Source organism: Panicum virgatum, chromosome 8K (genome assembly GCF_016808335.1).
Source record: "Panicum virgatum strain AP13 chromosome 8K, P.virgatum_v5, whole genome shotgun sequence".
NCBI lineage: Eukaryota > Viridiplantae > Streptophyta > Magnoliopsida > Poales > Poaceae > Panicum > Panicum virgatum.
Window position 1 is genome coordinate 44,373,918 of NC_053143.1, and position 70,511 is coordinate 44,444,428.

At 52.8% G+C, this 70,511-nt stretch overlaps 2 protein-coding genes across 11 annotated transcripts in view; both read right to left on the reverse strand.

The window, feature by feature from the left end:
• Positions 1–4,470, reverse strand: part of LOC120644829 — a 4,964-nt gene extending 494 nt beyond the window's left edge. Inside the window, exons 1-9 of one of the 8 annotated variants that reach the window (XM_039921556.1) lie at positions 4,160–4,466; positions 3,556–4,038; positions 2,609–2,661; positions 2,153–2,220; positions 1,585–1,673; positions 1,233–1,445; positions 904–1,114; positions 663–804; positions 1–525 (exon numbers count right to left, since the gene is read on the reverse strand). The exon at positions 1–525 is cut by the window's left edge and continues 494 nt beyond it. In XM_039921556.1, coding sequence (XP_039777490.1) covers positions 1,353–1,445; positions 1,585–1,673; positions 2,153–2,220; positions 2,609–2,661; positions 3,556–3,981 — 729 coding nt within the window. In that variant the 5' untranslated portion in view covers positions 3,982–4,038; positions 4,160–4,466 and the 3' untranslated portion in view covers positions 1–525; positions 663–804; positions 904–1,114; positions 1,233–1,352. The other 7 variants (XM_039921555.1, XM_039921552.1, XM_039921554.1 and 4 more) reach the window with 7 other exon arrangements.
• Positions 4,471–16,190: 11,720 nt separating this feature from the next.
• Positions 16,191–54,071, reverse strand: LOC120644830 (cysteine-rich receptor-like protein kinase 11). 3 transcript variants are annotated; one of them, XM_039921562.1, is made up of 9 exons: positions 53,873–54,070; positions 53,326–53,780; positions 53,084–53,136; positions 52,330–52,397; positions 51,350–51,429; positions 49,752–49,760; positions 44,006–44,285; positions 43,662–43,875; positions 43,407–43,540 (listed from the first exon to the last, which is right to left on the reverse strand). In XM_039921562.1, exons 2-9 carry the CDS (start codon positions 53,755–53,757, stop codon positions 43,432–43,434), a joined length of 1,245 nt encoding a protein of 414 aa, XP_039777496.1. In that variant the 5' UTR covers positions 53,758–53,780; positions 53,873–54,070; the 3' UTR covers positions 43,407–43,431. The 3 variants fall into 3 exon arrangements, with proteins under 3 accessions (XP_039777497.1, XP_039777496.1, XP_039777495.1); XM_039921563.1 differs by lacking the exon at positions 43,407–43,540 and adding an exon at positions 16,191–16,628 and having other exon boundaries at positions 53,326–54,070; XM_039921561.1 differs by having other exon boundaries at positions 53,326–54,071.
• Between the last annotated feature and the right edge of the window lie 16,440 nt (positions 54,072–70,511).

The window sequence follows — 70,511 nt, forward strand, 5'->3', positions numbered from 1 at the left end:
GTTTCTTGCCATGTAGCATCTCAAGAACATCTGCCGACGATGTGCAGCCTTACGGAGCGATTTTCGAATTCCGAGTCCTATTCCATCTGTTGCGTGATCGTCCTTCTGTAACTGATTCAATCTCCGATTCCGATTCTGACTCCATGTATGCTGGTTTCTTTAGGGTCGGCAGCCGTTTCTTGCCATGTAGCATCTCAAGAACATCTGCCGACGATGTGCAGCCTTACGGAGCGATTTTCGATTCCGATTCCTATTCCATCTGTTGCATGATCGTCCTTCTGTAACTGATTCAATCTCCGATTCCGATTCTGACTCCATGTATGCTGGTTTCTTTAGGGTCGGCAGCCGTTTCTTGCCATGTAGCATCTCAAGAACATCTGCCATGGTGGGCCGGTCTGCCCGATCACTCTGAAGGCACAATAGTCCCACCTCCACGCACCTTTTAATCTCCCTTGGCTGAGACCCTTCATACAGCTTTGGGTCAAACACCTCCTCCATTTGTCCAGCTTCCCAAGCGTCCCAAGCCTGTCACCATAAGACAATATGCATAATATACACAGATGGCAAGCTTAGTTGTATACCGGAAGCTCAACAAGAAACAATAGCATATTGAACATGATGTTGCGGTATATATAGATGCATGACGCCAAGTAAATACTTACCCATGTACATAAAAGACGCTCATAAGGCTGTATATTTCTGCACATAACGCTAATGATATTAATGACGGTGACTCCAAAAGCGTACACATCATTCATCATTGATATAGTGCTGTTTTCATAACACTCTGGAGGTATATATCCCCTGATGAACCGATGGTAAAATAAAAGGAAAGACCTCAGCAATGAAAAATGATGGAAGGGAATGAACATTGTAGAGTTTTAATTTGAAATGGCATCTTACAATGTGCCTAGTATGTCGTCACCAGTGATCTCAACATCATGCAGCACCATAGATATATTAAAATCAGTAATCTTTGGATTCATATTAGAATCCAAGAGGATGTTGCTTGGTTTCACATCCATATGTACAACGTGTTCTTCATGTAAGTAATGTACACCCTGGGCTATCCCCTCAATTATTCTGAAGATGGAGCACCAAGCAAGTTGGGACTCTGCAAAATTACAAATGCATGGGGAAGCAACATTAGCATATAGTACTCAACAAAATTAATTTAAGACAAAAGTTACACAGTGGAGATGAACAATGATGAGAATTTAGTGAAAACATGCCACGGATAATCTCGTCCAAGCTTCCATTCAGCGTGTATTCTTCAACCCAATAATATCCTTTAACTCTACCATCGCCATATCCCAAAACTTTAACTATGTTTTTGTGCTGAAGCTTTGAAGCTAGAAGTTGCTGTTTGTAAATGCGCGCCCAGCTATGGTCAGAGGAGCTGGCAATTTTCTTGATGGCCACATCCTTCCCTCATTGAGTACACCCTAAAAAGTATAAATATCAGTGTGCATGATAAGCTTGTTATAGGGTACGACACAAATATATCATCATGGCAATAAAAAATAAAATTAGCATCACCGCGAAAAAAAGGATGAGCAAACAAAATTAAATTTTAGTGAGTACCTTGTAGACCTTACAGGAGCTACCCGTCCCAATGATATTTTTGTCATTTATAGCGGCATATAACTCTGATAAACTGAACTTTTTTAAGTCTGTCATGGAAACATCAGTATTCAGTTTGAGTGCATGGAGCGGTAAACATTGATAGATTTGAAAGCAAACGAGTGAACATTGGTTATGATAGGTACTAGCTAGTTTGCTTGCCAAATAAGTAATGCACGGAGAGGAATAATATATAATGAAGAAAATATTACAGTAGTAAAATCTATGTGTGGATCGCTTCTCATTTGATCAATTATGAATTGATGATTAATGAGTGATATAATGATGATTTGGTTTGTTAACTCGGAGTGTAACTGTTTCAAGAGCGTTCCTGCATGCCTTTCAAGTACCGAGTGGCAAACGTTGTGAGTAAGGTCAGAACTTGATCTGCTAAGATATTATTATTAATTGGAATGCTTGCATAGATATAAAAAAATGTGCCTAAAATATTGCATGCGTGCATGTACACTGTTGTAGGCTCGTGCCGTTGTTAAGATCAAACGAAAATTTGCACGAGACGTCACCTTACCAGATAAAGTAGCAAAAGGCGGCTCACTTCCTGGTCGTACTTTGTTTTTCTCACCATTTAACTCAGATCTGCCATTGCCCTATGATGAAAACGATTGTTTGCAAGGTTACTTCATTCACTTTGCATCAAACAATGACTAGTCAAACAAAATAGATAAATAATAGCCAGAGTTATTTTTGGAAGTGCTCTAGGTTATTTTTGGAATGTATTATATTGTTAATTCAATACGATTGCTTTGTATACAGTGATGCGAGCTTATGCAATATGATAGTGCAAACATATGATTTTCGCAGGGCTAGACGCAACATTAGTGGTTGACCTATTTCTTGCGGATACATTATAGTAGTGCGCCAGGGATAACGCGGGGATAAGGGGAAAAAACCGAGACCGCTTGGAGCAAATATATGGAGTTGATGTCATGGCATAGAGGATATAATGCACATAACCGTACCATACCTAGGAACAATGGTTGATTGAACGTTATGTGATATCTCCGTAACTCCTGTGTCCTGAAATAGTGAAATATAGTTCAGTTAAGCTATCCTAGTGAGCCTAAGAAATATATATAATTAAAAAAATTATCCTCTGTCCCAATTTAACTGTCGCCCAGGAACAGGGATTCCCCTCCCAGGCGCGCTTTCCTAGCGATAGTTAAAGCGGGACGGAGGGAGTAAATTATATTGTTGCATAATCCTAGAAGCCGCCTAGATCCTTCGGAAATAAGCAAAAAGTTATTGAAATGTCTCTAAAATTAGAGTTTTCTACTTATTAGATCTTGAAAAACTGAGAGCGATATAGTTCAGGAAAAATTACTCAAAGGTCCATCTTATTTGTTGTATTATGATTTGCTACAAAGGCCGTATTATTTTACCATGGTTTGGTTTTCCTCATTCATATGCCCGAGACATAATTATAATTCGTTTTTTACTGAAGCGACATGTTTAGGTCATGGCACCCTAGTTTAGGTATGCGCGCTTTGCATGAATGGTAAGAGATTATATATCATTGCAAACTAGGAAGGCAAACAAAGAATACAAAGCAAAGCACGATCACACATTAATAATGAGTATATAAGCATACCGGATCGAGCCAAATGTTGCCGAACTATCAACTTGCAGTGTCAATAAAAATAGTGTCCAAATGAAGGGGCCAAAACAACATAAAGGTAGTAGTAGTGGTTGTAGGAGAGTAGGTAGTGGTGGTGGGTAGTACCGTAGTAGTGGTGGTGGTAGTAGTAGTATATAGAAGAGATTAGCCTTTGCTATGGAATCAATTGTATGGAAAAAGAAAAGCTCAGTATCAAACTAATCAACGTCAAAGTAGTAACGAAATAATTGCAATATTAGGACCGCAAACATTGACGAATCAGCTCTTATGAAGTTTGGGAATGACCGGGTTTATACCTGTGGCTGCCGGGCCGGAGCTTGACCGCCAGCCTGAATCGTTAACAGCACGATGGTGGTGTGGGCGTTGATGGCGAAGGACGCCAGCATCACTTTATTCAAGATGTCATCTTTCACCCGGCGCAGCTGCTTGGACAGGTCCCCGGCCGCGATGAGGCGGCGGACGGTGGTCCTCTCCTGGCACGCCGCGATAAGCTTGAGGGCCTGCTCGAGCGTCTCCTCCAGGTCCTCCAGCGCGCCGCTCATCGCCGGGCTGCCATTCATCATCCCCGTCTGCTGCAGCTGTGACAGAATGGCGCTGAACCTGAGCACCCTCTTTCTGATCTCGCAGCACTCGTCCTCATTGTGGCGAGCCTTGTCCACGGCCTCCTTGATCTTGAGCCCAATCTTGACGATCTTCTCCACGGTGGCCACCGGATCGGCCATCGATCATCTATGCCTGCCCCTCCTGTCAGGCTGTCACATAAGGCAGGCAGTGCTAATCTGCACTGCAAAAACTAAACTGGAATACAAACATCTGAACTGAAGACCAAATTGAGATCAAGTAATTAACTTTCTTGTCAAGTGTAGCAATAGATCAATTAAATGGATTGATTCTTCTCACCAGTATATATCTTCGTCACTGCTCTCCTAGTTGCCGCACAGCCGGTTGAGACTTGAGAGTAGAGGCTCGCCACCTTCGTCTTCTTCGGTACACCGTCGGGTTTCAGAGTTGGTGGGATTGTTAGCTAGGTGAGAAGACCTGCGGAGTCATGGCGATCAGTCGAGGTCTTTTGCAAAAGGAAACGAAGCGATCGAAACGCAATGGATGGTTCCGTTTTCCTTATCCACAGGAAAGGAAAGCCGCGTCGATCGGGGTCAAGTCAAACCGTGTGGAAGTGGAGCTCCCTCGTGGCCGGCCAAGCTGTAGCAGTCTGTAGTACACTCCAATCAGTTTCTGACTATAGAGGCCCCAGTTTTTGTTTTACTCCATTTTATTACGTGGCAAGCAGTCCAGCACGATACTGTCTCCATGTTCAAATGTAAGATATTTTGATTTGTCCTAATCAAAATTTTAAATTTGATCAAATTTATAGAAAAGAGTTATAATATTTTGAATACCAAATGAGAATAATTAAATCCATTATGAAATGTATTCTCATAATTAAAACTTAAACTACTTTAACTTATGACAAAGCAAAATGCCTTACATTTCAAAATGGAGGGAGTATGCAGCATGGAACGGGATGGAGAAGTGAAAATGATAGGTCTTGTAACTTATTAGAGATTCACATGATTGTATATAGAGATTTTATCATGGGGAACAAATCAGGTGCAAACCAACCTCTCCGTGCAAACCATGCAAACTTCGATCTGGGCCATTGGATCAACATCCAAGGGGAGGGGCGCAGGGGGTGAGAGGGGGATTTGTAAAAGTGTGAATACCCAATCCAAGGGCAGGCAGTTAATTATAAAATTACCCAATCTCTCATGCCTCTTGGATGTTGATCCGGTGGTCCAGATTGAAGTTTACACGGTTTGTATGGAGATGTTGGTTTGCACATGATATATTCCCTTTATCCTGAGTGAATACCAATCTACAACTTTCCTGCGTAAAGCACAAGGCCATCTCCAGAAATTTGGGGTCCAGTGTGAAATGCAAAATGGGCCCTAAAATCCTCCAAAGATCAAAGAAAATATAGTTGAATTTATTCATTTAATTCGACCGTCCGTGATAGATAACACTGCTCACCTCACATTGGTGCTAGTGGCTGGCCGCCAGCGTGGGTCCCGGTGATTGCCCAAATGGGGATTTGCGGAGCGCCGCCGCCCGCCAGGAAGGAGGGAAGGTGGAAGTACAGTAGTCTCTTGTTGAAACCAAGCTTACCAGCCGGCGGCAGGGACGACAATCGACAGGACGTGCATGAGAAAAGCTGAAGCGGAATTCTGCTGAAGGAACCATCCGTACGTGCCCAGCAAGAACAGAAGAAGCTGGGAAGAAGAAGGTATATAACCGGATGGCAAGTGGAAGAAGGCTTCGACGAGGCAAGGGAATTTCTACAAGCACCTTCCGCCCCCTCTCCTGTACACAGTACACTGGCTGGAGCACCAGAAGCCCCCGCCGGGGGACGGCCGGGCGGCAGAGGAGCGGCCTGATTGATTGGCCTTGGCGGACGCGAAGGCCGAAGGCCACCCATCGAACTCCCAGGTCTCGCAAGGAAGAGGAAGAGTGATCGTCTCTTGCGATGCGCCGATCTCGGCCGCACAGAATCCATCGGACGGCCAATAAGCACCCTGGGGTGGACGGTATTTCAAATACCGTCCACCCCGGGATCGCCTGGGCGCCGGCGAGTCCTCGTGGGCATCGCCTGCAAGGCTGCGCCGGCGCCAACTCGAAGACGACCAGACGTTTGCGCTCGCGGCGAACGGTGCGATGGTCGCCTGCGTAAGGAACATCCCGGACAGTAGCCTCGGCGCCCTGCTCGGCTTGCTCAAGGGCTACGCCGGCCTCTGCAGCGCCATCCTTGCGCAAGCACGGGCGGAGCCTGCGTCGCCGCCACAGGCTCTCGCCCCTCCTCCGCATCCTCCTCGCCGCTGCCAGAGCTCACGGCCGGAAGTCTGCGCCGAGACTAGGATGGCAGCGGCGGGTCTTTTCATCTTTCTCGCGAGCTCGACCTCGACCTCCTCGCTCAGCTTGCATCTGGTCAGGGCCGGTCCTGAGATTTCAGGGGGCCTGAGCGAAACTAAAAGTAGGGCCCTATAGTACTAATAATGTAGTGTTATTATTATATACTCTCCCCGTTCTAATATGTAGGTTGTTTTGACTTTTCTAGATTCATAGTGTTTGCTATGCATCTAGATATAACAATATGTCTAAGTACATAGCAAAATATATGAATCTAGAAAAGTCAAAATGACTTACATTTTGGAACGGAGGAAGTAGTAGCGTAGTGTTAATAATAGTAATAATGTTATCAACTAACAAAAAACCCTCAGTGTGCATAATATGCATATCGAACAATATACATTACTTTTCTTGATTGAGACATTACATATCTCTAATGCTTCTTCAACAATCTAAATGTTATTTTAGCTAATGCAATATTTTTTAGATGAAATTACTATGATAGAGATTAAAATAGAATAACTAGTAATTAAAAGCTATCGCAAAGCTACAAGGGTACAATGAAATCCCGTTATCATCAATCCATCGACCATCAACAGTCAACGATGTCCGATCAATGGAATATTAGTGGCTTACCGCAAATTCATAAATCAGCCAAGAAATATTAAATTATCAATTCATCTAATGAATAATCATCTTGTGATCTAGAACTAGGGAGCATTACAGCATGCGTAAGGGCATTAGGGGCTCAGGAAATTGGGCGAATGTTATACCTCTCTGCTTGCTTTTGCTCCCGACGCCGTGCACTCCCCAGCGGCCGTGGCTTGCTGGCTCGTCAAGAAAGCGCGGCGGCCGCTCAATCGTCCCCGCACGGAGACATGAGCGCTCAAGGCTGCGATCGACCCCGCCGTCATGCCTTGCCTAGCCGCCATATATGCGTCGACCAGGTGCCTGCGGTCTGTCAGAATGGCAACTCGACCAATCGAGCCGAGCGCCGAGCGCCGAGCGCCGGCGATACGGCCTGGTTTCGTTCTCTCGACTCGTGTGGTAATAGGTTGGAAAAGACGGAAAAAAAGAAGGCGCGATCCGCGGATGGGATGATAATCACTAAATAAAAGGAACGAGATCACGAGAAGACGCGCGGCCTGGTGCTGCGACGGTTCGCTCGATGCTCGGTACGCTGTATATGTACTAATCTGTAGTATACATGTACCTGGAAAGGGGCCCCCATGATTTCTGGGGCCCGGGGCGGCCGCCCCGCTCGCCCCCCCCTCCCCCCTCAGGGCCGGGCCTGCATCTAGGGGTGGTAATGGGCATGGTCATAATGGTCTCTTCACAGCCCAATAAAGCCCTTAAAATTTTTAGTTCAAAAATACATGTGTTTAGAGCCCGGCCCTTTTAGGGCCCGATCCTTAGATTTTCTAGTTCAAAATGTTAGGCCCTTTACCACCCCTACCTGCATCTGGTGGAGGCCCCAGGCCGGATCGTCGGCGGCGGTGTCCTCCACCCACCTGCGGCTAGGCCGCGCGGAGGGCATTCCGTGGGGAGGCTTCTTGGTGGCGGAGGCCAGGAGGGTGGGGCTGCAGATCTGCCCGCCCGTTATCAGGGCCCTCGCGGCTGTTTCGTGGGGGCGGCGGTAGGCCGGCCTCCATCAAGGGGATGCGTTTTTCGGCCATGGGAGGTGGACCGTCGGTGTGCCGCTCTGGTCTGGCTTGTCCCCGTGGCGAGTGACCGGCGGCCAGCAGCCTGGCACGCCCACCGTGGCGGGGGCTCGGCGGCCGGCGGCGGCGGCTCGGGCCATGAGGTTCGGCGGCGGTGGGCGGGGTCCTCCCCTACCGCATCGCTGTTGGCAGCGGCGGGCCGCAGCTCCGACACACGCGGCGGTGATTGCGTGCGTGCAATCGGCGTCTATTGGGCTAAGCTCCAACCGGAGGACCATTGTCTCTTGGCGGCGACAACCTTCTTCTTGGCTGAGGAGCGGGAGGATCTCAGGCGAAAGCCTTGCTTGGCATTGTGCCGGTGCTGATGACGATGATGCCCATAGGCGCCATTTTCTTCTTGGGGGCGTCATCATTTTACATCCCGTCTCTTTGTCGATTGGGACTCCTGGTGAAAACAAAAAAAAATAGCGACGACGGCGCCTTCGGCGTCGCTTCCTCGTTGGAGGCGTCGCTTTTGGAGTTCCTAAAGGTGGAGGTTTACGTAAAGAGACATGCAGAGTACAGATGATCCGGACATCAAGTTTCTAAGTAGACAGTGATGTGATGGATTGGTGATGTGGAAAGAGGTTGCAAGGTTGAAGAGCAAGAGCAAGAACAAGAAGAAGATTGAAGCTGTCTTCTAGCTTTTTTTTGTTTTTTAGATTTTTATTTTCGTGAAAGCTCTCGTTTGAGGTTTAGAGCCTAAAAACTCTTATAACTCGAGGGTCTAATCCCTCTTTTGACCGTAAACACTCTTTCTTGAGAGTGTTCAAGGCCGGGACATCCCTTTATCTAAAAAATATCCTCGCGCAGGCTGCTACCTCGTCGTCTACGGCGGCGGCGACGCCAGGTCGTGCCTGCTGCCTACGCGCCGGCCGGGGCAGAGTGCGAGATGCAGCGGAGGCCGGAGGCGGCGACATGTTACTCCGCTTGCTCTACATTTCCACCGCGCTTGCGGCGCACGTCCTCGTCGTGCACAGACAGACAAGCTTCTCGCGCGCCGCGTCAGCCACCGCCCACCGGGCTCCTCCTGCTTCGATCTCCTCCAACCCCTCGCCGTCGTCTTCACGCGGGAGTACCGGATGGAGACCGAGCTTGAGGAGTCGCTGCTCGCGGCGCCCACGCCACGGTGGCCGCCGTCGATAAAAGTACCGCCTTCCCAATGGCAGGAGCAGTACCGGTGACTACGCCGCCGCCATCCTCTTCCCTCGGCTCCTGGTTGACAAGCACATTCAAGCCGCCGGTGCACGGGGAGGAGGCTCTCGTGAGCGTGGAATGCAGATCCTTTTCGTGGCCATCACCTGCGGCTCCCGCGCGGCACGCTGACGGCGATCGACAACATGGGGCAGATCTGGAGCCGGGGGCGGACTGTGAACGCGGTCGGCAGACATGGCGCCGTGCTGTGCAGCAGCGAGGAGCTTCATGAGCCGAGCCGGCCGGGGGACGGCGGCGGAGCGAGCGGCCTGATCGAACTCCAAGCCTCCATGTCTCGCGAGGAAGGGGAGGACTCTCTGGCGAAGCGCCAATCCGAGCCGCACATGCTTGATCGGACGACTGCTAGGCACCCAGGGGTGGACGGTATTTCGGACGGTATCCCCGTGGGGGCGCGAGAGCGCCGTCTCCGCCGCGCGCCATGGCTCGCCCGAGCGCCGGCGACTCCCGGAGGCCAGTCCAGTGCCTAAGGCGTCTTTCATCCTGCATACCGTGCCGCCGCCTCCTCCTCTCGCGTCCGCCGTGCGCTGGCCTCCGTCGTGCGCTCCCAGTGCCCGTCTTTCCCCTTGTAGCCCCGCCGGCAACTGCACTCACGCACGGGCACCACCAGCTCGCTCTGCAGCGACGAGCCTGCAGCGTGGATTTTGCAGTCTATCGCTGATTTCAGCCGACCATTTTTGGATGGATTCGTTGGACAGAACATCGATCAGATGCCAGTCCAGTCAGACATTAAGCTTCAGATGCTTATCGCTATCGCTAGTCGCTGCACCTGATGAGTGATGACACAATCAGCCGAATCTTCAGGTGTCAGTTCATAGTGGCAGCCATTTTACCGAGCACTCAACGGAATCCATACATGATTAAATCCAGAGGTGCTTCAACTTTACTGTGCATTGGGCATTGCAGCAGTTCTGAACTTCTGAACTCTTGAACAGACGACGTGATCACAACAGATTCTGCTGCTGTCGGGAACAGTTCGCGCTTGTTTGCAAGAGAAGAAGAGCAGAACCATGAGAAAGTAGTAATACGCATGCAATCTTTGTGGCACTGAAACCAGTCGAAGAACAAGATCATGAGAATTTGTTCTTCCCTTCTGCTTGAGCTTGCCATATTGTCATACCCGGAACGGAAACAGTGGTACTGTAGCCTGAAAATTGGATGTCATGGGTTGATTTCGTAGTATATACTTGCCATTTACTGTCCATTTTCAGGCAGTCTGATCTTGCTCCTCTGATAGCACCACCTGCTCCACCAAATCCCATAATTGCATAATTGTACAAAGCTAGCCATCTGCTGAACTGAGTCCATCCTCCACAAGCCTGAAGCCCCTTGTCCAACTCTGGTGCATTATTAGTTCATCCCTGACCACCCTGTCCTTTCTCCGTGACAAGTACCAGAATTTTGCCTTTCTACCGTCTCCAGTACTTAGTGCTGTATGATTTGCACTCCAGCAGGTCCAGTCTCAACGTCTTGACAAGGTTGCCCATGAATACTAATTTGAGTTTTTTACCGTCTCCAATGCTTAATGCATATGCCAAAAGGACATGGAACTGCTTACTTCATTAGTGGTATAGAATACTAATTTGAGTTGTCTTTACTCCTCGGTATGTATCAAGAGGTACTACTGAGATCAGCAAATTATAATTAGGGAGTTACCAAATTTTGTGGTAGCTCAAAAGAATCAAAGGTAAGACCAATGAAAAAATAGTGACAAGAGGCATATTAATATAGGGATCTAAAAAAAGATTCAGTGGTATACAAAACCAAATTGCGATCCTTTAAGAGTAGCCAAAATCCAAAACAAAAGAGAGAGGAGAGGTACTGGAGAAGTGGTGACACTATCTGAATTTTTGCTCAAACAAAATATTTCTGATCAGGGCGCATCGTGTGAATCCTTGGTGATTCTGCTCTGTGTCATGCTATCATATTTCACTGCAGCAACATCATGAGACCAAGCAAACAAGGATGGAATATCTGAAGCACAGCTGGAAGTCTTAACATAGAAATCCAATTACCCAACAAGGAAAAGCAATTGATAACAATGATGGATATTCACCATCTTGCTGAAACAGTTTGTTCAGATTAATCAATCTACTTCAGTGTCTTGACTGAGTGAGGCCAAGGAGATTAGAAGCAACTTCTTGGAGAAACAAATGTACAGAATTGTTTATAGGACTATTTGTCAATGACCAATAGAAGGAAACCAACATACAAGTGAACTGGAGCAAGGCCAGAATGGCTTAGCAGATAACAAGAAACATTACCAAATTATTTTGCTCCGACCGAGCAGGATCTGGTCCCTTTATAGACTAGATACTACTGAACTTTCTGGTTACCGAACAGAAAGGATGAACTGAGCGGAGCAGAGCCGAAGGATGCAAAACGTCGTCCTTACAAACTGATGTCAGTATGCGCGGTGGCAAAATTACTTTGCTCTGAACAAGATCTTTTCACTCAGCTGTCCATGAAACGGCAAACAGGTGCACCGCCAAGACAACGTAAATCAAGAATTACTAAAGAGAAGAGGGAGGGGGAAACTGGACATCTGAGCCCATTATGGACAGCCGGACAGGATACTGAACTTTTTGCTTACCGAACTGAAAGGATTCAGAAACAGAGGATCCGGCTGAAAGATAGTCCCAAGGAGCAGTTCCTACTGAAGCATCATCCAGCGAGAAATTGGAATCTTGCAGAAATTCTGTATGATGCCAGTTGACCTGTCTGCAGACTCACTAGTGTTCTTGCCGTGCACTGTTGCTACTGCCAGCTCTGAAGTCTGGTGTGACCAATGAGCCTTAACAAGAGAGCTAGGAAGGCTGCTGTTACTGTCAATCTTCCATTTAACAGCATAGTGCAGATGAAGTTAACTCAGCTATATAGCACCAGCTCGCCACCATCTTCATTCGATTCCCTGGACACGCGCCATTGGTGAACAGGACATGGCAAATAAATGGCCAATAGCAGGATGCAGGGCATGGCAAATTTAACCCTATTGGCCTTCCGGCGAGGTAGTAGGATGGTGTGGGGCTTTGGGCACAGGCGCCGCAGAGACCAGGCCAGGCAGCGGTGGTCAGCGGCAAGCAAGGAGCGGGGCCGGCCGGCGGGGGAGCTCCGATCCGGCGAGGAACTCGAGAGGCATGGCTGGCGCTCGTGCACCTGGGCGCTGGCTGGAGTACCCGTCAGAGTCCAAGTCTGACTGAGGAAGATGAAGAGGAGACTGTCTTGATCTGGGCGGCACATGCCCGGTCGGACGGCTACAAGGCACCCAGGGGGTGGACGGTGTTTCAAATACCGTCCACCCGGACGGTATCCCAAACACCGTCCACCCCGCGGGGTCGCGAGAACGCCATCTCCGGCGCACGCCATGGGTCGCCCGAGCGCCGGCGACTCCCGAAGGCCACCGCCTGTGGCGTCTTTGCTCCTGCTACCGCGCCGCCGCCGCCGCAGTTCGCATCCACCATACGCCGGCGTCGTGCGCTCCCAGTGCGGGACTGCCGGGTTGGACTTGGACGTTGGACCGTCCACGACAGCCGCATCAGGTTTCTGCTCGGGCACGGAGACTGACCGTCCATGGAAGCCCACCGGCGATGGCGACGGCGACGGAGACGGAGACTGACCCTCCGGCAGGGCGCCGCGGAGCTCCGACGCAATCAGCTGAGACCGTCGCCGGCGAAGGGAGGAGAAGCTCGCCATGGCCACCGGCTGCTGCGCCTGACGAGGAAGAGGCCCACGTCGCATCGGACGGACGGTACAGCCCAAGGGGTGGACGGTATTTGAAAAACCGTCCACCCGGTCGGTCCAAGAAATCGCCAGGATGCCGTCTCCGCCGCACGCCGAGGCTTGTCCGGGCGCCGGCGAGCCCCCTACTGCGATATGCTTCCTCTGGAGACCTTGAAGCAGCAGCCGCCGCCGCCGCCGCGCTGGCATCGTGAGCTCGCTGCCACGATGAGCACATCTGGTGGTCGGGTCGCGCCGGGTCTCAGCTTGTCCTCTTCGCCGGCCAACCGAGCGGCATTTCTACAAATCCTTTCCGCCGGCTCTCTCTCCTCCTGTACGCCGGAACTCCGTGATGAAGGCATGAAGCGTGCTCCATGCCACTCCGGCCAATGGCCAGCACCTGCGCGCGGTGTGCACTCGCCTCCATTCCGGCACTCGGCAGCGCGTAGGTGCACCCGTGCGGTAGGCATGGGCACCGAGGAGCCCCAGGCAAAGGAGCAGGCCCGGCGGGTGGCGGAGCTCCGGCGAGCAGTGCGCGAGCGGCGAGCCGCGTGATCGGCGTTCATGGACTGGACAGAGGAAGAGGAAGGGACTCCCCAATCTTGGCCGTAGAAATCCGATCCAACGGATGGTAGGCACGGAGGGGGTGGCCGGTATTTTAAATACCGTCCACCCGGACGGTATCTGAAACACCATCCGCCCCGTGGGGGCGCGAGAGCGGCGTCTCCGCCGCACGCCGCGGCTTGCACGAGCGCCGGCGAGTCCCGGCGGCCGCCGCCTGCTTCTTACTTCGACCAGGAGACCGTTCCGTTCCGCCGCCGCACGCGTCGACCGTTGCCTCTTTCAGCCCCGGCGGCAGATGCCGCGAGATGCATGCACGCGCACCACCACCCCGCTAACCTGCAAATCGACGCGTTCTGGGCTCAACCCTCCTCCTCGATCGAGTTCGATGCGTTGATGATGGCTAGCTGCTGCCGAATTGCCGATTCCACACGCGCGGGCTGGTTCTGGTCGCCTCCAGTTCATGCGGCGCGTTCCAGTGCGCGCGCCGCGCGGCACCGGGGCAAGCACAAGGCCTCGCCGGACGCCGGTACGTCGTTTCGACGAGCATGTCTGTCCGCGCTCGCTCGCACCACCCTGCCGGCCGCCATCGCCGCCGAAGCGATTTCTCCCATCTTCCGAGCCACCGACGCACCGCGGCCACCGGCAAGCTAACGCGAACCCCTGACAAGGAAGACGCCCCCCCCCCCCCCCACCCCCCACCCCCGCAACGCTCCCATTGCAGCCGCACACGTCGCAACGGACGGTCGGTCTCAAACACCGTCCGCCCGTTGGGGTGTCCTCCTCCGCGGCTCGCCGGAGCACCGCCAAGCTCAGGGCGTCCCTCCGCTTCCGTCCCCTTCCCCCTGAGCGTCTAGGAGCCTCGCCTTCTTGGATCTAGCCGCCGCCGCCGCTCTCCTGCGGCGCCTGGGCGCGACGCAACGCGAGCAGCTCCTGGGCGCGGCTGGCCGGCGCCCGGCGGGCCGGCATGGCGCGCAGAACGATCTCTCATGACCTCGGCTCCGCATGCTCATCCTCTCGGCGCCCTCGCCTCGCTCCGGCTGTCCTCTTGCACGCGCATCGAAATCCCGCCCAAAGTTTGCAAAAAGTCATTCTTCACATCTCTGAATTTTCAGAAAAAAGGCATATTTTTGCCCAGATTTGGAGCTAAACATCTTTCAAAACGTGCGCCTTTTATCCAAGTATCCTTGCTTAAACAAGTAGAGGCTTCTTAGCGCTACAACTTTTGTACAGATCAGTTGGGTAGGTTGTACACGATTTATGGGAGTTTTGGCCGGCCAAACGCTGTCGTTTTGGAGTTGACGAACGGTATCTGAAATCGACTCGTTGTGTTCGTGCTCGTCGGAGATCGTCTCCCTCGCTCACCTGGCTCACGTTTCAATCAGCCCGGACGGCCTCCTCCTCCTCCTCCTCCCTCGCTCCAGCACCACCGAAACCAAATTCCTTCCGGCCAAGGCTTGTCCACTTCCCTAGGCTGCTCCTCAACCTCCCCCCGACCACCGTAATCCTGTATTCCGGGTCCTCGCCGGGGATTTTTCAACTCCCGAGCCACCGCTCACCATTACAGCCGCCCTTGGGCCTCAACATCAACGCCTCCGGCACACCTCCGACCTCCTTGCACGCCGTTCAACCCGCAAATGGATTGATGGTGAGCTCCTCTCGCTCAGGGGCCCGCTAATGCCGTGCGTTCGTCCTTGCTCGCTCTGGAACACCGGCTTGCCGTCGCGGCCGGCATGGGCGCCGGAGCCTGTACGCCGCCGGCTATCAGCAATGCCCGGCCGCCGCCGTAGCCTTGACCTCGGCTCGGCCGAGCCTTGACCGTGGGCCCGCTTCGTCAGCGGCTAGGAGGACGGCACTCTGACTGACTCTGACGAGGCGCAGCGCCGCGACCTACTTCCACGATTCAGTCCATCTGGACCGCACACGCCGCATCGGACGGCTGGTAGGCGCCCAGGGGGTGCACGGCCGGCGAGGAGCGCTGCCTCCGCCTCACAGCGCGGCTCACTGGGGTGCCGCCGAGCTCCGGTCGTCTCCCGCTTCCCTCCCCGTCCTCCTTGCCGCCCAGCTTGGCCGGTAGCCCCGCTGTAACTCGGCTGCAACTCTGCTGCGGATGCGCCTTCCCTTCCCAATGCATCCGCAGCCGTAAGCCGGACGGAGACGAGGCTCCGTCTTGCTCTGCTCGCCTGCTGGAGGAGAGCGAAGGGCTAGGAGATGAACAAGAGCGATTCAAGCACTGTCAGAGTGGACTTGGTGCGCGGCAGCGTGGGGTCGGACGCTCCCCATGATCCTGACAGCTTCGTGCCGCGGCATCTTGCATGCAGCAACGGTGATCAACCAACGACGACGGCCCCATGCATGGGTCACGGGGGGGGGGGGGGGGGGGGGGGGTGTGAATTGAATCTGAAGACCGCCTCCTCCGCTTCATGCCGCACTCCTCCACCCTCTGGGGCGTCCTCCTCTGCGGCTCGCCGGAGCGCCGCCGCGCCCAGGGCGTCCCTCGCTTCCTCGTGGGCATCTGGGAGCCTCGCCCATCGCCCTCTTGCATCTGCTAGCCGCTGCCACGCTCCTGGAGGCGGACGGGCCGGGGCGACCTCGACCGGGGGTGCAGCCGTCTGTCGGAACACAACTCCCGTCCCGATGTGCTCACCCTATCGCCGCGCGTGCGCAGCCACCAGCGGCCCCCGTTTCGGACGGCAAGACGTACGCAGGCATAAGGAACATCGCGTTGCCTCCTCGTAAAGGGTCGCACGGCGAGACGACGGCGGAACGTCCGTGTCTTGTTGCCATGCATCTCTTGCTTGGTATGTCGCTTCGATAGAACAAGATGGACACATCTTGAATTGGTGAAGCTTGTATCTTTGTTCTTCACACCGAGTTGACAAATTCGTGTTCGCAGAGGCCGCACTGGAATTTGTTGATTAACACTCCTCGAGTGGTTTTCTTCAACATGTAATTTGAAAATAGAAGAATGATGAGGCACATGATATTGTAGTAATGCCAAGAGCAGTGGCGTAATACAAGCTAGCGAGGAGACGGGGGCTCAACGATCCGTCTGACCAGGCACGTAGTAGGCTATTTTCCTTGGTGTCGGCAACTCTTTCTTGCCATTTAGCATCTCAAGAACATCCGCAATGGTGGGCCGGCCTGCCCTGTTTTTCCTCAACGCACAGCAGTCCTACCTGCACCCACCTTCTAATGATCTCCATTCCCTGAGACCCGTCAAACAATGACGGATCAAACAACTCCTCTGTTACTCCTGCTTCCCAAGCCTCCCAAGCCTGAAACCACAAAGCAGTACTATGCATTATCTGTACATGACTAGCTTATATTAGATGCATGCCTGAAGTTCACTAATGATTAAGAAATAAGAAGCGATAACGTAATAGATGCATGCGACTGCATAAACACTTACCCATTCATACTTAGGGTGGTGGTGTTCAGGAGGTTTAGATCTGCACATACTGAGGCCAACGATATCCAGGAGGATGACTGAGAAATGTTGAGTACTCTATCCTGCTTGTGATGAGTGAATTGTCAACCGTGCGGTGTGATCGTGCGCTTGGTCTTTGGTTGCAGGTACACGGGCGTCGAGTGTCGACGGTGAGCTGCCGTGGCGGAGCTGTGGCCGATGGACCGTGCGGTGGACGGCGGTGAAGGGCAGCCGGGACCGGAGCTCGGGCCGGGCGGCAGTTGTGGCGTCCACTCCTGGATCGAGGGCGCAAGCGGCGACGGAAGGCGGGTTTCTTGGTTTGCGCCACAAAACCAAAGAGGCGGACGGCGGTTGAAGACGCCAAGTCGTGGAGGCACGGACGTCGGTCTTGGGACTGACGGAGGCGACGGGCGTCGACGGCGTCTAGGGCCTCGCTGCGGGCGAGGAGGTGACGGGCGTCGGGCGGCGTCTAGGGCCGTCAGGAGGCCGAGGCGAGAATGGCGTCCAGGGCCACGGCGTGGAAGCGGGAATCTTCCCGTGCGTGGAGATTTGGCGGTTTTCTCAAAACCGGCCACTTACCCGGGTTTCGCGGACCCTCCAAAACCGCGGACCGGATTTTCATCCACACAGCGGCATCGCGAAGAAGACTTCGACTCGAAGAAAGAACCTCGACCGTTGGATGAGTCCTTGTATCTTTTTCCTGTTTTGCCCCTACGGGCTTTCTAGTGTTTATTTGAGTCTACGGGTAGTTTAGTCTTTTAGTCTAGAGTTAGTGGGTTAAAAACTCCCTCACCCTCTCTCTCTCTCGGTGCTCTTTTTCCCAGTGCCAGAACTGAGCCGCCGTCCTCCTCATGTTGCCCCTCTCCCCTCCTCTCTGTTCTTCCTTTTCTTCTCTAGGATTAGGATTTTGGAGATGGATCTTTGAGACTCTTGTACTGAGATTGATCGGGAAAGGAGGCCCAATCCTCCTTGTGCCCTCCGGGGTTTTGAATTCAATTCAATCTTGTACGATTTGTGCTTTGTTCTGGATGAATTCGATTTTCCTTCGACGAATCTTGAGCACGAGATGACGAGCGGTTTTCTGATGATCGAGTGACTCTTTATAGTGATTCAAAACCATCTAGCCTAGTGCTATACCCTCTGGAATCACGAGTTCCCCCGAATCGAAGTTGTTGCGTTCTTGAGAAAACCCCAATCTTGCTCGGAATTTCTTCGATTTCTCCCAAACCATGGATTGATTCGTCGATTCCTTCTGTGGTCATGTTCACAAGTCCTTTGTGATCGTGCCTACGAATTTTGGTGAGTTATACCGTGCTGTTTCTCGTGGAGTTCTTCGTGTTTGCTTCCGCGATTGATCTCGTTTGTTCCAAGGGTTGTTTTGAGTTAGTGTAGTTCCTTTATAGCTACTCTGCACTTCACCTAGGACTCTTGGGTTGGGTGCACACTTGGGATCTTAAGCCGAGCTCTTGTTTGCGATAATTTTTGATCGGCTCCCATTCACCCCCCCTCTGGTCGCCTTTTCAGTCCCTCAATTGGTATCAGAGGTTGGTTGAGGTTTTTAGTACCTTAACCAGTTCGAAAACCACTTGGCGACCATGGCAAGTCTTGGTAAGATCCCAGTGTTTACCGGCGAGGACTATGCTTATTGAAAGGTTCGCATGCGTGCCTTCTTGCAAAGCATGGGAGCCGAGGTCTGGGATATCACCAAGTACCAGGCGTACGAGGTGCTTGCCGTTCGGACCTCTCCTCTTCAGGTGTCTGAGCACGAGGCTAACGCCAAGGCTGTCAATGTCTTGTTCACTGGCATTTCTCGTGCGGAGTTCTCAGTCCCGGGTTTTCAGGAAGCCCACAAAGTCTGGACGTGTCTTGAGAACTACCACGAGGGCACACCTCAAGTGAAGGCTAAGCTTTTCGAGACTCACCGACGTGAATATAAGAACTTCACACAGGGGCCGGGTGAGAGCATTGGCGACATGTTCAGTCGGTTTCAATCGATCGTGAACAAAGTCAATGCTAACAGATCTGCTGATACCTTTGACTACACAGAGCATGAGAAGGCCCTCAAGTTGCTCTACGCACTTGATCGCTGTCGGTGTCCCGACCCGGGGGTCCGGATCCCAACTAGTAAATGTTGCGTGTTTCCTCATCCCAGATATTGATGCAAGAGGCAACACAGTAACACACGGGTTTATCCTGGTTCCGGCCGCGGGGCCGTACGTCCAGCAAGGGGGTGTGCGAGGGCACTGTATTATCTTGCACCCGGAGTGCTTGTAGTAGGGGGTACAAGCGAGGCGAGAGAGGGAGGGAAGCTCCCAGGTCTCTGCTAGAAGAGGAGTCGGTTGAGGTGAGTGCTCAGTGGTGCTGATAGTGTGACGATGATCGCGAATGTAGGTGACCATCCCCCCTTAAAGGATGCCCGCCTCCTCCTTTTATAGTTACAAGGAGGGGCGGGATACATGAGTAGGGGAACGTGGAAGTCATCGTTTCCCCCGAATCGCGGGGGTGCAGTGGTCGTACACTGTAGGAAGTACACTGTGGGGCATGGCGTCGGGCGTGGCAGTCGTCCTGGGTATCGTCCTTGACCTCACGGAGATCGCGCCGGCGTCCTGCCAACCCCAGCAGGCGTACAGTCCTCCAGATGCGGCGTGGTGGCGTTCCGTGGGCCCTGCAGGTAAGGGTCTTGCGTGCTCCAGCAGTAACGGGGCACGTGGCGATCCCGGACCCCCTGGACAATGTGTCGGCGTGCGCACTAAGGAGGTCCGAAGGTCGCGTGGAGGTCCCGGACCCCTCGAGGGGGGAGGTCCGGGCCTCCGGCTGCTAGTGAAGGGCATCCCTCTTCGAAGGGCTCGTGGCAACACCGGGCCCCTTCCCGATCAGGGGGCGGGTCCGGGACCATACATGTGATGAGGTGGAGTCCGGACAGCCAGAGTTGGCAGAATAGTGACGGGAACAGTGCCGAGCCCATCTCATCCCGCATCGCAGGTTCCATAGTGCGGCCACAACATCCGGGATGGCGGAGCAGTGACCGGAGTTGGTGGATAGGACTCCGATCACAGCCACTGTGGGGAATGGCGGCCTGATGCCATCTATCCCGGTTGCTGTGGAGGAGTGGTTGGCATTCAATGCCTTCGTACGACGGGCGGGTGAGTGGAAAGGCCGTTTGTATTTTATGTCGATGGGTGGCCTCGAGCGAGGCGGAGATCATTCGCCCCGCTCGAGGGTAGGTTCGCTACCCTCGAGCGAGGCGGAGATGCGGGGCGCAGTCGAGGGTCCCGATGGGAGCCCTCGAGCGAGGCGGAGATCGCCCCGCGGGTCCGAGAGGGGTGCGAATGGGCCGCATGCTGGGCTTCTTTGAGTCCTTTCTTCCAGATTGGAAGGAGGCCGTGGGCCTTCGTGGGCCCAGTTGCCTAACATGTGTTTGCATTTTTTAGGGTGATCTTAGTACCCCGATTAGGGTGTCCCTAATCGTGGTACCCGACAGTAGCCCCCGAGGCTTTGGTCGAGTCAAGGGATTCGGCCAAAGGGTATTTCGGCGATTTCACCCCTTGACGTGATCGATCGGTGATGTGCACCTGCCAGGCGCACCTTTGTGCCGGCCCAGCGGATGTGACAACTCGTCGGTCGGGGTCGTGCGCCTGCGGGGAGAGTACTTCGAGGTGCGCACCTTTTTTTGTTTTGTTCTGGGGACGAGACGCATCCGCATGCTGAGTGGGCCAGGGCGACGGTGGCGCCTGCTGCTCAGTAGCTGGTGCTTTCGTCGTGCCGTCCCGCGCTCAGGGCCTCAGCCCCGCTTTCCCTGGTCGTCTTCCGATGCGCCGTTCGAGGGCTGTCGGCCTGGGCCGATGCTGCGCCGCTCAGCACCCAAGGACTCAGCTTTGCTCGTGGAGGGCCGCGCCATCACGGGCGGTCCAGACCTTCGCCCTTCGACAGGCTTGATTCTTGGCGCCCGGCGCAGCTACAAATAGGGGTCATGGGGTTCCCTTTCCTCTCCAACTTCCCTGCTCCTACTTCTAGCATCGCCTAAGTCTTGTAATGTTTTCCTTTGCCTTTCACGACCGGCCCCCAGACGGGGTGGCCTGGCTTTTTTAGGCTTTGGTGCTAGAAGAATGCTTGTGAGCGGCGGGGGAAAGCCGGAGAGAGCGTGCGCACCATCCCTCAGCTTCAGTGGGACTAGCAGAAGAGCATTGGGCCCGTGGGGTCCTGCTTCCGCGATGTCCCCTAGCCTGAAGGGGGATGGAGACACCTGACCATGGCGTTGGTGCCAGGTTTGGTGGCTATTCTTCGCATCGTCCCCCCTGGCGATAAGGTTGCTCTCGGGCAGACGGTGTGGAGGGTGCTGTCCGCCAGCTCGACCCCCCGCATAGTCTTCGGTGGAGGAGATGCTAGAAGAAAGCTTGCGAGGAAAGCAACCCGCTGGACCCGTGCGGTCTGGGGGCTATTCCTCGCATCCCAAGCAGCTTGGCCGTCACGTCAGCCAGGAGCCTAGTGCTTTTGTTCGTCGCTCGCTCCTCCCCAAGACAGGGAAAATTGCCACGCAGGTGGCAATAAGTTTGTACTTTTCGACGGCTTTAAGCCGGTAGCCCTTTGTAATCTTTTGTTTGTAAAGAGCAATGAAGTCTCCTTCCCCTTCGCGGAGAGGATGACCGAAGGTGTATGGGTGGGTGCCACCCCTGCAGGAGATTTCGGTCCTCGAATGTGTGAAGTTTCCTCCGTGGGGGCGCGTCAGCGCACCCGCGGGTGTAGCCCCCGAGGTCTTGGAGGAGTGTTTGTACTCGTCCAAGGGCTGTAAACGTCGCCCTGCTTTGTTGCTTCACTGGGGTGGCCGTCCAGCGTCATTTTCAGCCGCCATCGGCACTCTTTTACCCGCCCTCGGCATTCTCAGTGCTGGAACAGCGACCCAGTATTCAGCTTAACCATCAGGCAGGCGTGCATCAACAGTAGGGGTTTTGATTAGACACACGGAACTTCACAATCGACGATCATCGACCCATTCGAGGGTACGGCCTGAGCCGCGGTGTGCGAGGAGCCCCCGAGCCCCGGCCTATGTAAAGGCGTTCAGGGAACCCTCGACTTTGGTTATGACCCTCGTCGCCCTTCCGCATGGAGGAGGGGTGAAGTGCACCATGCTACCCATGCCTGGGCCGCGAGCCATGGCTGCTTCGATGAGCTGTTATCGGGTAGTTCAAGTGGACGTCCGTGCCCCGTTCGATAAGGGTCGGCTCGTGGTCCGTGGACACGTCACATAAAGCGCTCGCGAAGGTTCGCTAGGCGGGGCTCGGACCCATTCGATAGGGTCCGAGGGCTCGATGCTCTCCCTCGATGGGATCCCCCTGCTAGGCACGCTCGACTGGCCTTGAACACTGTGTAGGACGTCTCGAACTCCGTGTTCGAGGGTAGCTTGTACGGCACATCCATGTAGTCCCTGACTCTGGCGATCTGGGGCGCCTGTCGAACCCTCGACGGGCCAGGCTTCAAACCCCTGATCAGTAAGGCCTCGGAATAGGATTCCCTCGAGGGTGAAGTACCCCCGAAAGGAATATTCCGTCACGGTTCGCAAGCGGCGCGGAGTCGCTAGTCGTGTGCGCGGGTCTTTCGCTGGTGGTGGGCGACGTGGCCCAGTTTGTGCGGTGCGGTGTGGGCGCGCCTTTTCAGGTAACTTCCTCAGGTAGACGAAGCGGCGTGGGCGGCGGCTGACGGATGGAACAGCGCAACAGTCGCACCGCGTCCGTTGATTACCGCACCGTAATTATTGCCGAGTGCGCGCGTGGGAGACTCCGCGGTCGTGGGACCCATCCGTCAGTGACGGCAAAATCCACCACATTGAATGCAAGGGTGTGGGACTGTTTGGGCTCACCTGGCCATTTTCCTTCATCTCCCTTGCCCTCTTCGCCTCCCCTGCATTCTGAGCATGTAGCCGAGAGCGAGAGGAAGTAGAGGAAGGAAAGCGAGAGCGCACCTTGGCCACCGCAGATCTTGCCTCCCCGCGTCCCCCCCTTGGTCTGAAGCAATGGCGGATGTCCAGGAGCCGTTGCCGTGGGGGAGATCCACTGCCACCGAGGCGGTTTTGGAGCGGCTAGTCGAGGACAGGCTGCTTCCGCTGAACCCCAATTCAGGGGCGCCGGCGTGGGCCTCGTGCGGCTCCACGAGCGGGGATTCGGCGTTCCCGTGGGTCGATTCATGCGGGCATTGTGCGACTACTATGGAGCGGAGCTGCACAACTTCAGCCCCAACTCCATCTCGCAGGCGGCAGTCTTCATCGCCGTCTGCGAGGGATATTTGGGGATCGAGGCGTACTGGGATCTGTGGATCCACCTCTTCCGCGGCGAGCTCTTCGTTGAGCACGTACGGAACCAAACAAAGAGGTACGCGCGCACAGGCGGCCTGACGCTCCACTTGCACCCAAGCCGGAAGAACTTGTACATCTCCAACAAGATGACAACAAACAACGCCGGGTGGACTCGAGGGTGGTTCTACCTGCGCAACTTCAGCAGCAAGCTCCCGGCGTTCACCAACAGGGTGCTCCGGGAGAGGCCCGAGAAGTGGGACTAGGGGGTATCGTCCCCAGCGCATCAAGCCAGGCTCAAGGTCCTCACCGACGCACTGGAGCGCCTGGATCGAAGAGGGTTGACGGCGGCCGCCGTCATCACGAATTTCCACCGGCAGAGGGTGATCCCTCTCATGGAGAGGGTCCTGCCGATCTTCAAGCTCACCCCCGGGGCCCGGGCCTCGGGCTCGAGGATGTCGGTCGAGCTATTCCCCCGGGACATCGCTGCCCGGAGGGCGAGGAGCGCGGTGGCGGAGTTCCCGAATGACCCCGAGGATCTTTGGAGGATCAAGATGCGCCCCGAGCCGGGGTACATTTCTCTGGTGAGTGTTGATTCCGGATTCTTTGTCGACTTGTGCTGTTCCTTTCCCCGCCTCCTGACTTCGACTTGGTTGTGTTTTGCAGGGGTTGAAGTGCCACCCCTCGAGGCTTCCGATCCCGGAGGAACGCGAGATCAACCACCTCCACGCGGAGGTGGTGAAGAAGCAGAAGGAGGCGGCAGAGGCTACCGCTGAGAGGAAGAGGAAGAGGAAAGCGAAGCACGACAAAGCATGCAAGATCGCTCGCGCGGAGGGGAAGCCGCGGCCTGCCACGCCTGAGTCCACGGACGAGGAGGAGGAGGACGCCTCAGATGCCGAGGCCCACCCTCCGGGTGGTGGCGAGGCGGCAACAGGTGTGGATTCCCCGCCGGTCTATCAAGAGGCTGGCGACGAGGACGCGCCAGCGACACCACATGAGGCGAGGCCCGCACTAGAGTCGTTGGCGAACCCGCCCCTCACGGGGACGGAGCGGAGGTTGCCCACGCCAGCGGCGGGACGAGGGTCACCTGCGCCGGTGGTGGGTGGAGGATCATCTGCGTCCGTGGCGGAGCGGGGGTCACCCCTGCGAGTGACGGGCGAGGGGTCCCCGCGCCCACGATGCCGACGGGCGGCAACGGGTCCGCGGCGAGAGCGGGGGCGCCCGCGCAAACGGCCTCGAGGCCTCAGGCTGCTCCGAGGGTGACACCCTCGGATCAGTCGTCGAGGGGCGTCGGCGTGCCTCGGGCCCTAAGGAGTGGCACGGGCAAACGCAGCATGAGTGCCCGGTCCAGGTAAGTGTTTTCGGTTTTGTTGTTGTATTCGTTAGATCGCTCCCCCAATCCTGCTAATCTTAGCTTTCCTTCCCCGATTTCCAGCTCTGGGGTCGTTGCCAAGGACGCCGCCTAGCTCGCGCCGACCAAAGCCCTCAAGACCTGGGCGCGCGCCACGCCGCACTCGGCGACGCAGGCCCCGCCTGTCGTGGACATCATGGCGGAGGCCGCGAAGCTGCAGGAGGCGATGGCTAACAGGGCCCAAGCGGCCCAAAAGGCTCGAGCGCCGAGGAACGGGGGCGACGCCGGCCAGAGTGGAGCTGAAGAAGCCGCTCCGGCTGACGCCGTGGGGGAGGCCGGCCGGGGCGGCGCAGTCGGCGCCGCACAGCCGGTCGTTGGAGCCGAGGCCGGTCGGGGCGACGCAGATAACGCCGCTCGGCCGGTCGCAGAAGAAGGATCTGGTGGGGGTGCGCAGGAGCGCCCCGCCAGCCAAGCGGAGGCGGAGACCCTCGTCCCCGGGGGATGGGGTCGAGGGAGTCGCGGAGGAGTCGGCGCAGAGGGCGCCGATGGGGGAGGAAGCCCACGTCCCGGAGCCCGCAGAAGCCCAGGACGAGGGTGTTGTTGTGGTGATGACGGCGCCGACGGTGACGGCATAGGCGACGATGGACAGCGTGATCCTGGTGGTGCAGCTGCCGGACAGCAGCGAGGAATACGGAGATTCGAGAGACATCGACCCCGCTGCTGCGGCAAGCGCCACCGACAAGATCGCTGAGTTCACGTCGGCCTGCGCGGAGGTGCTCGACGAGGGGACGTCCAAGGGGCCCTAGCACGGGGCGATCATCCAGTCTGTGGTCCCCCCAGAGTTTCTCCGCGATGAGCGAGAGGAGGATGCCGTCTGGCAGGCGCAGTATGAGGCAGGTTCTCGGATTCAGAACCACCTCGATCGCACGTTGGAGCTCCATCGAATGACAGACTACCAGATCAGCCAGGTAAGAGGCTCCTCCCCGAGAATCGTTCATATTTTGGCCCTGATTTTATTTGTTTTACCCACTCCTTTCCTCTTGCAGCGGCTGAGGGACATCTCGTGCAAGAAAAGCGCCGAGATGACCCGGTTGTACTCCCAGGTACGCTGGCTTGGGCAGCACAATGCTAGCCTGGTGTTCCGGAATGTCGACGCCAACACGAAGATGACGGATCTGGAGGCGCGTCGGCAGGCTCTAGAGGAGGAGTTGGCGTGGACCACCGGGGAGCGTGATGTCCAAAGGGCTGCAGCAAAGCAGAAGGCTCAGGAAGCCGAGGCGCAAACCGCCGAGCTGCAGCGCACCAGGACAGCGTTCGAACTGAAGGAAGCCAAACTCCAGCGCAAGGAGGCTGAGCTCCACAACAAGGAGGCCGAGCTCCAGCGCGAGAAGGCAACCATCGCCACGCTCACCGGGACTCTCGAGGAGAAGGGCAAGGCCCTCGAGGAGAAGGAGGTGGCTCTCCGGAATGCGGAGGCCGCCCTCAAGGAGAAGGAGAACTCCTTGTCTTCCCTCGAGGAGGCCGCCTGAGTCCAACGAGAGGAGGCGTAGAAGAGCATCGTAGGTGAGTGCTCGAAATTTCGATGTTGTTGGGTTGTAGTTTTTCGTAGCTTATCCTCGTTTCTTTGATCAGAGCTGAGGCAGCAAGTGGCAGACGAGACTGCGGCAAACGAGGCGGTCAACACCGCGCTCATGGCGGCGCAGGCGGAGTACGCTGACCTGGAGCGAACCGCCGTGAGTGTGTGCTAGGAGCTCGAGGGGGAGGGCGTTGTCTCTGGTAGCTCGGTGATCAGCCGCCTGCGAGCGCTAGGTGGCCGGATCGCTGAGCACGCCAAGAGCACCTTCCGCCTCGGTGTCCTTCGTGCCCTCGCCGTGGCCTCGACGCACTACCTCATGGACCTGCGGAGAGTGTCGTCGGGGTATGTGGTTCCTGACGACGCCAATGCGGATGCCGCGTCAGCCATCATGGAAGACGCTGATGCAGCCGCCAAGGAGTTCGCCGTGGTGCTTGCCGAGAAGCTCGAAGCCGACATCCCCCCGATAGCTGACTTCGATGCTGTTGCAGATCCACAGAGGAGGGATGACAACCTGTAGATAGACTGGGCCTTGAAGCCCATGTAATGGATTAATATTCATTGTAATCACACTTTGTAATCGTATCTATGAATATAAGAAATTCATTATCGTTAAATCGACAGTGTGGCCCATCGAGGCCTTGTGCGTTCGAGCCCGCGTTTTCTTTACTCTACTTCCGTGTTCTCGTACACGACTTAGATAAACTTCTACGAGGAATTTCACGTTCATAAGCAACGTAGGCGTGGGGTGGTGAGGGGGTGCCGTATCCCGGAGGCGTAGGCGGCCCTACGACTCGGCCGGCCCCGTACCGTAGTTGCTTACGCCTCGCGTCCGTTTTTTCCAAGTGTACGAGAAGCTTAGAGACGAGACAGAAGTTTTTCGAAAAAACGTTGGTGATTTTTGGGGACGTTCGGGGGTTCACCCCGTAGTAGCCCCCGAGGGAGGCTTGGCTTTGCCGAGGGTAAAGCCAAGCATACCTCAGTGTTCGTGCGCATCCGAGCCCTCGAGGGTCCGGAAGGTTCCCAAAAATAAACAAGTAAAGCGTACTTCTTTATTATTTTGGAAAATCGAAAATGCGAGTACAAATGATGTACAAAATAGCTCGGAACTCTAAGGATAGAAGTGACATAGCTGCTGTATGTTCCAAGCATTGGTGAAGACTTCGCCTTTGTCGTTCGCCAGCTTGTACGTGCCGGGCTTGAGCACCTCGGCGATGACGTATGGGCCTTCCTACGGCGGCGAGAGCTTGTGGCGGCCCCTGTTGTCCTGTTGAAGTCTCAGCATCAAGTCCCCTTTGTTAAGGTCTCGGTGCCGGACCCTCTGCGCTTGATATCTTCATAAAGACTGCTGGTAGCGCGCAGAGTGTAGGAGTGCCACGTCTCGAGCCTCATCCACTTGATCCAGCGAGTCTTCACGAGCTCGCTGGTTCTGCTGCTCTTGGTATGCCTTGAGCCTTGGTGACCCGTACTCCAAGTCCGTGGGGAGGATGGCCTCGGCGCCATAGACGAGGAACAACGGGGTAAAGCCCGTGGCTCTGCTTGGGGTCGTCCTCAGGATCCAGATAACCGAGGGTAGCTCCGTGAGTCACCTCCGGCAAAACTTGTTCAACTTGTTGAAGATTCTTGGCTTCAGTCCTTGGAGGATCATGTTGTTGGCACGCTCCACTTGCCCGTTTGTCTGTGGGTGCGCCACAGCCGACCAATCCACTCATATGTGGAAGTTGTCGCAGAACGCCAAGAACTTCTTGCCTGTCAACTGGGTGCCGTTGTTGGTGATGATCGAGTTCGGGACGCTGAACCTGAAGACGATGTTGGTGAAGAACAGAACGGCTTGCTCGGATTTAATCTTGCCGATGGGTCGAGCCTCAATCCACTTGGAGAATTTGTCGACTGCCACCAGCAAGTGGGTGAAGCCCCCCGGTGCCTTCTGCAGCGGACCGATGAGGTCCTGTCCCCACACGGCAAACGGCCATGTGATGGGGATGGTCTGCAGAGCATGGGCCGGGAGATGTGTTTTTCGAGCGTAGAACTGGCAATCCTCGCAGGTCTGCACGACGTCGGTGGCATCGGCGACCGCGATGGGCCAATAAAAACCTTGCCGAAACGCGTTACCCACGAGGGTTTGTGGTGCAGTATGATGACCGCAAGTGCCAACATGGATGTCGCGGATCAGCTCCTTGCCCTCGGGGATTGGGATGCATCGCTGCAAGATGCCCGAGGGACTGCGCTTGTATAACTCGTGGTCGATTAAGATGAAGGACTTGGCCCGCCTGGCGAGGCGCCGCACCTGAGCACGGTTCGAGGGTAGGACCCCTCGAATCATCCAGTCAAGGTATTGGACGCGCCAATCTTGCGAAGTTGGGGCCTCGTCGACTTCCATTGCTTCGGCCTCGTCCGCGGAGGTGGTCCCGAAGTCAATGTCCATGGCCTCGGCCTCGTCCGCCAGGGGGTTCACGCCGGAGGGCCCGGTGGTCGAGGGGTCTGGCTCTGCCAGATCCTTGAATTCGACGGAGGGATTGGTAATGTCGCGAACGAAGATGTTCGGGGGGACGGTGGTCCGCCCCGACGCGATCTTGGCTAGTTCGTTGGCATCCTCGTTATATTTGCGCGGGACATGATTGAGTTCTAGGCCATCGAATTTGTCCTCGAGGCGGCGCACTGCTTTGCAGTATGCCTCCATCTTCGGGTCATGATAGCTAGACTCCTTCATCACTTGGTCGATGACAAGTTGAGAGTCACCGTGCACGTCGAGGCGTTTGACGACGAGCTCGATGGCGATGCGGAGGTCGCTGAGGAGGGCCTCGTACTCCACCATATTGTTAGACGCAGGAAAGTGTAAGCGTATCACGTACCGCATGTGATCTCTGAGGGGTGAGATGAAGAGGAGGCCGGCACCGGCGCCGGTTTTCATCACCGACCCGTCGAAGTACATGGTCCAGCATTCGGCCTGGATTTGCAGTGGGGGTAGCTGAGTGTCCATCCACTCAGCCACGAAGTTAGCCAAGACTTGGGACTTGATGGCTTTGCGGGGGGCGTAGGTGAGAGTTTCTCCCATCAGCTCCACAGACCATTTGGCAATTCTACCCTCGGCTTCCCTGTTGCGGACTATCTCTCCCAAAGGGAAAGACGAGACCACGGTGACGGGATAGGCCTCAAAGTAGTGGCGCAGCCTGTGCCGGGCCAAAACCACTGCGTAGAGCAGCTTCTGAATCTGTGGATAGCGTGTCTTAGTTTCAGATAACACCTCACTGAAGTAGTACACCGGCCGTTGGACGGGCAGAGCATGGCCCTCCTTTTGTCTTTCGCCAACGATCACCGCGCTGACCACTTGGGTCGTCGCAGCTACGTACAGATAGAGGGGCTCACCGTCCTTGGGTGGTGTGAGAACAGGGGCATGAGTGAGCGATGCCTTCAGCCTGTCGAGGGCTTCTTGGGCCTCGGGGGTCCATGTGAAGCGCTCAGTTTTCCTCAAGAGTCGATACAGGGGTAAGCCTTTCTCGCCGAGATGCGAGATGAATTGGCTGAGGGACGCTAGGCATCCCATGACCCTCTGTACCCCCTTTAGGTCTCGGATCGGTCCCATCCGAGTGATGGCCGAGACCTTGTCAGGGTTGGGTTCAATGCCTCGCTAGGAGACAATGAAGCCCAAGAGCATGCCTCGAGGGACTCCGAACACGCACTTCTCGGGGTTGAGTTTTACCCATTTACCCCTTAGGCAATCGAATGCGATCTGGAGATCAGCAACCAGGTCGTCCGCCTTCCTGGATTTTACAACGATGTCGTCGACATATGCCTCTACGTTCCGCCCAAGATGGTCCCCGAAAACGTGGAGCATACACTGCTGATATGTAGCTCCGGCGTTTCTGAGGCCAAAGGGCATCGTGACGTAGCAGTACAAGCCGAAAGGTGTGATAAAAGAAGTCGCGAGCTGGTCGGACTCTTTCATCTTGATTTGGTGGTAACCGGAGTAAGCATCAAGAAAGGATAAAAGTTCACATCCCGCGGTTGAATCTACGATATGATCAATGCGTGGCAAAGGAAAGGGAACCTTCGGACATACCTTATTTAAACTAGTATAGTCTACGCACATCCGCCAACTCCCATTCTTTTTCTTCACTAATACAGGATTAGCTATCCACTCGGGATGGAATACTTCCTTGATGAATCCGGCCGCCAGAAGTTTCTGCAGCTCCACGCCGATCGCCCGGCGCTTGAGCTCGTCGAAGCGTCGCAGGCGCTGTTTCACCCGCTTGGAGTTGGATCGGATATCAAGGGAGTGCTCGGCGACCTCCCTCGGTATGCCAGGCATGTCCGAGGGGCTCCACGTAAAGATGTCTGCGTTGGCACAGAGAAAGTCGACGAGCACCACTTCCTATTTGCTGTCGAGGGTGGCGCTGATCTGCAACGCCTTGTCGTTGGGGTGATTCGGGTCGAGGGGCACCTTCTTGATACCCTCGGCGGGTTCGAAGCTTCATGCGTGTCGGTGCGTGGAGTCCAAGGCCTCGCCTGCCATTTTGTCGAGGGTGGATGTGAGGGCCTCGTCCTCTGCTTGAGCCTCCGCATGCTCGACGCACTCGACGTCGCACTCGTAGGCATGCTCGAACGAAGAGCCGACGATGATGACACCCTTCGGACCCGGCATCTTCAGTTTGAGGTAGGTGTAGTTGGGGATGGCCATGAACTTGGCGTAGCAGGGACGACCAAGGATGGCATGATAGGATCCCCGAAACCCCACCACCTCAAAGGTGAGTACTTCCTTGCGGAAGTTGGCTGCCGTGCCGAAGCAGACAGGTAGATCGATCTGGCCGAGGGGTTGGACTAGCTTCCCCGGCGCAACGCCATGAAATGGCGACTTGCTGGGGTGAAGCTTGTTCAATCCAATCCCCATGAGCTCCAAGGTTTGGGTGTACATGATGTTGAGGCTGCTCCCTCTGTCCATGAGCACCTTGGAGAAGCGGGTGTTGCCGATGATGGGGTCGACAACAAGCGGATACCGTCCCGAATGCGGGACGTAGTCGGGGTGGTCCTCGCGGCCAAAGGAAATAGTGTCCTTTGACCAGTCGAGGTAGATAGTGTGGCCTTGGTGACGGAGAAGACTTCCCGGCGCTCATGCTTGCGCTGCCGAGAGGTCATGTTCGTCGTTGGTCCTCCAAAGATGAAGAAGGCGTTCTCCACCGGGGGGAACTCGTCATCTCCACCTTTGTCGCCAACATCCTTTTTCTTGTCCTCGTCGCGATGTGCAACGCGGTTGTAGTACTTCTTGAGCATTTCGCACTGCTCGAGGGTGTGGTTGACCGAGCCCTTGTGGTAAGGGCACGGTTTCTTCAGCATATTATCGAAAAGGCCGCCTCCACCTCGAGGGGGGCCTCGAGATCCTTTGCGGTCAGGGGTGGAGACGAAGGCCTCGTCAGAGTCTTCTGCCTGCCCTGGTCCATGCTGGATTGGTGGGGCCTGCTTCTTCCCTTTTCTCCCCTGCTTCTGTTTCTTGGCGGGGGCATTGGGCTTGGGGTTGCTGCCCTCCACGGGTGCATCTTCCTTGCGCTTGTTCAGCTTGTCGTCGAAAATTGCACCAACCGCCTCCTCGCTGGCGGCGTAGTTGGTGGCAGCGTCGAACAATTCTTTGGTGTTGGCGGGACGGCTTCGCGCAAGCTCGTGCACCAGGTTCCTGCACGTCGTGCCATCGAGGAAGGCGTTGATGACCTCGACGTGGGTGACGCTGGGGAGCTCTGTGCATTGCTTGGAGAAACGCCGCACGTAGTTGCGTAGGGACTCATTGGGCTTCTGGCCGCACCCTTTGAGGTCCCAGGAGTTCCCAGGGCGCACGTATGTGCCCTGGAAGTTGCCCACGAAGATCTAGACCAAGTCGGCCCAGTTGTGGATCTGGTCCGTGGGCAAGTGCTCGAGCCATGTCCGTGTGGCGTCAGCAAGGTGAAGGGGAAGGTTGTAGATGATAACCGCATCTTCCATTGCGCCGCCTAGCTGGCATGCTAGGCGGTAGTCGTTGAGCCAGACTGCAGGATCGGTCTCGCCCGAGTACATGACGAGGGTGGTGGGTTGTCGAAAGCGCGGGGGAAACGAAGCAGTTCGGATCTCCCGGCTGAACACCCGGGTGCCCGGAGGCTCCGGTGACTCACCCCTGTCGTGCTCAGGGTCGAAGCGTCCACCCCGCCGAGGAGTGTACTTCCTGCCGTTGATGATGTAGCGGGCGTCGGCGTCGCCGGCATGCCCGCGCGTGTCGTGGAGTCATTCCCTTGCGGGAGCCTTTCTGATGCGGTCGTGCACCGAGGGTGCCTTCGCGTTGTGCGCCACGACTGCCTTTCCTTTCCCTCCTGGCGGAGTGTGCACCGAAGCCTCGTGGTCCTGGCGTGCAGTCCCACCGGGCCACTCCGGGGCTTTCGAGCGCATACGAGACGCAGAGCTCTCGGCCTGCTGCATGGCAACTTGCTCGATGAGCGCATGTGCCTCGCGGCGCAGGTTGCGACCCGAAGTTGTCGATGGCTCGGGCATCGCTTGGAGTAGGTAGGCTGCAGCGACGAGTTTTTCCCCGGCTATTTTCAATTCCGGAGGTTTGTCGACATTGTCGTCGGCTAGGATCCGCTCCCGGGCAACACGTCCCGCCGCCTGGGCATGTGCACCACGCGCGGTACGCTGCTGCTCGAGTGCGGTGTGCAGCTCCTGGGTCTGCCGATGCTGCTCATCGAGCTTGGCTTGTAGCTCCTTGAGCTGCGCCAGCTGTGCTTGCCGCGCCGCCGAGCTTGACGAAGAAGAAGGGGCTGCAGGCGGCACCACCGGTTGGTTCGCCTGCGCGTCTGCTCCGCCGTTCCCGTCATCACCCAGAGCGTTGTCGTCTTGCCCTTCCGCGAGCAGGACCATGAAGCACTCCCGGGCAGGATCGTAATCTCCCTCGCTGGAGTCTTCAGAGCAGGTGAGGCAGTAAGCCGTCGCCAGCTGGAACGAGCGGAAAGCGCCGGGGTCGCGGATCCCGGAGTAGTCCTCGGCCTCCTCGGCCGTGAAGTTGTTCATGAAGAAGTTGACATCGTCGGCGATCAAGCTCGCCGTCTCGGGGTAGGACTCGTTAGGAGATGATGCGATGAGGCTGCGGATCGACAGGAGATGACGACCCGGCAGGTCCTCGTACTCAGCGAAGTTGGTGCTGGACGAAGAAGCGTAGGACGCAGCGTTGCGCATCCCGATGGGGGAAGGGCAACGCCGCAGTTGCGCCCCCCTGGGAGGCACTAGAGCTGCAGTCGGTGATGGTGCCGGCGCTGTCGACGCCGAAGCACGTGATGACGAAGCCGTGGCCCCATCGGTCGCGATGCTGAGCCGTGACATGGCAACCTCGACCCATGTAGGGGAGGTAAGCCGTGCCGCCCGATGCCGCTCTGCGCGCACTTGTCGCGAGTGCTGGCCCGAGCGCCTGTTGCGCCGGGCTGGTGAAGCCGAAATGTCCGAGTTGCGTCTGGGCGAGAGGAGCTCCATGAGGTAACCGTTGCCGGTTGCTCTGAACTCGAGACTCCCGAACCAGATCATGTATCCTGCTGGGGGCGAATCCGAGACGCCCATGGGGTATGGGTTGGATCTGCTCGCCATCCCTGGAGATCAAATGGGAACAAAAGAGAAAATGTCACGCAGCGAGCCCCTACCTGGCGCGCCAACTGTCGGTGTCCCGACCCGGGGGTATGGATCCCAACTAGTAAATGCTGCGTGTTTCCTCGTCCTAGATGTTGATGCAAGAGGCAACACAGTAACGCACGGGTTTATCCTGGTTCCGGCCGCGGGGCCGTACGTCCAGCAAGGGGGTGTGCGAGGGCACTGTATTATCTTGCACCCGGAATGCTTGTAGTAGGGGGTACAAACGAGGCGAGAGAGGGAGGGAAGCTCCCAGGTCTCTGCTAGAAGAGGAGTTGGTTGAGGTGAGTGCTCAGTGGTGCTGATAGTGTGACGATGATCGCGAATGTAGGTGACCATCCCCCGTTAAAGGAAGCCCGCCTCCTCCTTTTATAGTTACAAGGAGGGGCGGGATACATGAGCAGGGGAACATGGAAGTCATCGTTTTCCCCCGAATCGCGAGGGTGCAGCGGTCGTACACTGTAGGAAGTACACTGTGGGGCATGGCGTCAGGCGTGGCAGTCGTCCTGGGTATCGTCCTTGACCTCGCGGAGATCGCGCCGGCGTCCTGCCAACCCCAGCAGGCGTACAGTCCTCCAGATGCGGTGTGGTGGCGTTCCGTGGGCCCTGCAGGTAAGGGTCTTGCGTGCTCCAGCAGTAACGGGGCACGTGGCGATCCCGGACCTCCTGGACAAAGTGTCGGCGTGCGCACTAAGGAGGTCCGAAGGTCGCGTGGAGGTCCCGGACCCCTCGAGGGGGGAGGTCCAGGCCTCCGGCTGCTAGTGATGGGCATCCCTCTTCGAAGGGCTCGTGGCAACACCGGGCCCCTTCCCGATCAGGGGGCGGGTCCGGGACCATACGTGTGATGAGGTGGAGTCCGGACAGCCGGAGTTAGCAGAATAGTGACGGGAACAGTGCCGAGCCCATCTCGTCCCGCGTCGCAGGTTCCACAGTGTTGCCACAGCGTCCGGGATGGTGAAGCAGTGACCGAAGTTGGTGGATAGGACTCCGGTCACAGCCACTATGGGGAACGGCGGCCTGACGCCGTCTGTCCCGGTCGCTGTGGAGGAGTGGTTGGCATTCAATGCCTTCGTACGACGGGTGGGTGAGCGAAAAGGCCGTTTGTCCTTTATGTCGACGGGTGGCCTCGAGCCAGGCAGAGATCGTTCGCCCCGCTCGAGGGTAGGTTCGCTACCCTCGAGCGAGGCAGAGATGTTTTGCTAGCTCGAGGGTAGATTCGCTACCCTCGAGCGAGGCGGAGATGCGGGGCACAGTCGAGGGTCCCGATGGGAGCCCTCGAGCGAGGCGGAGATCGCCCTACGGGTCCAAGAGGGGTGCGAATGGGCCGCATGCTGGGCTTCTTTGAGTCCTTTTCTTTCTTCCAGATTGGAAGGAGGCCGTGGGCCTTCGTGGGCCCAGTCGCCTAACATGTGTTTGCATTTTTTAGGGTGATCTTAGTACCCCGATTAGGGTGTCCCTAATCGTGGTACCCGACAATCGCTCTGTGTGGGATCTAAAGGTGAACACGATCATCGAGTCTGCAGGCTATGAGACTCTGACCGTGAATGAGCTCTTCAGCAAGCTCAAGGCCACGGAGGTGGATAACCAGACACGAGCCAAGCTCAATGGTGCCCCTCCTTCCAAGAGCATCGCTCTTGTGACTGGCCCAGGTGGATCGAGCTCTAACGCTAACTCTGCTCTTGGCTTTTCTCTTGCCTCTTTGCCTTCTGTTATAGATGAGCAGCTAGAGACGCTGGGCGATGACGACTTGTGCCTCCTCGTCAACAAGTTCCAGCGTGTCTACCATAACAGGCAGAGGAAGAAGAACCCCGGGTGCTACCACTACGGCGATCTGAACCACTTCATCGCCGACTGCTCCAAGAAGTCCGGCGGTGGCCAGAACAACAACTTCGACTACTACCGCCACCGCCACCGCGACGAGGGAGGCTCCAACAAGGAGCGTCGGTGCCACAAGTACCGCAGTCATGATCGGGGAGGACGCTTCGACAAGGAGTCGCTCAAGAAGCGCTTCCAGTACAAGGCCAAGAAGTGGGAGAAGGCTTTCCTGGCGCAGCTCAGCAACGTCGACAAGAGCTCCGACACCGACCGCACTTCTTCACCGACCTCCGACGACGATGACAAGAAGAAGAAGAAGCGGGACAAGGAAGCCACCGGCTTCATCGGCCTTTGCTTGGCGACCGGTCGGCGCAAGAGCTTCTGCACCATGGCGGGTGAAGCCAATGGTGCTCGTGCGTCTTCGGGTGAACATGCTACGCCGACGCACGTCGACTCTTCTCCTGGATCCGAGAGTGATTCAGAGGTAAACTCTACTATTGACCTGCTTGATACTGAGGTTAGGGAGTTGTATGCCGCTCTCGACAACCAGAAGAGGCTGCTTAAGGAAGCAGCTAGAGAGTGCAGAAAGCTTAGGGCTGAGCTGGCTTGTGCTAGAGAGAAATCTGGTGAGGATGAGTGCGCTGGCTGCATATCTCACATGAATGATCTTGTTGCTCTCCATGCCAAGTATGATGAGAACGTTGCGAACTTGGATGTTGCCAAGACTTCGCTTGCTGACGTGTCTCATGAGCTAGCTAAGGCCAAGCATGAGCTTGAATTGGCTAAGGACACTCCCATCGTTAGTGATGTGCTTGAATGCGATGAGTGTCCCATTTTTAAGTTTGATCTAGCTTCTTTGCAGTCTAAGTTTGCCACTGTTGTTTGTGAGCTAGAGGAGCTTAGATCTAGGCCTATTTTGCTTGGTGCCTGTAAGCTTTGTCCCACGCTTAGGTCGGAGCTAGATGAGAAGAACACCTTGATTAAGTCATTGGGGAAGACTAAGGTCGTGGAGTCTAGCCCACCTATTGATTGTCATGTTTGCCCTGGTCTGATTTCTGATTTGGATAATCTTACGGTAGAGAAAGCCAACTTAGAGAATGAGAACACATATCTTAGGGCGATTCTGAGTTGGGTTTCTAGCAGTGAGACGCAGTTGGGCATGATGATCAAGCAGTTTAAGCGTGGTGATGGTTTTGGGGTCGGTTACACATACACGAAGTCAGACTTTGACAAGTTGTATGGTAAGATCGGCAAGGCTGCTGGAGTTTCAAGTGCCCTAAACACTGCTAGCACGAGCACGCAGCCTTCGCTTGTTGACCCCGTGGATGGTGTGCTGAAAGAACCACAAAAAGCACCCCCACAGAAGAAGGTTTTTGTTCCAAAGCCAAATGAGCTGAGAAATCCTCTTGATACGCTCCCTGCTGCCACAGCCCAGGTTGCCCAGAAGAAGGGGGCTACTCCTCCCCGTCCGCAGGCGAGGCCTCCACCTCCCAAGAGAGAGGTGAGGTACCACTGCGAGTACTGTGACAGAGAAGGTATCCTGGAGGAGTTTTGCTTCAGGAGGAAGCGGGCTGTGAGGCGTGAGCCGGAGAGACATAACTCGGACATGTACTCTGCTCGGGTGCATGGTCCTCTTCGGCATGGTGGTAGGCGAGATGCTAGGGGCGCCGTGTAGGTGGAGGACAGGGAGACGGTGGTAGTTACCGTGCTCCAGCAGGTGGTCGCTTTGCCGGTCATGCTCCTGGTCGTCCTCAGTACGGCTATGGACCATGGGACTGAGGCTTTGGAGGAGGTTACGATGCACCACGCTTTCCTCGCGGTGGTGATCGTCAGCCTCGTGGTAGACAGGACAGGGGATACGCTTTGCCTGATTTTGCTAACCCCTCTGTAGAGCAAATGGCTCGACACTGGTTTGCTTCACACTTTACTAACCCCAGCGTTGAGACATTTGCTCACCCTTTGTCTCACTACTGATGTGCAGGTTGGAGGCCTGGAGAACAGATGGATCATGGACTCCGGTTGTTCACGCCATTTGACCGGGAATGAGAAATGGTTCTCCAGCCTCACCCCAACGCGCCACAAAGAATACATCATATTTGGGAATAATGGTAAGGGCAAGGTACGTGGTGTTGGCGCTGTTAGAGTTTCTGATCACTTCACCCTGAGAGAGGTTGCTTTGGTTTCAAATCTTGGCTTTAATTTGCTCTCTATTTCGCAACTTCTTGATGTGGGGTTTGAAGTTCGCTTCAAGGAGGGTTGTTCTTGAGTTTTGGATTTCAGAGGAGACCTGGTTTGCCGGATCGTTCCTCGTGACTGAGTTTTCTTGGTCGATTTCTCTGGAACTCCTTTTGGCCCTTCTTGTTGCTTGTTGGCTGGTCCTTCTTCTGATCTGTGGAAGTGGGATAGGAGACTTGGACATTTGAGCTTCGACTTGTTGTCTAGACTTAGCTCACTTGGCCTAATCCGAGGATTGTCCAAATTGAAGTCTGAAAAGGACCTTGTTTGCCATCCGTGTCGCCACGGGAAAATGATTGCTACTTCTCATCCGCCTATTAATTAGGTGATGACCACTCATCCTGGAGAGTTGCTACACATGGACACAGTTGGTCCTTCTAGGGTGATGTCAGTTGGTGGGAAGTGGTATGTTCTTGTGATCGTGGACGATTTTTCTCGCTATTCTTGGGTCTTTTTCATGAGAACCAAGGATGAGGGTTTCGAGTTTGTTCGAGACTTGATCTTGAGGTTGAAAAACGAGCTACCCCAGGCCATGAGAGCAATTCGCAGTGATAATGGCACAGAATTCAAAAACGCTCGTTTTGACACCTTTTGCAGTGATCAAGGTCTTGAACACCAGTACTCTTCTCCCTACACTCCACAGCAGAATGGAGTTGTGGAATGGAAGAATCGGACACTGGTTGAGATGGCGAGGACGATGCTCGATGAGCATTGGACTCCTCGAAAGTTCTGGGCTGAGGAGGTAAATACCGCTTGTTATGTGTCCAATCGTATTTTCTTGCGTGCTTTCATGCACAAGACTTCTTATGAGTTGCGATTTGGACGCCAGCCCTGTGTTGACCATCTCAGAGTTTTCGGTTGCCGGTGTTTTGTGCTGAAAGAAGGAAATCTTGATAAGTTTGAGTCTCGCTCGTCTGACGGCATTTTTCTCGGTTATGCATCTCATTCCAGAGCATACCGTGTGTTGCTTATTGATTCTAACAACGTCAGATAGACTTGTGAAGTCACTTTCGATGAGACTGCACCGTGCAATGCTTCTGTCTTTGAAGTTGCAGGAGAAGATGAGCTCGGCACCTCCATCTTTGAAGATGAGGAGGACGAAGCTACGGAGGGTGATGCTGAGGTTACCACGCGTGATGTGGACCCAGTCACCTCCGCCACGAGCTCGGACGATGATGGCGGCCCCGATCCTACTACGTCTACTTCCCGGGGGCCAGTCGAGCAGGTGACTCAGCCTTCACCAGCTGCACCTGAGGAGGCACCGGCTTTGGTTGAGGAGGAGGCGACTTCGACAAGGGAAGCACCGCGACACATTCAGCATCGTCACCCACCTCAACAGATGCTAGGTGACCTCAACGAGAGAGTCACACGGTCCAAGGTAACAAGTATCGCTGGCTTTGCTCATTCAGCGTTTGTTGCCTCTTTTGAGACCAAAGATATTGGACACGCTCTTTCTGATTCGAATTGGGTCAATGCCATGCATGAGGAACTCGAAAATTTTGAAAGAAACCAAGTTTGGGTTTTAGTCGAGCCTCCACCTGCTTGTAATCCCATCGAAACGAAGTGGGTTTTCAAAAACAAGTAGGGTGAGGATGGGTTGGTTGTTCGAAACATGGCTCGTCTTGTTGCCTAGGGTTTTTGCCAAAAAGAAGGGATTGATTTTGAGGAAACTTTTGCCCCTGTTGCTCGTTTGGAAGCGATTCGGATTTTTCTTGCATTTGCTGCTTCTAAGGGTTTTAAAGTTTTCCAAATGGACGTTAAATCTGCCTTCTTAAATGGTTTTATCAAAGAAGAGGTTTATGTGAAACAACCCCCTGGTTTCGAAAATCCCAAGTTTCCAAACCGTATTTATAAACTTTAGAAAGCACTTTATGGTTTGAAACAGGCACCTAGAGCTTGGTATGATAGACTGAAAATATTTTTGCTGGCTCAAGGTTTTTAAAATGGGATGTGTGGATAAAACTTTGTTCCTCATGCGGTCTGGCAATGATTTTCTATTAGTTCATATATATGTGGATGATATTATCTTTGGTGGCTCTTCTCACGCTCTTGTCTCTAAGTTTTCTGAGCAGATGTCCAGGGAGTTCGAGATGAGTATGATGGGTGAGCTGTAGTTCTTCCTCGGGCTGCAGATCAAGCAAATTCCTTAGGGCACATTCGTCCATCAAGCCAAATACACCAGGGACTTGCTGCGGAAGTTTGACATGAGTGACTTGTCACCTTAGCCGACTCCGATCAGCACTTCGACGGCGCTTGATGAGGACTTGGACGGTGAGGCGGTGGACCAGAAGCTGTACAGGAGCATGATCGGCTCTCTCCTGTACCTGACGGCGACGCGGCCGGACATTTAGTTCGGCGTCGGCCTTTGTGCGCAGTACCAGGCTTCTCCGCGCACCTCCCACAGGCAGGTGGTGAAACGCATCTTCAGGTATCTGAAATTCACCCCTGAGTTTTGTGTCTGGTACTCTGCGAATTCTTCTCTGGTTTTGGTTGGTTTTTCTGATGCCGATTTCGGCGGGTGTCGGTTGGATCGCAAGTCGACATCCGGCACTTGTCAATTTCTCGGTACATCTTTGGTGTCTTGGTCCTCTCGCAAGCAGGCTAGTGTAGCGCTTTCCTCCACAGAAGCTGAGTATGTTGCCGCTGCTAGCTGTTGCTCCCAGATCCTATGGATGAAACAAACCTTGCAGGATTATGGACTGAGTTATGATAGGGTTCCTATTTTTATAGACAACATGTCCGCTATTAGCATTGCAAAGAACCCTATCATGCACTCCAGAACCAAACACATAGATATTCGGTTCCACTTCCTGAGAGATAATCATGAGAGAGGCCACATAGACTTGATCCATGTCCCTTCAGAGAGGCAAACCGCAGATATCCTAACCAAACCACTTGAGCAGGACACTTTTGCTCTCTTGCGAGGGGAGCTGGGGGTTTGTTACCCCTTTTGATCGCTGACTTTTCTTTGGTTAGCTTTGTAGGGTTTATTTGTTTTTCTCTTCTTTTTCTAGGTTTGGTAGTTGCATTGTGCATATGCATTATACATTTATGCATTTTGCATTGCTTCACTAGCACTAGTATTCTTGTATACATTGCTATGATCTCCTAGTGCTTGCTAGTGTGAGTTTATAAATGTGATCATGTATAGCTTGCTCCACTGTGTATATGACTTCATCTGAGTTAAGCTATTTTGATTTGAAAATTTGAAAACATGGTCACCCTATCTTGGCTACTGGCATGTTAGGGCGTGTTGATATGCTTTGCTATCTCACTCATGCTAGTGTAGCCTTTCGTTCAGCATTTCATACTAGACATGATCTAAAATTGATAAAATTGCTTGAATTGTGCTTGAAATGGAATGGAAAGATCCAGGTGGGATTGCTTGTCGCACTGATCGAGCTTTCGGGACGGCTCACTTTGCACTTGTGAAAACTCGGGCAAGGCTGTGCATGACTGAAACGAGTGTCTTAAGCTTCTGACTGCCTTTGGCATAGGCTTGGCATCGTTGCTAAGTAAAGCATGACAAGCTTTCAACCCCTGGCATGAAAATTGCTTGATATAATTTGATTCCAAAATGAATGTTTGCAACATACTTTGGATGTTCTTGGCTCATCTGTATGAGTTTGATTAGCACTATTTTTCATTCCCTACTTGCTAGTGCTAGATCAAGGGTGATGCTTTTATTTCTCATAAACTGAACTTGCCTAGCTCTAGACTGATTTGATGTACCCTGTTGAGCTAGATGCAGGTCTTGTTTATGGATGCACACGTGCTTGTGACTAGTTGTTGTTCATATCCTTGTATCCCTGAATGCTCTCACTTACACCTCCTGCCTTGCATTCATTGCATACCATATGTTTAGGTGGAGTCTCAGGTTCAGGGGAGCTTTAGGTCTAATCCTTGATGTGTGCATGTGCCAACAAGGGGGAGAAGTTAGTGATCGAACAAGAGGGAAATTGTTTGATGTGTGCACAGGGCCTTGAGGATGCATACATTTGGTGAGAGTTGCACTGGTAAGGGGGAAATGCATTCAGTGGGAGTTTCTGCTTTGTTTAGCTCCTGGTTTTCCCTCCGCTTTTGGCATGACTGTGTCGAGCCCTGCCTCTGTCTTTGAGAAGTCATGCTTGTGTTTGATCGATTGCATCGAGCCGCTGCCCTTGTCTTAGGGAATCGATCTCTGCTTGGTCAAGTGACTTGTTCTTGCTTCTTTCGAGCTTTTGTCACTTGTTCAAGTTCACTCTTGCTTCTTTGTTCTTCACTGCTTTTGTTTCAATCTTAGTTCGTTCGTGGTGTGTTGACAATGCACTCATCAAGGGGGAGATTGAGGAATGTTGAGTACTCTATCCTGCTTGTGATGAGTGAATTGTCAACCGTGCGGTGTGATCGTGCGCTTGGTCTTTGGTTGCAGGTACACGGGCGTCGAGTGTCGACGGTGAGCTGCCGTGGAGGAGCTGTGGCCGATGGACCGTGCGGTGGACGGTGGTGAAGGGCAGCCGGGACCGGAGCTCGGGCCGGGCAGCAGTTGTGGCGTCCACTCCTGGATCGAGGGCGCAAGCGGCAACGGAAGGCGGGTTTCTTAGTTTGCGCCACAAAACCAAGGAGGCGGACGGCGGTTGAAAATGCCAAGTCGTCGAGGCACGGGCGTCGGTCTCGGGACTGACGGAGGCGACGGGCGTCGACGACGTCTAGGGCCTCGCTGCGGGCGAGGAGGTGACGGGCGTCGGGCGGCGTCTAGGGCCGTCAGGCGGCCGAGGCGGGAACGGCGTCCAGGGCCACGGCGTGGTGGAGGCGGGAATCTTCCCGTGCGTGGAGTTTTGGTGGTTTTCTCAAAACCGGCCACCTACCCGGGTTTCGTAGACCCTCCAAAACCACGGACCGGATCTTCATCCACACGGCGGCATCGCGGAGAAGACTTCGACTCGAAGAAAGAACCTCGACCGTCGGATGAGTCCTTGTATCTTTTACCGGTTTTGCCCCTACGGGCTTTCTAGTGTTTATTTGAGTCTAGGGGTAGTTTAGTCTTTTAGTCTAGAGTTAGTGGGTTAAAAACTCCCTCACCCTCTCTCTCTCTCGGTGCTCTTTTTCCCAGCGCCAGAACTGAGCCGCCCTCCTCCTCACGTTGCCCCTCTCTCCTCCTCTCTGTTCTTCCTTTTCTTCTCTAGGATTAGGATTTTGGAGATGGATCTTTGAGACTCTTGTACTGAGATTGATCGGGAAAGGAGGCCCAATCCTCCTTGTGCCCTCTGGGGTTTTGAATTCAATTCAATCTTGTACGATTTGTGCTTTGTCTTGGATGAATTCGATTTTCCTTCGACGAATCTTGAGCACGAGATGACGAGCAGTTTTCTGATGATCGAGTGACTCTTTATAGTGATTCAAAACCATCTAGCCTAGTGCTATACCCTCCGGAATCACAAGTCCCCCCGAATCGAAGTTGTTGCGTTCTTGAGAAAACCCCAATCTTGCTCGGAATTTCTTAGATTTCTCCCAAACCATGGATTGATTTGTCGATTCCTTCTGTGGTCATGTTCACAAGTCCTTTGTGATCGTGCCTACGAATTTTGGTGAGTTATACCGTGCTGTTTCTCGTGGAGTTCTTCGTGTTTGCTTCCGCAATTGATCTCGTTTGTTCCTAGGGTTGTTTTGTGTTAGTGTAATTCTTTTATAGCTACTCTGCACTTCACCTAGGACTCTTGGGTTGGATGCACACTTGGGATCTTAAGCCGAGCTCCTGTTTGCAATAATTTTTTATCGGCTCCCATTCACCCCCCCTCTGGTCGCCTTTTCGGTCCCCCAATGACGCCAAAAGCAAATACATCGTTCTTCATTGACACAATACCATGCATAGCGTATTCTGGAGCCATATATCCACTGAATGGTCGAACAAAAATGGAACCTCAGCAAAGAAAAATGATGGAAAAGAAAAGGAAAAAACAGATTCATGAAATGTACTTAAATTAGGCCAAGGGAAATATTTGTGTGGAATTCTTACCAAGTGCCTGCTATGCGATTATTCTCACTGATCTCATCATCATTCAACACCATAGATAAGTCAAAATCAGTAATCTTAGGATTCATATCAGAATCCAAGAGGATGTTTCTTGGTTTCAGATCCCTTTGGACAATGTGCTGTTCCTGAAGGTAATGTATGCCCTGGGCTACCTGCTCAAGTATCCGGGAGACGGAATGCCAATCAAGCAAGGACTCTACAAAAATTGTAATAAAAGCACCCAAAATAAACTATTAGGTTGTAATATTCAATAAATTTAATTAAGAGAATTGTTGGCCAAGATGTGAAAACTATGATGTAGGAGTATCTGAGTACTGGAAACTTGCCATGGATTTTCGAGTACAAGGTTCCATTCGGCACATATTCTTCAACCCAGAAATAGCCTCTTCCTTTAGCTGGACGATTTTTGTGTTTCAACAGCCGCATTATCACTGAAGATTTTTGTGTTTCAACTTCATGGCCATATCCTAGAACTTTAACTATGTTTTGGTGTCGAAGCTTTGAAGCTAGGACAAGTTGACCATGTGCAAGCATATGCTCCCAGCCTAATGGGCGTGGTTCTTTAAACATCTTGATAGCGACCACATTCCCATCCATTAATACACCCTGAAAATTACGAACACCAGGTTATTACATAGAGAAATTTTACAATACTTGGGGAGACGTCAGGAGGCGTTTCATGTGTCTATGATTTGTGGGCCCAATACGAGGGAAGGTGTTGAGAGGCATCAATGGGAAGGTGGGAGGCGTTAAATATGTCTATGGTCGGTGGGACCATACGTGACGTAACGCCTCCCAACGCCTCCAAAGTTAGAGCATTAGAAATTTATGGCAATTCCTTTTCCACAGTTATTCTTTTTAATCAAGAATAAAAGGATAAATTCATGACTATAAAAATAATGTTCTAACTTTGAACCAGTACCTCGTTGTACCAGTGCAGCGACAACCACTCTCCGCCGCCATCGCCGGCGTCACCTCCACGCACGCCCGAACGGCAGCCCCTGCAGATGCAGGTGGTCGCCCAGGCCAGATGGACCGTCCATCAATGGTGCCTTGGTCCATAAAGAACTAAGCCCAAACGTGCTCAGGAGATAAATAGAGAAGACAACAGCTCGTGTTCCCTTGCCGGAACGCCATGGCTGAGTTGCTCGAGCTCAAGCCAGTGTCATCTCCGACCATCGTCCTCGAATCTCCTGGAATCCTCAAAAGGTGTTTGAGTTAAAAAAAACAAAACTTTTCCCCTCACCCATCCCAAACCAGCCCAGCCTACCTATCTCTTCTCCCTCTCTCTTCCTTCTTTCCCGTGGCCCAACCTGTCCGGCCCAGAAAACCCCAACCCAACCGGCCCAACCCGCCACCTCTCTCCCTCTCTCCCTCTCTCTCACTTCCACCCGGGGCCCGCTTGTCAGCGTCGTCCCCTACCTCCCGCACCTTCTTTTTCTGACGCCGAGCACTTTTCCCGTCGTGGACGCCCCCACGACCGCGCCCCCGAGCTCCGCCTTCCTTTTTGAATCTCCACCTTGATGGCCATAATGGCTAGCGACGCGCGCGCCCTCTCCCCCGCGCGGAGACGCCACGGCATTCACTGCCGTGACTGCCGCCGACGAACTCGCCGCCTCCTCCCTCGCACGCACGGGCGCACTAACACCCCTTCCCCTCTATAAATCGAGCACCCGAGCTCACCCCTCTCCCTTTCCCCTCTGCTCACACTCACTCTCGCTTGCACTGCCACTCCAGAGCTCCGCCGAACACTGCCGTCGTCCCAAGCTCCGCCGTCACCGTCGATCTGCCGTTCCGCGCCAAGGCTAGGTGAAGTGGTGAGGACCCTCGCCGCCCCTTTTTCCCTCTCCCTCTCGCTCTCCCGCCCCGGCAATTGCTCGCCGGAGCACGCCGTCCGCCCCTCGCCATCGTGGAGCACCGCCGCTGCACCAACCCGCCGCCCCGCCACCCCCATAGTGCTCTCCATCGACTCCTCTATCTCCCCGGCCAAACTCCGCAGCGAACCGAGCCCCGAAGCACCAGATTCGGTGTTTACCGGTGGTCCGCCGCCGCCCCTGCTCGCCGCCGGCGTGCAGCGCCACTCGCTGAGCGGCGCCACCGAGCCGCCGCCCCGCCCAAGCCGCGTCCCCGTGCAGCCGAGACGCCACGAAGTCGAGCCGCGCGACCCGAGCCGCGCCCATCCCAGCCCTCAGATCTCGATCCGACGGTCTAGATTGGATCTAGACCAAAGTCAATCCCACACATACCGCTCAACCCCTGATCTTTTGCAAAAAAGCCCCTAAGTTTTACGAAAATAAACCTACAGTCCACTGCAGTTCAAAAATAATTAGGTTTAAGTCCTTTTCTTTCTATTTTAGCCCCTGTATTTTCTAAAAATAGAAGATGCCATCCAGGACCCTTCTTTTCGCTATCTAGCCCCTGGATCTAAGGTTTAATTAGGTTTTTAGCCCCTGGTTTCTTTGAAGCTAACCCCTGGAGGTTCAAAACTCTCACAAACAAGTCTCTGGTGCACTGTTTTAGCCATATCTTTCACATTTCAACTCCGTTTTCAGCGATTCTTTCACTCACGCGATCCTTGCTTCGCGTTCTACACCTTTTTCACCTTTTCCAGTACTATTTTTACTGTTTTTCTACTATTTCTTATTTGTATTGTTTGTTGTGCTTGTGTGATCGTGTAGACGACGTGCCGTTCGAGGGTGATCAAGAGCAAGCTTTTGAGGAAGATTTTCAGCAGTTAGCCGAGGAAGGCAAGTGGCTTTCCGCCTCTGCATACTCTGATTTGTCCCATTAATAGCATGTTAATGCACTTTACTTTACTGTTTATGCATAAATTTGACAGGAACACCTATTAAGGACTTTAGCTAGTCTTTTTACCTCAACCTTGGAACACCAGGTTTAATATCTTGTTGGGGTAGCTTTGCTTAGTTTCTTTACCTTTGGGTTGGTTGGTATAATCTTGGAAAATGTTAAATATGGTTTTATCATGGTTAAGGGAACAAGATCACTTCGATTAATTGGAACATGGAGAACCACCCAGGAAAACAGTGCAACCACAAGAACTATATGGCTCTGGTCTTGGCTAATTAATTAGAGACTCTAGTTTGAAGCAGTCTTACCAAAAGAGAAAGAGGAGCGGCGGTTGACAGGGTATAACCCGGTCCTCTTGGGAAGCGGGCTTTGCTAAGACACTATGCCCATTAGGGAGGCTTATGCTCTGCTACTGCTCCGGAAACCTTAGCGGACTACTTCTTATTAGGGAATCTTTGTAAAGGCCTCGTAGCGTCCCTATGCAATCACACCTAAGGAAGTGTGGCATTGTGCCTGGCCCGCACAACATGGTTGAGTCCAAAGTTCTTCGGAACTTTTACGCGACTTGTGGGTAAAGTGTACAATCTCTACAGAGTGTAAAACTAATATATCAGTCGTGCTCGCGGTTATGGGCGGCTTGGACCCTCGCATGATAATTGAACTTGAAGAATAATCAAATTGTGGTTCTTTGGTTTTATGTTGGATCCTTTATGCTTATGCTTAAGTGGGTTGGTATAAACTTATACTTAGTTAATAGGTGCTTGCTAATAAAATATGATCAACTAAAATTGCTAACCGCTGAAATGCCTTTAGCACTTCTTGTTTAACCTTGCATATTCCCCCACTTGCTGAGTACTAACCATAAGTGTACTCACCATTGCTTAAACTGCTGCTCAGAAGAGAACTTTGAAGTGGAGAACTTCGACGATTTTGAGGAGTTCTAGGCGTACGTCCACCAGTCAGCTGCCTGTGGGAGAAGTCGTGCTGTGGACTTCATTTAGGATGTCGGTGAAACGTTTAAGACCTTTTGAGTCTATTTCATTCGGGGTGTAATAATGTCGTTTTGCTCTATAATTCCTTTACTTTTCAAGTATTGTCTTTTGATACATTCACTCGACGTCGATCATATGTGTGTAAACTTGATCCTAGAGGACATATGAGATGCATTCGATTTTCTTTATAAAATCGGGTGTGACAGTGACTCTAGGCATGGGAAACGAAGGTTGGATACGGCGGCAGCGGTAGCCATGGCTATGGCATCCCGAGCTTCGGGGAGCTCTGCTCAGGTAGGGAGAGTGAAGGCCACGGGTTGGGGAAGGTAGAGGAGGGCTTGGAGGTGCTCACCCTAGGAGGAATTGAATCGAGAGGGTTTGATGGGGGAGATCGGCGGGTGGTCTGTTCCACCAAGAACAGAGCAGCTCGATGGACAGAGCTTGGGGATGGGAAGCTGGAGGAGCGGGACGCGTGGCTCGGCGAGCTCGATGGTGGTGAGGAGAGCAGCTTGGGGCGCCTTTCCTAGGCGGCGGAGGTGAGCTCGACTGGTGGCGCCTTCAATGTCGGCGACCAGGACGGGCAGGCCAGCGAGCAAGGCTGCAATGAGGTGGTGACACGGCAATGACAGCAGCTGAGGGCGCGGCGGGAAGCGGTGGTCGGGGGCGACACTCACCGGGAGAGAGAAGATGCCGGTGGGCGTGGGGTCTGGCGGAGGCAGGAGAGGATAGTGGGCCCTTTAAAAAATTATCATTTATGAGTTATGACACATGTCCAGTAGCCCCTGAGCTTTGAATCTGAATCCCGTGATTTGGGGTTTAAGGATCTTAAGTCGTGGGATTTGGGATATCCCAATTACTATTCTACCCTTCAATAATTAAAACTAATTAAAAATAATATTATGAGTAGGCATTGGGAGGTATTAGGAAGCGTTAAAAAGTATTTCCAAATATAGTAAAAGGGCTCAACATATGGTTGACTTGTTGGGTGGTTGCAACATAGTACTATGCTTGATTGGCTTATTGAACCCGGCCGCTATGTCGTGTTACACGTAAAATTAAAGAATATCTTCTCATCAATTAAAATTTTAATTCCTATCTATTTTAGTTTCTATTTATGCTAAGGTGTCACTGAAAGCATTCTTTGGACATTACCATGGTCTCAAAAATATGAATTTGCTAAGTAATATCTATTACTCCATCCTTTGAAAAATGTAAGGAGGTGTTTGACCTGATGTAGTCTCCATTACTACCTTTGACTGTTAATATCACAGCCATTATATTATTCGAGTACATAAAATTGACTTCATATGAAAATACTTTCAAATATATGAATATGAATCTGATTATAATATATTTCTATGGTATAATCTACAAATTCTTAGACTACTTGTTGGTCAGATTAAAAGGTTTGAATCATGGGTTGCATTATAGAAAAGAAAAGGTGAGGGTATTATATATTTGTAAAGTATATTTAACTTTATAAGTATGCACTTCCATAGATCAAATAACTCAATTTTTCTATGCTCGTCGCACTGTCATCACCATGCAGGGAAGATATTGTCAACTCAGTAGGAACCTTAATTGAGAATAAGTGAACAATCTAAAAAGGCAAGTTAACCTCGGATGCCAAGAACAGATAATGTTCTATCACAATCCCAAAGTCACAAACAAGTAAAGTTGGTTAAGATTTTAAATTTACTGATCGCTGGATTTAAATTGTTTCTAATGCTACTCTTTTGAATTAAAAATGCAATATGAATAACAAAGAAAAAATTCATGTATTTCGACTATAGTGGATTATTTTGTCAGTAAAACATAGGTAAATGTTTCTGAGCTGTGCCGTTATTTGTGATGCATCATCATCATTCAGCCTGGCAATGGATACAAGTAACAGAATGATGGAATCATTGATGTTGCAGTTATACTGGAAAGAGGCTTGTTGCATTAATAATGCTAAAATGTAAAGATGTGCAAACTTATCCGAACCCTTTAACCCCTCTATGGCTCTCTTTTTTATGTTTCACATGCAAATGAGTGATAAATTCATTGATATAGCCAACAAATTCTGTGCCTGTTTCATCAAAAAAATAATCAGTGCCCGTTCCTTCTTATCTGGTCCAAATTACTAAAGCCTATGCACCCATTATTCAGCCTTGGCTTCCAGAGTTCCCAAATATGACAAAGTGACCCATCTTTGTTCGATGGACAAGAAAATTTATCAGACATATCAAAGAAACAATAACAATTTGAATATCAAGCATATGTTGAGTACCTTGTAGACCATTGAAAGCCCTCGGGTGCTCTAGCCTAAGAGGGGGAGGGGGTGAATTAGGCACTCTAAAAACCTTAACCTATGGCTCCAAATAGTTTGTACAAAACTTAAACTAAAACAAGCTATCTAGATGTGCAACTACGATTCACCTTAGTGTGAAACTCTCATCCCAAAAGAGTTTTGCAACCTATAGCCAATCCTAACAAGATACTACACTAAGAAGGTAAAGGCACACAAGTTGCAATATGAAATGTGGAAGCTAAAGGAGAGGGATGAGAGAAAGAGAACTCTCGACACGAGGATATATCCCGTGGTTTGGTTTGCCACAAAGGCACCCCTACGTCCACGTTGTTGAAGCACTCACGAAGAGTATCGCTTCCCGGCAATCAAGTCTCTTCCGTGAACACAATCACAGTCACCTTGATCCCGATCTTCACTAAGGGAGATTGCCCACGAAGGAGGGGTCTCCGTCCCCCGCACAATGTTGTCGACGCCACTCCACACCAAGCTGGAGGGTCGTTGACTTGCCAGCGAGCCACTAATGCTCCAAGGAGGCCGGCGCACCGAGATACAAGTTTGGTTCACTCTAGAACCACAGCACAAGGATCTAAACCTTGCTTGATCACTCACTCAAGAGCTAACCTAGCACTAACACTCACAAAGCTTGTGCTAAGGACTAAGAATTTGAACTCTATGCTCTTGGATGGCTTGGAGGTGTTCTTGGGTGTGTGTGTGATGTCTTGGGACTCCAGCAAGCTTCAAATGGCCGGGGGAACACATATATATAGGCCACCATGTCAAGAGAGCCGTTACTAGCCGTTGGCCAATTTTCTGCGTAGGCATCGGAACTTCCGGTGCATAGAGCATCGGTTCTTCCGGTCACTCTGCGCTTTGAAGTAACCGTTGGCCTCTCTGACACGCTGCAGCAATTTCAGGGACCATCGGATGAACCGATGCTAGGGCGTCGGAATTTCCGGTGATACTTGTCCTTCATATAGCCGTTACACCTTGCTGACGTCATTGCACCGACGCATTACTCCGGTAGCCGTCGGATCTTCCGGTGCTGAAGGCTTGGCTGCTGCATGCTTGACATCGTCTCTGGAACATAGGACGTTGAATGCACCGATGCTTAACTTGGCCTCGTCGGTTCAACTGGTGCTTCACTCTTTCTTCACTTGATCTCCAGAGGTGCTCAGATTTGCACGGATGCCAGGGCATCGGATCTTCCGACAACCATCGGATGCACCGATGCTTAGGCATCGGTTAAACCGGTACCTCTGTTTTCTGCCAAACTCGTCCAATGCATCGCAGCGATCAATTGGATCCTTCAAATTTATTCTATCTCTGGATTTCCACTATGCTTTTACATCTCTACGGCGGATTGGACTTGTCATCATGGTGGTGGATTGGACTTGGCGTCTCGACAATAGATTGGACATTGCGTCTTGACGATGAATTAGACATGTTGACTCATATCCATGGGACCTAAAAACTCCTACAAGTGTGATCTCACAAACTTGTTAGTCCCATTGATTATGTTGTCACTCAATCACCAAAATCACAAACAATGGCCTAAATGGGGCCATGTTCCTTACAACCATACAGAATGCACCTTCTCCAATGATGTTTCCGCCATTTATAGCATCCTTTAACTCAAATAAACTGAAGTTTTTTAAGGCTGACATGGAAACAACAAATACCTTTAGTTTAGCTTTATGCGACCATGAAGCTGATGTGGCCATAAAAATCATTCTAAATGAGCAGAGCGGTAAACATGGATAGTTTTGAAGAAGTAAAATAAAGAAGTGATGAGCATTGGTAACTAGTTAGCCCGCCAAATGAGTAGCATCAACAAGAGTTATGTCTATGACAAAGAAAGAGTTAATATTGTAGGATCCATATATCTGCGTGTATCACAGGAGTACCAACAAATGAGTGATACAAATTTGGTTTGTTAATTAAGACTTCGTTAAAAGGTTGGTGGAATGTTCAGGTGCAAATTTAAGTAGACATGACTAGCTAAATTGATAGATAAGCCAGCTTGTCTTTGGTGAAAAGCTGAAGGTTGAACCCGATCTCATGTTCATTCATTGGTGGAGCTGAGGGGAAAAAACAAGAGGGACCTAGTTCGTCCATGGCATTCAAGAGTTCTGAAGGTCCCAATGCAACTTTTCTATTCCTGTTAATCTAGAGGTGCCAACTAAACTACAAGCCATACAATAGAATTCATAATTGGCTTAATTAAAGACATTGTTATTGCAAGCAATTGAGTAGACAAGAATATAGATCTTAGAAGTTGCATGGATAAATTAATTTTAGTAAGTAAAACCCAAATAACAAGTTAAACATGGAGTCAGACTAAATAAAAGCATACTTTCTCTGACATTTTATTTCCTGTACTTCTATTAGCATGCTGTGTTTTTCTTTGTAAACATGTAAACTTTACCTTCCACGTAGCTATCCATAGGTCATGACTTTATCTAAGGTAATTATTAAATGTAATTTTTATGTAGAAAAAAATAAAAGTGATTTATGCTGAAACCCACTACAGGAACAAGCTAGCAGAAATCCATCTTACCTTCTAAAGGAGCAAAGGGGGCATCGTTTCCTGTTGGTACAATGTTTTCCTCACCGTTCAAATCAGACCTGCCATTATTACCATATATTGATAAGAAGCTATATTTTAGGTCGGTGAAAACTAAATAATGATTGATGCCACAATGCTTGCAAGTTATTATATGGTTAGTTCATCAACTTCAACATCCAGTAGTGAATAAAAGGATGGAAATTGAGAAAAAGACATAGGTGCATTTGGAAAGGCTCCAGGGCAAGAAGTGTACATATCTTCTCTGCATATTCTTTTTAATTCCATCAAATAGGTTTCTGTAGATATATTGTAATGGTACAGTTTAATAGCTCAAAGGATGGTGACACAACATAGCGGAGGAACAAAATTAGTACCCAGTTAGATGATGATTCAGTTAGTTTATAACGTAAATGAATCACATCAGTCAGACTTTATATGCCAAAACAGCATAAGCCATAATATACCAAAAAATTAAGGTAACTTCCAGTATGCTTTACTTGGTACTCGCTCTATAGTCATGACAATATGATGGTAGGGGTGTCATGTTATCAAGACTGAAGGGACATCTAATAACACACCGTAATGGCTCTAACAAGAAGGGGTACTCATGGCAACATATTGCCTTTACACCAATCAATTTATAATTTATATTCTTAGTAGTCGAACTATGGAAGTACTACTTCCATCAGTCTCTGCACTAACAAGCTAGCCGTCAGGAACTGAGAATACAAACAGCCATATGTACCTAGCATCTTCAGTTGAATGAATGTCATTCGATACACCCGTCAGTCCTGCATCCTGAAATATGGAAAATAATTCAATTAGTTTGTGGTGGCATTGTGAAGCTTTTACAAGAAGATATGTGTCGTCATCTCTAATTATTTGGGTAAACTATTAACAATTTGAAGGTGAAGCTAGCAGGTAAACATGATTTAACATCAAAGATTCAGGTTTCAGGACATCTACTAAAGCATCAAACAACTGTACCGCTTGCTGCTGCCGGGGCGGAGGCTGACCACCAGCCTGAATAGTAAGCAACAAGATGGTGGTGTGGGCGTTGATGGCGAAGGACGCCAGCATCACTTTGTTCAAGATGTCATCCTGTACCCGGCGCAGCTGCTTCGACAGGTCACCCGCCGCGACGAGGCGGCGGGTGGTGGTCCTCTCCTGGCAGGCCGTGACGAGCTCGAGGGCACGCTGCAGGGTCTCCTCCAGGTCCTCCAGCGCACCGGCCAGCGCCGGGCTGTCGGCCACCGTCCCCGTCTGCTGCAGCTGCGACAGGATGGCGCTGAACCTCAGCACGCGCCTCGTGATCTCGCGGCAATCCTCCTCGTTGTGGCGAACCCTGTTCACGGCCTCCTTGATCTTGAGCCCGATTTTGACGATCTTCTCCACCACGGTGGCCACCGGATCTGCCATCGAAACCTTCCCGCCGCACGCAGCTGCGCACAAGATCGAGCAGATGAGGTAAGATCTTGAAACGTTTTGGATCTTCTCCGAGCAACAATCAGAGCAAACAAATTGATTCTCCCACCACGAGCTCTCTATTCACTCGGCAGCAACTCTGCTCTGAGGATGAGTTGCTGAAGCCGGTCTGGACTCTGTTTTTTCTCTTGACGCAGCGGCGCAGACTGAGGTGAGGATGGAAGATGGTTTTGCTTTTCCGCTCGCATGGACCCTCAGTCCCTCACCCATTGTATCCTTTGCTCGCGAAACCGTGTGGAAAGTATGGACCGGTTGCTGGGGACGCTTTTTATTTGTGTGCCAAGTACCAAAATGAATAAAAGATATTCGAATTGACGCACTCTCGGTTATGAGCAAGCTCATTATCCCATGAACTCCTCGTAGAAATTCGGTTATGATGGAAATGGTTCGTGGCACCTCTGTGACACTTTACATGTTATACTCTTAACTAACTAAAAGTTATTAGGGGTTTGGGCAACATTAATCAATTCTGATATGTGATAGTGTAGAGAGCTAATGCTTATGCAATAATTACTTAGCCTTAAAGCTTTTACTTGAACCAATGCATGATTCTTGTTTATTTAATCGCGTAAGTCTTGCGAGTACCTTTTGTACTCAGTTTGCTTTCTAAACCTAGTTGCAGGTGAGCCGGAAGTGGTGTTCGGCCACTTCTACCCCGCTGATCCAAATGTGGGGGAAGAGTAGGTCGTTGCGGCTATGGTGATGTCCTTGAGCAAGGCATCATCATCGTAGTATATTTTTATCGTAATCGAACTTCGTGAGAGCATGTAAATATAATAATCTTTAAGTTTCTGAATAATATGGCTTTCGTGAGCTCTAAGGCTTGTAATGGAGATTAGTTTGAACCTTCCTATGTTGAACTTGTAAGGATAAGTTTCGAACTCTAGTAATGTAAAAACTGCTATTTGTGGTTCTTTGGTGATGTATTCGATTGTAAACGGTATGTGCATACGCTGATTCTGGACGTATGTTGGAGCACATACCGGGACTACCGGATTTGATATTATTTTGGATGAATGACGTGTCGGTTATTCGTGTCTCTAGATATGAGATAACATGTGGCACGCTCTCCGGCAACCACGTATTAACTCTCATCTGGATGATAATGACCGGTGGTTCATTTAAAATAGTATTAAATTGGGCGGTTCTCACAAAAAGGAGGGGCATAATGGTCTTTCCCCTTTGTCTTACAAACAAAAACAATGATTTCATAGTGATAAGAAACTCTTGGCTGCGGAGGACTCTGTGGCGTCGTGGTAGCAACTCCAGTCTGGGAGCTGGCCAACCGGGGTTCCATCCCTGGTTCCGTCACCTGGAACTGAGGTTGGGGGCTCGGTAGGCTGCCCAGACGGGCCAGTGCTCCTGTTGAACTATTTTCTTCGGGCATGATCCCATTGCACGGTACATAGCACTAGCAGACATATTTTATTTCTTCCGCCAATGAAGCTTTTTATCTTTGGCCATAACTAAATTTATGAAATTTTATAGAGATAAGACGGCGCAACTTTGGAGTAGTTGATTCATTACAAAATTAGTTTCATAAGTCTCAAGGACACTATAACAGGAGAAATGACCATGGTGCCCTCACGTTGACAGCTCCTAACTTTTTTCCTCTATGCATAGATTGCAGCTCGTCCTGAAACTCTTTATTAGAACTATGAAATGCTATATTTCCCATATGTGTATTTTTATAGATCTTTCATGGAATTTATTCGTACAACGAGGGGTAAAAAGGGCTACAATGGTCTTTTCCCCTCATCCTGCAAACAAAACCGTGAATTCGTGGTGATAAGGATCAGGTGCCTACTGTCGTCAGAATCCTTGCTCGGCTCTCTAGGAGGCAAGAGGTGAATCATGACTGTCCTCCGCCGCGCCGGGCCGGCGATGCCACCGCCGCCGGCCTCCATCGCCGGGTTGGCCTACGGCCAGCCGGCCCTCCTTCTAAGGCCGGTGGTGAGCAGCGGCCCCCCTAGCAATCCGGAACCCTAATCCGAACCCTAATCTTGCCGGAGTTAGAGAAGGAGGTGTAGATGGGGAAGAAAAAAATTTGAGTGAGGAGAGCCTCCAAATCACTCGGGTGAGATTTATCTTTTAATCAAAACCATGAGTTCGAGGTGATAAGGATCAGGAGCCTACTATTGCCAGAATCCTTGCTCGGCTCTCCAGGAGGCAAGAGGTGAACCATGGCAACGCCACGAGGGATAGGTGAAACTTGGTTTCTGCCCAGATCATCATAGCACCTGTCATCTCTCTGTTTCGCAAATCACTGTTCATCTCCATGCCCAGAGTACCGTGGCTGCAGAGTTGCACCGCCCCGTTCTTGATTACCTGGAAGATCTGTGAGACTCGTCAGGGAATTCAGGCTTTGACAGATTGCCAATTGCACCCACCAGCGTCTTCCCTCCCTGCACACAGATTGGACTTGGAGAGCTCCCTGCACATAGGTTCAACCTGAACTGCTGGAAGCTGATGCCACGACAGCCGCGGCAAGGTTGTTGCCCAGGAGGGTGCTCTCTCTGGGCTTGTGCTGATCACCGGCAGCCGTCCGTCCCGGTGGTGAGTGGCGGCGTCAGTGCAGCGGCCTCTGCTGCAGAAGCTCGCCGCCGGCCACACCCCTCCGTGTTCCCAGTTCTGACCCCGACGAAGACGACCGGCAGGTACGCGCCGCCACAAGTGTTCGCCGCGCGCTAGGTCGTCTCGTCTCGTCCGCGGCGGCGCACTCTGCTTGCACCTGACAAGGAAGACACCCCCTGCAACGCTCCCATCTCGGCCGCACACGTCGTATCGGACCGGACGGACGGTAGGTGCCCAGGAGGCGGACGGTATATGAAATACCGTCCACCCGGTCGGTATCTCAAACACCGTCCCCCCTTTGGGGCGTCGTCCTACGCAGCTCGCCGGAGCGCCGCCGCGTTCAGGGCTTCCGTCCTCCTCTTCCTCGAGAGTGCCAGGAGCCTCGCTCCCGTGCATCTGGGCGCGGCTGGTGGAGGCGTAGGGGGCGACCACGACGCGACGCGAGCGGCTCCTGGGCGCGGCTCGCCGGCGGGCCGGCATGGCGCGCAGAACTATCTCTCATGAGCTCGGCTCCGCGTGCTCATCCTCTCGGCGCCCTCGCCTCGCGTCGGCCCCTTGCATAGCATCGACCGGCAGGGCCACGAGTTTCTAGCTTTCTATCCAAGTATGGGGGGACAGGGGTTGCAGGAACAGACGTCGCACGGCAAGGACGATGGTGGCCGTCGCATGCAGCAGCAAAACCAGAGCCATGTTCGCTGGCAATGGCTCAGAGAGCAATTTCATACACACCGAGAGCAATCTCGTTAAAATTCATGTCAATTTGTTATTTTGGTAATCAAGAATGGTACAGTCGTTGCTGAGTTGAAGACCAAGGATAGTCTGACAGAGCTAATCAAGAATACTCTGAATAAAAAAATGGTACTGTCATTGTGCTCCGTAGAAAGCAGTGCACTCTGAATCTGATTTTTGCAAGAGAGAAATGATAGGAGAATGCGATTTGAATGTTCAATGAAGCAGCGTGTTTGGATGTGGGTAAATATCCTGGAAATTTGCAGGATTCTGAATCAAATTCATGCAAGAGAGAAATGACAAAAGTATGTACCATTCCAATCTTCAGACAAGCAGCACACATGTTATTGTGAACTCGCATACTGAATTGAAGTATTGTGATTCGTTGCACGTAATACAATGATGGCCGGAAGTACAGAGAAGAACCGTACAAATTTGAAGAAGCTGAAATGTTATAGATATGGTACAGTCGTTGTGCTTAGTAGAAAGCAGTGCGCTCTGAATCTGATCTTGGGAAGACAGAAATGACAGGAGTGTGCAATTTGAATGTTCAATGAAGCAGCATGTTTGGATGTAAGAAAATATCCTGGAAATTTGCAGGATTCTGAATCAAATTCATGGAAGCGAGAAATGACAAAAGTATGTACCATTCCAATCTTCAGAGAAGCAGCATATGTTCTTGTGAACACGCATACTGAATTCGCAGTATTGTGATTCTGCGAACAAAATACAGTGATGGCCGGAAGTACAAAGAAGAACTAAAATGTTATATATATGATCTCAGTATGGCCGGAAGTACAAAGAAGAACTGCACAAAATACAGTGATGGCCGGGAAGTACACGCATACCTTTTGTCTATCTCTTTCCTGCCGCCACCAGCTCCAGCCGCCATGCCACCCCCGGTCTTTGGGCCTGCCCCACCTCCAGCACCGCCAGCAAACCAGCCACCACAACCCCCTGCACCGCTGCACCCCGCTGCCTTCCTCGGTGCCACCATCCTCTGCCACGGCTTTGTTAACGCCTACCCGCTGCCCCGCCTTCCTGCTTTCCCGCTGGTGATCACTGCTACTACTACCGCGCCACCTCGCCAGCCTCGCACCTTTTACCCATCCATCCCGCTCCTCGCTTGGCATCCGGCTCCACTGCCTGACACACCTCCTCCACCACCACCTACCCCTGTCTCCTCCCCTGAGCACCCTTCTCCCGTGAAGGAGCGCCTGCCCGCGCGTGGCCGCCGCATGCCAAGCCGCCGTGCCGCGAGCCCAGTTCACGCTTGGCCGCTAAGGAAAAGCCTACCTTCATCACCATGACAGCGAAGGCAACTCAACTCAAGACACTCAAGAACACACTGTCCTCCTGTTCCCGTGACCTGCAAGATCAAGTTGCCAAGCACGGGCTCCTACGCAAGAAGAAGAAACCCCTGGGCGGCACTGATCTCTGCAAGTTCGCCGCAGCCGCAGGCATTGGGCCGGTGGCGTCTGCGCAGCTGAACCTGGTGCTACAATCCAAGGAATGAAGCCTGATCTCTCATCGTGGACGCGGACTGCTTTGCCACATTTTGTTAGCAGTAGCGCCAACGTCAGTCTCCTTGGTGTTTTAGTTCTAGCTGTGTCACTCGTGTTGTTGTTAACTGATCTCGGTCTTGTTCGTGTCGTCGTTGTCCTAGCTCTTCGGGGAGTCTTTGTGCTCGCCCCTTCTTCCTAGGTTAATGTTAGCTTCGCCACACTGTGCCTTGGATGGAAGGTGCACTGTGTGGTGATTTGCTCTAGCTCGGTGCTTGTCCTATTGGAAAGAATCAAAACGGTCGTGTGTTTCACTTGCTCTCCTGGAATGTGCATGGGCTTGGGGATTCTTTAAAATGCGACGTTGTTAAGGATGCATTAACCTCTGCACACCCCACAATCATCTGCTTGCAAGAGACCAAGCTCTCTTCCACCACAAACCAGAAAGCTCACTCCTTTTTACCGCCCAACTTTAGAGATTTCCAGTGTGTTGATGCCAGTGGCTCCAGAGGTGGCATACTAATTGCGTGGGATGCACGCTCCCTCTCCCTTGAGGGCTTCATTGCCCGCAAGCACACATTAACGACGGTCCTCTCCTCTACCGTCACTAACATTCTCTTCTCTGTCACGAATGTTTATGCCCCCTCTGACCACCGGGACTCGGTACCCTTTCTTGAGGACTTAACTGAGCTTGCGCCACTTGTGTCTGGCCCTTGGCTTCTTGCTGGGGACTTTAATCTTATACGCTCTCTGGACGACAAAAACAATGATCACTTTGATGCCTCTCTTGCTGCGCTTTTCAACGATACTATCCACACTCTCCAGCTCATGGAGCTCCCTCTTCTCGATCGGATGTTTACTTGGTCTAACAAACGTGACACCCCAATGCTCGCCCGTCTAGGTCATGTTCTCCTTAACGCCACTATGAGCACTACCTTCCCCAACACTACTCTTACCTCTCTCACACGCCCCACCTCTGACCACACCCCTCTAGTTGTCACCATCTCCACCACGGTTCCAAAACCAAATATTTTCCGCTTCGAGAACTCGTGTCTCATACACAATGATTTCCTCCCTTCCATCCTCCTGGCCTGGTGTGCTGCTCCTGGTACAACGGACGCGGCAGGTGATCTTGCGAGTTCGTTGAAGGCGTCGAGAGGTGCAGCAAAGGTATGGTCCAGGGTAAGGCGGGCACCCCCTTTTCTCACACAAAACTGCAAATTCATTATCGCTTTTTTCAACTTGCAAGAAGAAACTCGTGTTCTGTCCGCAGGTGAACTTTTCTTGAGGCAAGCTTGTTCTGATCGACTGCATGTGGCAATTCGAGAGAGGGCAGCGTACTGGAAGCAAAGAGGAAAATTCAGGGCAATACGGGAGGCTGATGCAAACACAGCCTTCCATCATGCTCACGCCACTGCTCGACTCCGGAGGAACCAAATCAAAACTCTGGTCATTGATGGCACTGAGGTCACAGCGCACAATGCTAAAGCAGATGCCCTCACCGCGTATTTCTCCTCCATCCTCGGCACCTCTACTGCAACAACCTGGGGCTTTGACATGAACATCATCTACAACGACTCCCCTGTGGTGGACCTTGCACACCTGGCTGCACCCTTCACCTACCTGGAAGCTAAACATGCAATCCAGCAGATGAACCGGAACAGAGCGCTATATTGTTTTGCAAGAAATTTTTAGGAGCAAGACCTTTTAGGTGATTTGATTCCAAAGGGGGAGAAATGTGGATCAAAGCAAGGTATTTTCTCAAGGAGAAGAAGCATATCTCAAAGGGGGAGAAATACCTGAGTGAATCAAGTCATGAGGGAGAAGTAGCAAGATTGGGGGAGGAACAAAGGGGGAAATCATGGTTTTAGGGGGAGGCCAAGTCATCATTGGATGATGGTAAGCATCCAAGCAAGTGTAAGCGGTTTCAATTGGTATCAAGCGGTTAAATTTGTCAATTTTTGCAAATATTATGCTTGCTTTGATTGTGTTGTCATCAATCACCAAAAAGGGGGAGATTGAAACAAACATGGCACCATTTATGCCATTTTTCGAGTGATTTTGGTGATCGAATGACAACGCAATCAATGGGACTAATATGATTGTTAAGATAACCATTCTCAGGTTTTTAAGTGATGACAAAGAGAAGATAGGCAAAATTAGGCCCGAAGGGCCGCCCCTACGGGGGTTCCGCTTAGCAGACGGGGGTCAAGGGGGAGCCGCCCCTCACGGGTCTTAGGGCAGCGCCCTGAAAGCTCTTCGGTCGGTAGCACTGGAAGAACCGACGCATGAGCATCGGTGCATCCGATGGTTGTCGGAAGAACCGACGCCATGGTATTTTGGTGCAGAAGGGAATCGAAGCCAAGTCAGCTTATAGGCACCGGATGAACCGATGGTTCTAAAAGGGGCATCGGTGCATTGGGCGTACTGTGTTCCAGAGACGATGCAAGTCGCGCAAAAGTCAAGTCTTCAGCACCGGTTGAACCGGTGAAGCATCGGTGCATACCATCAGTGGAATGACGTCAGCAGAAGAGTTGAGTGCTGTGAGTGACCGGTTTAACCGACGGCTAAGCATCGGTTCAACCGGTGGTCACTGTGTCAGCTGTCAGGAGTTCAACGGCTACTTCGGGTTATGAGTGACCGGATGAACCGACGCTACCCCAGCCAGAGGCATCGGTTCATCCGATGATACGTAGATTTTCTGCTAACCGTTGGAGCAACGGCTACAAGACTTGTTGGCCTATATATACGTCTCACCCCGGCCATTTGAAGATTGCTGGAGTCTAAGGAAGTCACATACACACCCAAGAACCACTCCAAGCCATCCAAGAGCTTAGTGTTCATATCCTTAGCCCTTAGCACACTTTGAGAGTGTTGTGTAAAGGATTAGCTCTTAGTGAGTGAGATTGCAAGGCCTTGAGCCTTTGTGCTATGGTTCATTAGCGAACCAAAATAAGAGCTTGGTGCGCCGGCACCTTGGAGCGTGAAGCTCGCCGGCAACGTCATCGACCCTCCGACTTGGTGTGGAGCGGCGACGACACTTTGTGCGGGGGACGTGGAGACCCCCCATCCTTTGTGGAGAAGCTCCTTAGTGGAACCCGAGGCCAAGGTGACCGTGATTGTGTTCACGGAAGAGACTTGGTGGCCGAGTAGCAATACTCTTAGTGAGTGCTACAACAACGTGGATGTAGGTGGGCCTTTGTAGCTAACCGAACCACGGGATAAACACCCGCGTCAAGAGTTTGCTATCTCCTATCCCGCTCATTAAGCTTCCGCATTTCATACTAGCAATTTGTGTGCCTTTACTTTCATAGAATAGTTTCTTGATAGGAAAGGCTATAGGTTGCTAAACTCTTTTGGGATAGGGGTTTTACACTAGAACAACCTAGTTGCACATCTAGATAGCATACTTTAGTTTAAGTTTTGTGCAAACTAGTTGGAGCCATAGGTCTAAGTTTTTATTAGTGCCTAATTCACCCCCTCCCCCTCTTAGGCTAGAGCACCCGATCACTTTCACATAAACAACGCCAGTTGCCCGGTCTTACAGTATGCAGATGACATGCTGATTGTACTTAAGGCGGCTCCGGGAGATGTCATCAGGCTGAAAAATTTGCTCGATCAGTTTGCCATAGCAACAGGCCTCAGGATAAACTTTCACACGAGTACGATTGTCCCAATGAATGTGGACGCTGCTGATCTGCCTGGCCTCCTCGACATCCTCGGCTGCCGCAAAGATAGTTTCCCTCAGACGTATCTCGGTATGCCGCTATCCAATGTCAAGCTCAACTTGAGCGCTTTCACCCCACTGATCGCTCGAGTGGACAAATACCACAGTGGCTGGCAGGCGTCCTTGTTGAACGCCATGGGCCACACAGTCCTGGTGAATGCCGTCTTGGACAGCTCACTAATTTATATCCTCTCTGCCATGATGCTACCACAAGGCACAATTGAGGAGCTGGACAAACGCCGCCGTGCCTTCCTCTGGACTGGTGAGTCGTCAACAAGTGGTGCTCAGTGTCTGGTAGCATGGGAGCGAGCCTGCCTCCCAAAGGAACATGGTGGCCTCGGCGTCAAGGACTTGAAAACCTTCAACCAATGCCTCCTGCTCAAGCTTTTGCATCGGCTACACCACCCAGGTGACTCAGCATGGGCAAAGTGGGTGAAAAATCAGATTACAGTTGCCTCGCTTGCTGGTAACATTGAAGGTGCACACTGGGATAGTTTGAAAGAATTGCTGCCAGCATACAGGGCCATCACAACAACACAAGTTGAAACTCTTTATTAGAACTATGAAATGCTATATTTCCCATATGTGTATTTTTATAGATCTTTCATGGAATTTATTCATACAACGAGGGGTAAAAAGGGCTACAATGGTCTTTTCCCCTCATCCTGCAAACAAAACCGTGAACTCGTGGTGATAAGGATCAGGTGCCTACTGTCGTCAGAATCCTTGCTCGGTTCTCCAGGAGGCAAGAGGTGAATCATGACCGTCCTCCGCCGCGCCGGGCCGGCGATGCCACCGCCGCCGGCCTCCATCGCCGCGCCGGCCTACGGCCAGCCAGCCCTCCTTCTAAGGCCGGTGGTGAGCAGCGGCCCCCCCTAGCAATCCGGAACCCTAATCCGAACCCTAATCTTGCCGGAGTTAGAGAAGGAGGTGTAGATGGGGAAGAAAAAAATTTGAGTGAGGAGAGCCTCCAAATCACTCGGGTGAGATTTAGCTTTTAATCAAAACCATGAGTTCGAGGTGATAAGGATCAGGAGCCTACTATTGCCAGAATCCTTGCTCGGCTCTCCAGGAGGCAAGAGGTGAACCATGGCAACGCCACGAGGGATAGGTGAAACTTGGTTTCTGCCCAGATCATCATAGCACCTGTCATCTCTCTGTTTCTCAAATCACTGTTCATCTCCATGCCCAGAGTACCGTGGATGCCCAGAGTGCGCTCTGAATCTGATCTTGGGAAGACAGAAATGACAGGAGTGTGCAATTTGAATGTTCAATGAAGCAGCATGTTTGGATGTAAGAAAATATCCTGGAAATTTGCAGGATTCTGAATCAAATTCATGGAAGCGAGAAATGACAAAAGTATGTACCATTCCAATCTTCAGAGAAGCAGCATATGTTCTTGTGAACACGCATACTGAATTCGCAGTATTGTGATTCTGCAAACAAAATACAGTGATGGCCGGAAGTACAAAGAAGAACTAAAATGTTATATATATGATCTCAGTATGGCCGGAAGTACAAAGAACTGTACAAAATACAGTGATGGCCGGAAGTACACGCATACCTTTTGTCTATCTCTTTCCTGTGTTCTGTAAACTGAAGATCAGTCATCCTGAATATCAGTGATGCGAAAAACTACAAACCCCAAACGGATAGTAGATTATTGTCGGAATGCAAAAGGATGCCTAGTTCTGTAGAATGGACTGAATAATTCAGGACTGATGTTTGTTTGGAAAGGTGACTGTACAGTAGAGCCACATATGTCTCTCATGTCCACTTGCCATGTGCTTCCATCTTTCAGCTTCAAGATTCAACAAACTCATTTCAATATTGCCAGTCTGCAATAACCTCACCTTCTGATTTGCCAATCAGAGTGCATCGGCGCTTTGCAGAGAGCACCGTGGCTGCATGCAGAGCTGCACCGTCCTGTTCTTCATTAGCTGCAAGATCTGTGAGACTCGTTTGACAAATTGCCAATTGGAGTATTGGACCCACCGGTTGTAATCTTCCCTGCACATAGATGACAGAGCTCCCCGATGCTGCCGGGTTGAACCTGAACTGGAAGCTGCCACAGTGACGGCACAGTAAACTGCCACAGTGACAAGGAGGGTCTTCCTGCAAAGTCTCAGCGTCCCTATTGTAAAATCTTCGGGCCGCGCCTCCGCCGGTGACCTCCAGGCTCCAGCGTAGAGAAGCCAGGGAATGCTGGCGAGCCTGCCCATGGCGGCCACAGCTCCCGGCGGCTGCGACATCTCTGCAGACACGTGTCGGGTAGCCGCCGGCGTGAACCTTCGCCTGCCAGGCTGCCACCAGGTGAGCCGGCGAGGCGCCCGCCGGGGACGCGCACGGCCTCGGACTCGGGAGTCGGAGCCGTCAGAGGTTGACGAGGAGGAAGATGTCTCCTGCGACGATGCGTGTAATCTGGCCCGCAGAAGCGGGATCGGACGGCTGCTAGCTACCCAGGGTGCGGACGGTATCTGAAATACCGTCCACCCCCTGACCCCCCTGGTGTCGCAAGAAACACCGCGGCCGCTTGATGCCGCCGCTCGCCGGAGCATCGCCGCGCTCCGTCCATCAATGCGACCCTCCCCCATGATCCTGGCAGCTTTTTTCCGCGGCATCTTGCACGCAGCAAGGGTGATCAAACGACGACGACGACCCCAGGGGGGTCGCCGGGAAATTGAAGACCGCCTCCTCTGCTTCGTGGCGCACGCCATGGCTGGCCGGGGCGCCGCTGCGTTCCGGCCATATCCAACCTATGTCTCTCTTCGTCGTCTCTTCCACTTTTATGCTACGCGACCGCATCAATTCTTCCACGGAGCACGACCACGCAGTCACGAACCTCTGGGCGCGGCAAGGTTGTTGGCCAGGACGGCGCGCCCTCTGGGCTTCTGGTCGCCTCCAGTCGATGCAGCGGGCTCTGCTGCAGCAGCTCGCCGCCGGTCACACCCTCCGTGTTCCCAGTTTCGACCCCGACGAGGGCGTCGCGTCCGCGGCGCCACGCCCTGCTCACGTTGCGAACAGGTTGATGGGTACGTTGAATATATTTTGCCAATACTGAGGGGAACTGTTGGTGTAAATAGAAAAAAATGTAAAGAATCTTTTTGCATATTGGAGAAATATAATGAACAGTGTGCGTTCTGTGAGAAGCAACACACCAGAAAAGTTCCCCAAATCTCAACACCGAGCACTGAAGGGAATCCGTACATGATTAAATTCGGAGGTGCTTCAACTTTACTATGCATTGGGCGTTGCAGCAGTTCTGAACTTCTGAATTCTTGAACAGACGACGTGATCACACCAGATTCTGCTGCTGTTGGGAACAATTCTTAAGAGCAGAACCATGAGAAAGTAGCAATACGCATGCAGTCTTTGTGACACTAAAACCAGTCGAAGAACAAGATCATGAGAATTTGTGCTTCCCTTCTGCTTGAGCCATATTGTCATACCCGGAACCGGAATAGTAGTACTCTAGCCTGAAAATTGGATGTCATGGGTTGATTTCGTAGTATACTTGGCATTTACTGTCCATTTTCAGGCAGTCTGATTTTGCTCATCTGATAGCACCACCTGCTGCACCAAATCCCATAGTTGTACAAAGCTAGCCATCTGCTGAACTGAGTCCATCCTTCACAAGCCTTGTCCAACTCTGGTGCACTATTAGTTCATCCTTGACCAGCCTGCCCTTTCTCCATGCCAAAGTACCAGAATTTTGCACATGAATACTAATTTGAGTTTTTCCACCGTCTCCAATGCTTAATGCATGTGCCACAAGGACATGGAACTGTACTTCATTAGTGGTGTATAATACTAATTTGAGTTTTTTTTACTCCTCGGTATGTATCAAGAGGTACTACTGAGACCATCAAATTATAATTAGGGAGTTAACAATTTTGTGGTAGCTCAAAAGAATCAAAAGCAAGACCAATGAAAAAATAGTGACAACAGCCGTACTAATATAGGGAACTAAAAAAGATTCGGTGGTACAAAACCAAATTGCGTTCCCCTAAGGGTAGCCAAAATCCAAAACAGAAGAGAGAGGAGAGGTACTGGTGAAGTGGTGATATATCTGAATTTTTCCGATCAGGGCGCAGCATGTGAATCCTTGGTGATTCTGCTCTGTGTCATGCTATCATATTTCACTGCAGCAACATCATGGGACCAAGTAAACAGGGATGCACTATCTGAACCACAGCTGGAAGTCCTACCTTAGAAATCGTATTACCCAACAAGGAAAAGCAATTGATAACAAGGATGGATAGTAATCATCTTGCAGAAACAGTTTATTCATATTAATCAATCCTCCATTGCTTCAGTGTCTTGACTGAGTGAGGCCAAGGAGATTAGAAGCAACATCTGACTATCTGAGCCCATTATGGACAGAATACTGAACTTTTTGCTCACCAAACTGAAAGGATTCGGAAACAGAGGATCCGGCTGAAATATAATCCCAGGGAGCACTTCCCAGTTCCTACTGAAGCATCTCCTCCAGGGAGAAAATGAAATCTTGCAGAAATTCAGTATGATGCCAGTTGACCTGTCTGCAGACTCACAAGTCACAATGAACCTTAACAAGAGAGCTAGCAAGGGTGCTGTTACTGTCAACCTTCCATTTAACAGCACAGTGCAGATCAAGTTAACTCAGCTATATAGCACCAGCTCGCCACCATCTTCATTCGATTCCCCGGACAAACGCCATTGGTGAACAGGACATGGCAAATAAAAGGCCAATAGCAGGATGCAGGGCATGGCAAATTTAACCCAATTGGCCTTCCGGCGAGGTGGTAGTAGGATGGTGTGGGGCTTTGGGCACAGGCGCCGCAGAGACCAGGCCAGGCAACGGTGGTCAGCGGCAGCAAGGAGCGGGGCCGGTCGGCGGCGGAGCTCCGATCCGGCGAGGAACTCGAGCGGCATGGCTGGCGCTCGCGGACCTGGGCGCTGGCTGGAGTACCCGTCAGAGTCCAAGTCTGACTGAGGAAGATGAAGAGGAGACTGTCTTGATCTGGGCGGCACATGCCCGATCGGATGGCTACAAGGCACCCAGGGGGTGGACGGTGTTTCAAATACCGTCCACCCGGACGGTATCCCAAACACCGTCCACCCCGCGGGGTCGTCATCTCCGGCGCAAGCCATGGGTCGCCCGAGCGCCGGCGACTCCCGAAGGCCACCGCCTATGGCGTCTTTGCTCCTGCTACCGCGCCGCCGTCGCCGCAGTTCGCATCCACCGTGCGCCGGCGTCGTGCGCTCCCAGTGCGGGACTGCCGGGTTGGACTTGGACGTTGGACCGTCCACGACAGCCGCATCAGGTTTCTGCTCGGGCACGGAGACTGACCGTCCATGGAAGCCCACCGGCGATGGCGACGGCGACGGAGACGGAGACTGACCCTCCGGCAGGGCGCCGCGGAGCTCCGACGCAATCAGCTGAGACCGTCGCCGGCGAAGGGAGGAGAAGCTCGCCATGGCCACCGGCTGCTGCGCCTGACGAGGAAGAGGCCCACGTCGCATCGGACGGACGGTACAGCCCAAGGGGTGGACGGTCGGTCCAAGAAATCGCCAGGATGCCGTCTCCGCCGCACGCCGAGGCTTGTCCGGGCGCCGGCGAGCCCCCTACTGCGATATGCTTCCTCTGGAGACCTTGAAGCAGCAGCCGCCGCCGCCGCCGCGCTGGCATCGTGATCTCGCTGCCACGATGAGCACATCTGGTGGTCGGGTCGCGCCGGGTCTCAGCTTGTCCTCTTCGCCGGCCAACCGAGCGGCATTTCTACAAATCCTTTCCGCCGGCTCTCTCTCCTCCTGTACGCCGGAACTCCGTGATGAAGGCATGAAGCGTGCTCCATGCCACTCCGGCCAATGGCCAGCACCTGCGCGCGGTGTGCACTCGCCTCCATTCCGGCACTCGGCAGCGCGTAGGTGCACCCGTGCGGTAGGCATGGGCACCGAGGAGCCCCAGGCAAAGGAGCAGGCCCGGCGGGTGGCGGAGCTCCGGCGAGCAGTGCGCGAGCGGCGAGCCGCGTGATCGGCGTTCATGGACTGGACAGAGGAAGAGGAAGGGACTCCCCCATCTTGGCCGTAGAAATCCGATCCAACGGATGGTAGGCACGGAGGGGGTGGCCGGTATTTTAAATACCGTCCACCCGGACGGTATCTGAAACACCATCCGCCCCGTGGGGGCGCGAGAGCGGCGGTCTCCGCCGCACGCCGCGGCTTGCACGAGCGCCGGCGAGTCCCGGCGGCCGCCGCCTGCTTCTTACTTCGACCAGGAGACCGTTCCGTTCCGCCGCCGCACGCGCTCGACCGTTGCCTCTTTCAGCCCCGGCGGCAGATGCCGCGAGATGCATGCACGCGCACCACCACCCCGCTAACCTGCAAATCGACGCGTTCTGGGCTCAACCCTCCTCCTCGATCGAGTTCGATGCGTTGATGATGGCTAGCTGCTGCCGAAATTGCCGATTCCACAGCGCGGGCTGGTTCTGGTCGCCTCCAGTTCATGCGGCGCGTTCCAGTGCGCGCGCCGCGCGGCACCGGGGCAAGCACAAGGCCTCGCCGGACGCCGGTACGTCGTTTCGACGAGCATGTCTGTCCGCGCTCGCTCGCCCCACCCTGCCGGCCGCCATCGCCGCCGAAAGCGATTTCTCCCATCTTCCGAGCCACCGACGCACCGCGGCCACCGGCAAGCTAACGCGAACCCCTGACAAGGAAGACGCCCCCCCACCCCCGCAACGCTCCCATTGCAGCCGCACACGTCGCAACGGACGGTCGGTACGGGCCCAGGGGCCGGACGGTATTTGAAATACCGTCCACCAGGTCGGCATCTCAAACACCGTCCGCCCGTTGGGGTGTCCTCCCGCGGCTCGCCGGAGCACCGCCAAGCTCAGGGCGTCCCTCCGCTTCCGTCCCCTTCCCCCTGAGCGTCTAGGAGGCCTCGCCTTCTTGGATCTAGCCGCCGCCGCCGCTCTCCTGCGGCGCCTGGTCGCGACGCAACGCGAGCAGCTCCTGGGCGCGGCTGGCCGGCGCCCGGCGGGCCGGCATGGCGCGCAGAACGATCTCTCATGACCTCGGCTCCGCATGCTCATCCTCTCGGCGCCCTCGCCTCGCTCCGGCTGTCCTCTTGCACGCGCATCGAAATCCCGCCCAAAGTTTGCAAAAAGTCATTCTTCACATCTCTGAATTTCAGAAAAAGGCATATTTTTGCCCAGATTGGAGCTAAACATCTTTCAAAACGTGCGCCTTTATCCAAGTATCCTTGCTTAAACAAGTAGAGGCTTCTTAGCGCTACAACTTTTGTACAGATCAGTTGGGTAGGTTGTACACGATTTATGGGAGTTTTGGCCGGCCAACGCTGTCGTTTTGGAGTTGACTAACGGTATCTGAAATCGACTCGTTTGTGTTCGTGCTCGTTGGAGATCGTCTCCCTCGCTCACCTGGCTCACGTTTCAATCAGCCCGGACGGCCTCCTCCTCCTCCTCCTCCCTCCAGCACCACCGAAACCAAATTCCTTCCGGCCAAGGCTTGTCCACTTCCCTAGGCTGCTCCTCAACCTCCCCCCGACCACCGTAATCCTGTATTCCGGGTCCTCGCCGGGGATTTTTCAACTCCCGAGCCACCGCTCACCATTACAGCCGCCCTTGGGCCTCAACATCAACGCCTCCGGCACACCTCCGACCTCCTTGCACGCCGTTCAACCCGCAAATGGATTGATGGTGAGCTCCTCTCGCTCAGGGGCCCGCTAATGCCGTGCGTTCGTCCTTGCTCGCTCTGGAACACCGGCTTGCCGTCGCGGCCGGCATGGGCGCCGGAGCCTGTACGCCGCCGGCTATCAGCAATGCCCGGCCGCCGCCGTAGCCTTGACCTCGGCTCGGCCGAGCCTTGACCGTGGGCCCGCTTCGTCAGCGGCTAGGAGGACGGCACTCTGACTGACTCTGACGAGGCGCAGCGCCGCGACCTACTTCCACGATTCAGTCCATCTGGACCGCACACGCCGCATCGGACGGCTGGTAGGCGCCCAGGGGGTGCACGGCCGGCGAGGAGCGCTGCCTCCGCCTCACAGCGCGGCTCACTGGGGTGCCGCCGAGCTCCGGTCGTCTCCCGCTTCCCTCCCCGTCCTCCTTGCCGCCCAGCTTGGCCGGTAGCCCCGCTGTAACTCGGCTGCAACTCTG

What these genes read in the sequence shown, in the direction of transcription:
- LOC120644830 (XM_039921561.1), bottom strand. Translation starts at nt 53,757, where the DNA reads ATGGCAGATCCGGTGGCCACCGTGGTGGAGAAGATCGTCAAAATCGGG. An exon ending in CATTCAACTGAAGATGCTAG is followed by an intron (nt 52,398 to 53,083) that starts GTACATATGGCT and finishes TAATAATGGCAG; the next exon opens with GTCTGATTTGAACGGTGAGG. An exon ending in AATCGCATAGCAGGCACTTG is followed by an intron (nt 43,541 to 43,661) that starts GTAAGAATTCCA and finishes TCGACCATTCAG; the next exon opens with TGGATATATGGCTCCAGAAT.